This window comes from Gossypium arboreum, chromosome 3 (assembly GCF_025698485.1).
Source record: "Gossypium arboreum isolate Shixiya-1 chromosome 3, ASM2569848v2, whole genome shotgun sequence".
Lineage (NCBI taxonomy): Eukaryota > Viridiplantae > Streptophyta > Magnoliopsida > Malvales > Malvaceae > Gossypium > Gossypium arboreum.
Genome location: NC_069072.1, coordinates 44,893,354 through 44,965,442, shown reverse-complemented (window position 1 = coordinate 44,965,442; position 72,089 = coordinate 44,893,354). Strand labels below are relative to the sequence as shown.

The window sequence follows — 72,089 nt, the reverse complement described above, 5'->3', positions numbered from 1 at the left end:
TATCATAAAGTTAGCTTGTGTGAGCAATATAATCACACGTGCATCCGAGTCCATTTTACTGTAGTTTTATTGAGTAATGTTCAATTGATTGAAAATGGATTTTAAATCATGAATTGAAATGAAATGGTATTGATGATAGTTGACATAAAGATTATCATAAAATTATGTTTTAAATGTTGATAGTATTACAATTCGAGAACATAACTAACGTATTCGATCTGTGGTGATGTTACATGTATAGATATGTATTCAAGTGCCAAGGAAAGTTAATTTGGTATTTAATAGAATAATTTCTTTATGCTTAAATTATCAAGGTAAACTTTAGTTTCCATATGAGTTTACTAATTATTCAATATGCTTACCCTGTTGTTTTCCCTTTCCTTGTAGATCATTACCCTGTGGAACACGTCGAGCCAAATCGATCGAAGCTCACACTATCTTATCTTCATTTCGGTAGTTATTTGGTCATTTTGATTCTAAGATTGTGGTATACATATCTATGCCATAGAATGTATAGTTTGATATGTGAATATGTATACTTGTGGCAAGTTTGTCCTAATCATTGTGTGAAATTCGAATGTTGATAATGACAATAAATCGTAAAGAAAGAAAAATAGAACAAACAAATTTTACGTGGAAACCCTTTCAGGAAAAACCACAAGCAGAGGAAAAGAAAAATTCACTAATTGTTGAATTCGAATAATACAAGAGGGGAGACAGCGACATCTATTTATAGGTTTAAAAACCTTATTCTAATCAAATTCTAATAGAAACAATACAGTAAGGCTAAAACACATTATTCAAACCAATATCAAATAGAAGAAGTGTACTTCGCCCCCACAAATCCCCTTATCTTGCCTCTTTTTTTCTTTTAACAGGAATTTGGGTCACACAACTCTAACACATTGCCTAATATGTTTGAAATGGTATTTGGTTTACATATGGTAATCAACTTTCATGTGCTTTATGCTAAAGATATATTGTTGCAATAAGTATATGAAATGACATGTTTGTACATGAAACAAACAAATATTTTGAAATTATTAACAAACGCAAACTGAATATGGATAAGCTTAAAAATAAAAAAACAAACATGAACAGAGGTTCGTTTGTTCAAGGTCAGTTCATTTACAGCCCTAAGTATACAAAATATCTAGCATATTTTATTTGAAATTGTAAAAATAGAATGTCGATAATGGCAAGAAAAGAGAGAAAAATAGAACACACAGATTTTAACTGGAAACCCCTTCAGGAATAAAAACCACGGGTAGAGGAGAAGAAAATTCACTATGTCAAATTCAAATAAATACAATAAGTATAGATTGTGTCTATTTATAGGTTTAGACAACCTTATTCTAATCAACACCTAATAGAAGTAATACAGTAAGGTTGAAAACAAAGGAAGTAAACTTCTATATGGATTCTTCTTATGCACCCTCGGTTGTAAACTCAATCCAATATCTTGCTTATTGGGGATCCAAGATGGGCTGTAGCCTTCATCCTCGTGGATCCCCCTATCTTGCCACTTGCATTTTATTTTAATAAGAATTTGGATTGCAACTCTATCAGAAATTTTATTATTCGGTTAGAAAATTGGTATCTGTGTAACGCCCCGAATTTGGGCCTAGAAGTACTGGGCCTTGAACAAGGGAACGGTTAGGTAATTGTGTATAAAATTCCTAGGAGATGGCATAAAATAATTGTCTGCTCTGATGGTTATGGGATTTGGGAGTGTCTGAGAGTATTGGAGAAGTCCTGGGTGCAAACCTAGACTTTAGTAGAATTTTAATTTTAAGTGGATAAAACCCTGGATAATTGGAAGTAGGCCTTTTAAATTATTGTGTTAAATAAATGACATAAGGAAGCATGTGGTCTAGTGGTTATGGTGTCATTAAGGTTGCAAGGGAGCCTGGGTTCAAGTCTTAGCTCTTGCAATTTATTTTAATTTTTTCTCTCAAGTGAATCTAGACGTTGGTATGTAGGGCTTATATTTTATTACGACTAATTGATGACACAAATGAGCTTGTGGCCTAGTGGTGGCGACATGGCAGGATTAGTGTGAGAGCAAGGGTTCGAATCCCATGGCAAGCAAGGAGTAATTATTTTGCTATTAGGGGACGACAAGAGTTAGTGTTGGATTTGACCTCTGGTGATAGAGAGTTTGAATTGGCCTTGGGGTTGGTTGTGGAGGATGTCAAGGAGGGATAAGGGGAGAAAATCATGGAGATTTTCAAGGGGTTTGAGATTGGGAAGAGTTGTGGCCGAATTGGGTAGCTTGTGGGTGCAAATTCGGCCAATGGGGTTTGGGTTGTGCATTTCGGCAATTGGTATAATAGTAGGTGCCGAATTCTCCCTATTTTGTTCAGGGTTTTTTTATTTTGGCATTTTTGGCTCCTTTTCTCTCTAGTGCCGAAATTGGAAAGTAACCATTCATGTAACACCCCTAACTCGTGACCGACGCCGGTGTCGGACACGAGGGGTTAACGAGACAAATCCTCTTAAAGTACCGACCAATTTGGCATTTCTGGACAGGCTGGAAAACTGCGTCACCGTCGCCTTAAAAATCATATCTCGAGTTCCAAAACTCGGAAACTGGTTTCGTAAATTTTCCCTGAATTTAGACTCATATACCCATCCATGGATTTATTTTTAGAATTTTTGGTTGGTCCAATTGGTACAGTTTATTAGTTAAAGTCACCCATGTTACAGGGATCGACTGCTCTGACCTCCGCGCGTTACAACTTGAATATCTTTCTGTACAGGGCTTTAATACTGGTGACGTTTGTTTCTGATGAAACTAGACTCAAAATGGAATCTGTAAATATAAGGTATGACTCCTAATTCTTTCTGGATAATTTATGGTAAATTTTCAAAGTCGCGACAGGGGACCCAGAAATCGTTCTGGCCCTGTCTCACGAGAACTTTAATATCTCCCAGTATAATGCTCATATGGTCATTTCGTTTCGTCCATATAAAAATAGATTCATCAAGGATCAGTTCCATAATTTACTCACTATTTAATTCTACTTCTACTATTTTTAGTGATTTTTCAATCTCATCTCACTGCTACTGTCCGCAACAGTTACTGCAGTAGACTATGCCAATTTCATGAATTTTTCCTTGGCCTTAATCATCCATCATACATGACACAAATTATGGCCACCTTAACAAAATTTGAGTTTCTAAGACTCGTGGCTATAGGTTCTAGCATCCCACTCGACGACCACATAGGCCATTTTCACATGGCTTAAAGTTTACAACCCACAATTCGACAAAATATAATAGCCTATACATGCCAAATGTTCTTCAACAACAAAAACAATACCACAAGATTTCAGCGGTGTGATGACTTCAACGACGGTTCCAAGCACGCAACAATACGAGTCCAAGAGACCTAAAATGGGTGACAAGAAAACACCGAGTGAGTTTACAACTCAGTAAGTCATAAGCATTCGTCAATCCACTGATAAAGTTACTACTACATGTACAACAAATGAGGCTAGGTACTCGTCCATATCGAATCTATACCATAATACCTCGGACCTTTCGGTCCAATCTCGTACCAATTCATACATCCACATTTCATATTCTACACAACAAGATAATCGAAGCATTTTTACACATTAACTCATTTTCCAGCACAACCATACAATTTCAATCATCACATAGATTTAAGGCTTACCAAATTCAACCCCAAGCATGAACGTATTACCTATTCGTCATGAGCTCAAGGTACTTACCCGATCCGCTGTCCATACTCACTCGATGGAGACACACCCTCCATATAATTGTTCGATTGGAGATATTTATATATATATATAGAGTACGCACACACAGTGCTTAATACTCGATTTCGCACACTTAGTGCCATGCGATTTAAGCCCGCACACATAGTGCCATGCCCTTCGAGCTCGCACACTTAGTGCCATATATTTCCAGCATGCACACTTAGTGCCATATATTTCCAGCACGCACACTTAGTGCCAATCTCGTCACCGTACACACGTATTGCCCGACACTTAGTGCCGAAAGCAAACTTTCTACACATTTCACTATTTCTTTTACATTCAACAATTGTCATCACTCCATACACATACATTTTCATTTATATATATATATCATCCCATTAAACACAATTGCATAAATTTTACAATCATTTAAGCAATATCAAATACGCTTAATGACTTACCTCGTGTTGGGTAAAATAGTTCCAAGTCGGCTACTCGATGACCTTCGTCTTTCCCTTGCTTGATTCTCCTTCTTTAACTCCTTGAGCTTAATCAATAAATCACTAGTTTAACCATCTTGCTAAACATTCATAATTCAACTACACATGCATATGTATGCTTGTATATTCGGCAACCATTCTTACTAATCGCCCATTTGGTCGATTATACACCTAACCGAATATGCACCAAAAACTTGATTCAACATTACCTACATACTCACTTTAATGGCGAATATATATATATGTACAATGTCAACTAACATCTTTTAATCACCTAATTTCATCTCATGAACATTTAATCAAATTTTCCCAATCTAGCATATATTTTCACATCCATTTGTAACATCATGTACAAACACATATACACATATCAAAACACAAATTTTACCTATCATGCAACAAGCATAAATCGCACTTATGAGCATGCCATGGCGAATACATCCCACACCATCCCCTTTCAATTTTTGGTCATGGTTAAACAAAGAAAACTCCATGTCTTACTCAAGAATGCTAAAAGAAATTTCAAGAGTAGTCAATCCATCATTACATGTATCATCAACAAGCTTCACATTTAGCATGCAATGGCTTTAACACAATATCAACCTTGGCCAAATACCATTTCCATGGCATAACAAGGATTTGAACCATGGGCTAACATGAACATCAAGTTAGCAACTAAAACATGCATGAATCTCATGACACAACCTCAAACATACCTTAATCTTGACACAAGTATGACCAAATCTCCTTCTAGTTCTCTTCTAAACCAAGCATGAAGCAAAAATCCTTCCTTTTTCCCTTAGTATTTTCAGCCAAGATTTTGAGAATGGATGAACAATTTTTTTCCTTTCTTTTCCTCTACTCACGGCAACAAAGGGGGGCATCCATGCTCATTTTTTTCATTTCTTTATTTTTTCTACATAATCCACTAACTAAACATGTTGGAAACATGTTCCCTTGCCCATATTCTTGTCATGGCGGCCACTCACCTTAGGAAGTGGGTTATTTGACATGCAAGGACAACTATTTTCCCACATGTATTAATAGGCCACCTTACAATTGCCTAGCACATTTCTAAATTTTCTCACATAAGTCCTATTTGATAAAAATTCACTTACTATTAACAAAATCCAAACACGAAATTTTCACACATGCATATATACATATAATGAGCATCAATTATGATGGTTAATTATTATTATGACTCGGTTTGGTGGTCCCGAAACCACTTTCTGACTAGGGTCGATTTAGGGATGTCACAATTCGTGCCTTTTCCTTTGGGTTTCTCGTTTTGGTATTTCTTTCTTTGCTCTTCTCTTTGTTGACTACCCGATACTGTTTCTCTCTTAGTCTCTCTTCTCTCATAATCAATCTTCTTTGGCCGAATACCCTATTTTGGTGGGTGTGGTGATCAATTGGGACGAGCACGCAGTTCTCTCCTCTCACTCTAGCGCTTTGGTGTTGGTCGTGTATTGCTAGATTAACCCTTATTCCTTGTTCGACGTGCATCACATCTTTGGTCTGTAATCTGTGTCGTCGTGTTGGCGGTGATCAAGTTGACTGACATATCCCCTAGTAATCAAGGGTGTGATTGTGGGGGAAGACTTTTGGGATAGGAGTGGTCGGAGCAGATTTACTCCAAACCGCAACAGGTGTGTATTCACACCTCTCTTTGCTGTGAATACGCAAAAGCCGAAAAGTCGAAAAGCTGAAACGTCGACATTTAAGGCCTTGCGAGCGTGCAGCCGCTTGTGGGGTAAACCGACCCCACAAATCATAGGCGATAGACTGCAAAGGCCACCACGTACGTTTTCGTCGACTAGGGCTGTTATGGGCCGAAATAGGCCACGTGGGCCCAATGGGCTCGTGGGCTTCACACGGGAAAAATCCACTATAAGTGAATTTTACTGAATCGGGCTATGATGTACACATAATCGTATCTAAATTTGGGCTATATGGGCCATACGAGTGTGTGGGCCCACTTGGGCCGACTAATGGGTCTCAGGCCCATTTGCATCGTTATGTCTGTTTAGGTTACTTAAGTCGCTCGAGGCAATGGTGGACCTTCTGTTGGGTCATTAAGACCGCTGTTTGTAAAATTACGTAATGCCCTGAAGGGTAAAATTACCGTAATACCCCTGTATGCTAGAATGACGATTATGCCCTTATGTTCCGTATGACTGGTGTGTTTATGATTTACATATATGATTATACTAAGTATGAATTTACATACACGTAAAATTTACGACATGACATACTGCATGGGGTTGGGTTATTATTGACGGAGGAAATGTATGACCTGTAGTCGTTCTGTACAAAGCTTTCAGCCTTTCTATGATACTTATGGCTTATAAGCGTTCTGTTAACTGGCAGCGTTGCTGTGATATTTACGACCTTTAGCCGTTCTGTCTTCGGCATTGAGCCGTTCTATTGACTTAGTACCGCAACCGGTGCTAAGCTTGGTGTGTTGGCTGGGTGGGTCGATTTTATCCTCACATGGTGTGTTGGTTGGTACGGGTGGCGTGTTGGTTGGACTGGGCTGGGAATTTGTCTGCATATCTTCATCCGATACTGATTCTGTATTGGGTTTAGGCCCATCTGATTCTATTAATAGACTAAGGCCCACCTGATACTGTTTCTGTAATGGGCTCAAGCCCAGTCTGTTTCTGCATACCGTATATCTGACTGTTTGTATTTTTAAGGGATTACACACTGAGTTTTCGCAAACTCACCCTTTCTGTCTAACTGTGCAGATAATACCCAGCCTTAGACGATTTGGAGCTGCGAGGGACTCGGAGGTGGCCACACGATTGCAGTGGATCTGCAACTTGAGTTTATTTATTTTAATTTTCATATTGGGTTTTTGATTATGTAATAAGGCCATTGTGGGTTTAAGTTTTAATTGGGCTTTTGATTTCTTATATTAAACTGCTAGTCTAGGAAAACTCGAATTTTCAAATTATTCACGGTTTTCTAAAGAACACGAGCTTTAAACAACAAAGTTTTCAAAAGAGCTTCTGCGATTTAAGTTGAATTAATATTCCAAAGGCAAATATTTTGGCAAACGTTTGTGACGAGATGATTTGCTAACCCCGTACAAAGGTTTTAATTTTAGAAATAAACTTTTAGCAACAACTCGATTTTTGAACGACGCTTTGATGCAACACGCCAGATTCGGCCATAACGTCTAGGCTGGGTTTGGGGTGTTACAATCTGTTAGAGATTTTGGTATTTGGTTAAAGATTTTGTTGTAACTTTAGAAATTTTGGTACGATCTATTGATCCTCACACATGAGCAGGAAAAGAAAAATTTTGGTATACCAAAACATCTAACATATTCCATTAGAAATTTAGGTATTCGTTAGAGATTTTGGTATTCATTAAGAAATTTCAGTATTCGTTAGGAAATTAAAAAATATACTTGTAGAATAAAGATTTTTTTTTTGTCATTTCCAACTGAGTTTGTGTCTAGTTATCTCAATTATAGGTTTTTATACAAGTATAAAGCTTATATTATTTTTCAATCTTAATTTCCTTTTACCTTAATTTTAACAAGTTCTTTTAAATTTTATTTGAATATATTGAATTTAGTTTTTCAAATAAGCTAGCATATATGTATGCATATGACTGCTATTTTATAGTTGTTAGAATCAAACTAGACTGTCAATTGAATAGAAACCAGTGGTCTAATCGATTCATCAAATACCATAAAATTAGTAAAAATTGGTTGAACAACTAAAATCGATCTAACCAAATAAAACCCAGTTGAATTGGGTTAAAGCTAGTTCAAATATTTAATTTTGTTGTTATAATTTATAAAATGAATGTTTATATCTCTATTATTATTTATTTGTGATTGTTATTTTTCCCCTATTTTTTTATTTTTTTAATTGTCTTTGTGAATTTTTTCATTTTTATTATTTTTATGATTGAACTTGATAAGTAGGTCTATTTTGATCCTTGAACTTGAAAATCATAAAAGTTTGATGATGTGGCACAAAATCAAAGTTCCACATTCAATGTTTTAATAATCGAATCGGTGGTTGAATAGGTCAAACCACTAGTTCTCGATTCAACCAGTTCGATCAGTTCTACCGCTAGATCAACAATAATGAAATCAGTAAAAAAATTTAAAAAATGTAAAAAATTTATTAAACCGGTTTAATTGTTGATTTTTTACTCCATTTTCAATTTTTACTAATTTCAAGCAGTTTCCAAGTCAATCACTTGAAACCTTTTGTTCAGATCGTTATATTGATCAATTCTTGACCCGCTCAATCCGATCTCATTTCAATAACATTGGTCACATCATAAATCTTGTTAGAATCCAAGCTCAAGGTCCAAAATGAATCTAGTTATCTAGTTTAAGACTAAAGTGGACTAAAACAATACAGGTACCTGAGTGAATCTAGTTGTCAAGTTTAAGAGCCAAAAATTTTATTATCCCTTTAATTGAAATTTTGTCACGAGACATTTCTTTTTAATATTGATAAAATATTTTTTATAAAAATAACTTAATATTAAAATTAAAATTTAGAAAATACTAAAATATATAAAACTATATATACCAATTTAATATATATATGAATACATAAAAAAAAAAAGATAATAAAAAATTCAAGAACACCAAGAGCCCTTGCTCTGTGCCTCAACGCTTCGGTTGCAATTCCATTTCTTCATCCTTGTCTCATATCCCTGCCCTGGACACTTATTCATCTATTTAAATACTTTCCACGGCTTTCATGGCTTTCTTCGGTTACTTCCATCTTATTTTATTAACATCATCACCCGCATTGAAGAAGAAAGTCCAAGCTCAGTGTCTTCTCTAAAACTACAAGGCGACGTTGAACTCGGACTAGTAGAAAACCAGGCACCAGAAGAACATGGCCACAGCGGCATATACTAGTTACTACTTTAAATGCTTGGTTTTAGGGTTCATATTGATGGTTTCAGAAATTTGTATCTGTTTTATGAATTTACGTGTATATATATATATCAATTTGTATGTATTTATGTATATATATATATATATATATATATATATATATATATATATATTTTAAATTGTATAGATTTTTAAAATTTTCTAATTTTTCTAATTTTTATCTTATTTTAGAAATTTTTATATATTTTTTTTATTTTTATATTTAAAAATAAGATTTTTATTTTCCAAATTATTGAATTTTGATATTGTAATTTAGTATTGTCATGTATCGATGTTTAAAAGTGACACATGTACGGACTTAACACTATCATAGAAAAGTACATAAACTCTTGATGGAATAAAAATTGAATATCAGCTTGAAAAGAAAATTTTAAGTACCAACTTGAGAAAAGTTAAAGTGATAAATTTAAAGATTAAATAAATATTAAAGCCTAATAATTAATAATAATAATAAAAGAGTTTGTTGACGGGCAATCTCAACTTCTACAACTTTTTTCTTTTAATGTAGCTAGTCAGTTTTCTCTGCATTCACTTTTATGAGAAAAGGAATATGATAATAATATCGATTCAAATATTAAAAGATTATTTAAAGATAGAATAATCTATAAAAGTAGTCAATTTTGTTTGTCTAAGATTAAATTTTAGTCACTTATGTTTGAAATGTTACGTTTTAGTCACTTATGTTATTATTTTGCTATGAAGTGACCACTATACCGTTAAGTTCTGTTATCTCTCTAACGGTGATCCTACATGGCAATTCAACTAGATTTTAGACGCCAACTTGCATTTCTAAATGGGATGAAAATAGATTTTTAATTAAATAAATTTAATTAATTAAAATTTTTAAACCTAAACCTTAACTGAAAAAATTGTTCATCTCCTCATTTTAATTTGTCTTCTATCTCTTCTTTTTTTGAGTTTTTTCTTTTATTTGACTGGAAAAACTATTAACAATATCAAAGTAGTTGAAATTAAATTGACTGCTCTATAAATATGGATTTAATGGAGGGTCCAGGTATGTATTCTTTGCATTCCTCTATCTATTTTATTCAATACTGAAAAACAAAAGATTAAATTTTTTCTTGTTTAATGAAAAAATCCTAAATTAAAATTCTTAATATTTTCTTCGACTTTATGAAATTTTTTGTGAACATGTATTTTATTTTGCGTCGGTAGACATCCCATAAAATGCAACCAAAAACATGTTTTCATGAACCTGTTTCATTCAAGCTAATTGTAATTTTTTTAGAAAAGGGTTGTTACTTTCACTGTTCTTGTTCCTAATCATTATATTTTCTAGTTCTTTCACAGTTTTTGAATAATTGGTTTCGCAATCAATTTTTTTCTGATCTGAATCAACTTGTATATTCACAATCTCTTTGTGGGTATTCTAGATTATTCTTTCTTTCTACTGATTTCGTGCTGAATTACCTTGCAATCTTCTTTTTTTTTTTTGCTGGTCTTGGGTAAGTTTTGGTTCAAAGCTAATTGGTTAGTAGCTTTTGTTTTCTTTAAATTATATTTCTATGTTATTAGTTTTATCTGCTTGGTACTTTGAGACTCTACAGTATAAATTGTATATCTGATGTGAGTTTTACATAATTTCTGCTAACAACTTGGTTTTACTCAAATTTGGATCTAAAATCGTTTTATTTTTCGCTCTGCATGTTATTGCTGGTGAAAAGGGCCTTCCTTTTTATTCCACATTATTCTTTCTTATTGCTGATTTTGTGTTGAACTACCTTGCAATTTTCTTTTTGTTGGTTTTGGGTAAATTTTGGTTCAAAACTAATTGGTTAGTAGCTTTTGTTTTCTTTAAATTATATTTCTATGTTATTAGTTTTATCTGCTTGGTACTTTGAGACTCTACAGTATTAATTGTATATCTGATGTGGGTTTTACATAATTTCTGCTAACAACTTGGTTTTACTCAAATTTGGATCTAAAATTATTTTATTTTTCGCTCTGCATGTTATTGCTGGTGAAAAGGGCCTTCCTTTTTATTCCACATTATTCTTTCTTACTGCTGATTTTGTGTTGAACTACCTTGCAATTTTCTTTTTGTTGGTTTTGGGTAAATTTTGGTTCAAAACTAATTGGTTTGTAACTTTTGTTTTCTTTAAACTATATCTCTATCTTATTAGCTTATCTGCTTGGTACTTGGAGACTCTACATGATTAATTGTATTTCAGATGTGGGTTTTGCATAATTTCTGCTAAGAACTTGGTTTTACTCAAATTTGGTTCTAAAATCATTTTATTTCATTCTAAAATCATTTTATTTCTTCGCTCTGCATGTTACTACTAGTGAAAAGGGCTTTCCTTTTTTATTCTTTTGTAATTATCATCTTATTTTTAATGCAATTTGTATAGCTTGAGCTTAATCATTTGTATATATTGTCGCAGCTTGATTCCTTCAATAAATTATAAATGCAGGTTTCATTACTTAATTACATGTTATAACCAACTCATCATTTGACTTTAGACATTTAAGTTGACAGTTAGGTTTTTGAAATCTGCAATCTTCTCAAACTTGCAAATTGATATTATGAATTGTGATTGCTCAATTTTTGTCGTCGTCCTAGCAAAACAAACATTATTCTTTATCAATCCTTTATGCTTATGTCTATGTTCAGCTTTTTATTTTAACTTGGGTGTATTTTGATGCAAATGTATAACAAATAATTGATTTAAAGATGTATATAATGTTAACTTCACTCTAATTGTCTAAGTAAGGATTGAAGTTCCCCAATTTTGCCACAATATGTTAAAAATTTGCACTTGTAATTTACATTTGTTCCCAAAATATCTTTTAATGTGTATATTTATGCTGTCCAAATGTAATTTACAACTGCTGTCATAGTGTCTCTTAATGCACAGATTTATGTTGTCAAAATGTGAATAATGGCTACTGTTTTATGTTCTATATTATGTATTTTAATGTTCTCCAAATATGAATATCGACTATTGATCGAATATCCTAAAATATTCATGAATTCATTAGTTATGTTGTTTGAAATTGAACTGGAGTTGATATAATGTTGTTTTCAGGTTTGAATTTTTGTGCAATTTGTTGGTACTAATATATTTTTTATTTTCCTTTTTTGGTTTAGGGTTTGATCTTTAAAAAATACTTTAGGGGGAGATTTTGGAGGAGAAGTGTCTCACTCAAATGATAGTTCATATAAAGTTTATGAGTCAGATACTTCTTGTTCTGATTCTTTTGAGTCTAATGGTGATAGGGTAGATGAACCAGAGTTGAGCTGATAGGTGAAATGATACAGAAGGAGTTAGACCACTTATCGGGCTTAGATTTTTAGGGTTTAAGATATGATTTTGATAGTAATAGTGATGAGGATTTGAATAATAACGTGGGTTATGATGAAGATGAGAACAAAAAGTACCCTATGTTCAATCCTCAAACTGATATGAGGAACTCTATATTGATAAAGGGTTTGGTTTTCCCTAGTAGAGATATTTTAAAAGATGCAGTTAAACAGTATGGGAGGATAAATAGGGTAGTAACCAAACTAACTAGGAATGACAAGCTTAGGGTGAAAGCAGTCTGTGTACCTAGTTGTCCATGGACATTGTGGACATCTAAATTAAATCCCAAAGATCCAATGGATGGGAATTAGCAGATTAAGACCTTAGTCAACCACTATAAGTGTGGCAAGGTAATGAAAAATAAGAATATTACTTCAAAGTGGATGGCTAGGCATTATTTACACAAATTTCAAGTTTAATCCAATTATTCCTTAACATCTTTACAAAATGATATTAGGGTAGATTTTGGAACAATTGTGTCTCAGACTAAATGTATGAGGGCTAAGATTAGGGCTCTAAAACTAGTTCAAGGGAATCACAAAGCCCAATATGCCAATATATACGATTATTTACTTAAGTTAAAGAGAACCTACCCTGGTACAACAACCATATGTAAATTATACTGTAGGTTATTTCAGAGGCTTTATATATGTCTTGAAGCATGCAAATCAGGTTTGTTAACTGGTTGTATGGGAATTATAGGGTTAGATAGGTGTTGGCTAAAAGGATATTATGGTGGACATTTGCTTACTGTTGTTGGGGTTGATGCCGATGATTGTATATATCCAGTGGCCTTTGCTGTAGTTGAGAGTGAAAACAAACATTCATGGTTTTGATTCCTTGAGCTACTACAGAGGGATTTGGAGATCGACAACTCCTATAATATATGCTTCATGTCTGACAAACAAAAGGTACTATAAAGTCATACTATACCCTAAATTGTTTATATAAATATGTTTTATAACGCCCCAATTTTCGAGAATCCTGTGAATGTTGGCATAGGTTTAATTATGTTAGTGGGCCTCTAGAAAGCCCAAACTTAAGATAGAACCCGACAATTTTAGTTAATTTTTGTTCCATAAGAAAAAGGGGGTGAAATTATGAAATAGAACCTATGTGAAAATGTTTGAAAATGCTATAGGCTAAATTGAAGTGGCCAAATAAATAGGAGTGCAAAATAGGAGGATTTGCATGACAAACCTCCCATTTTACATGAAGTGGCCAGCCATCATGTTGTTGTAGACAAAATGTACACTTGATATCCATAATTTATGGTACAAATTGATACAAATTGATAATAGGTTAGGTAAATGTTCCATGATAATGGGTTAGGTAAATGTTTCATGATAATGGGTTAGGTAAATGTTTCATGATAATGGGTTAGGTAAATGTTTCATGATAAGAATTTCATGTCTTTTGTATTAAAGAATTAAATGGATGAAATATGAAGTTTTATTAAAAGAAAAAGGGGTGAAAAGAACAAAGTTTTGTCCATCTTTGTTCATCATAGCTGAAAGTTAGAGAAGAGAAAGGAGAGGAGAAAGCTCTTGAGTATTCGGTCATTAGGAGGAAGAAAATTGAAGGTAAGTTCATGGTAGTTTGCTTCTATCTTGATGTTCATGAGTTCTTCTTGATTCTACCTTAACTCTTGAAGTATATTTTGATTTTTAGTTGTGTTGTGAGCATTTAGTCATGAATTAAAATGAAGGAAATGGTTGTTGTTTCATGTTCTTTTGATGAAAAATGGAAGATAGGTGAAGTTGAGCCTAACAAATGAGCATGCATGTGCCTTAGATGTTAAAGGGAAAAATCAGCTAACATGTTGTGCTTTAAAATGATGAAATGGAGATTATACTTAAGTAAAATCATAGATATGTGATGATTGATTGGTGATATACATGTTTAAATAACATGCATGCAAGGTATGTGTGAAAGAGTGATTTGGTAATAAATCTGCTTGGGACAACAGCAGTAACGTGACTTTGGAAAATCACCATAAATTGTGGGAGAAGAATTAGAAGCTGAATAAATTATGGAATTAAAGCTTATTGAGTCTAGTTTCAAATTAAATAAACAAGAACATATTTTGAATTATGTACACTGAGAAATTTGATTCGTAATGAAGGGTGGTTAGATTAGTCAAACAGTGAAACATGGGAAACTTTGAGAAAAATCTGGTATTGATTGGCTAAACCAAAAATTCTGAAACTTTTATGGATAGAAGATATATGAGTCTATTTTCAGGGAAAATTAACGGCACTTGATTTGGAGTTTCATAGCTCTAGTTATAAATAATTTAGTGACTGTTGCTCAGGAAGAGAGCTTGCAGTGAAATTATGATTATGTGGTAAACATTGACAAAAATTTGTTAATGAGTTGCTTATTGTTTTCTTATAAGCTTACTATGATCTGTAGGTGTGGTTGGCCGAATATTGTAAGGGGTTAATACGTAGTTCGTATTTGAATAGTTAGATTAACGTGTTAGTAATCCAATTGTAGGCGGTTCGTGTGTGGATCTCGTCAGCATATCGTCGCAAATAGGTGTGTAACTAACACCCTCTTTCTTAGTCTAGATCAGCAAAAACCGAAAAGCCGAAATGCCGAAAACTGGTATTTTGTAGATTTACGAGTGTGCGAATGCTCGTGAGGTAAATCGATTAATGTTTTTGGTAAGCTGCAATGTTTATTTGCAAAGTGCATGATTTACGTGCCCTCGATATTTTTGGGCTTAATGGGCCAAAATTGGAATGATGGGCCAACGGCCCAATTCGGTAAGAACCCTCGATGCGTGATTCATTAGTACGTGAAAAGTAGGAATATGCATGAAAAACCCTAAAATAGATAAATTACTGAAATACCTTTAAAAGAGGAAAATTTACAGTTTTACCCTTAGTAGATAAATTACCGAAATACCCCTAGGGTTAAATTGACCTAAATGCATGTTTGATGTTGTTATTTTGCATGCCATGTTGTTATTATCGATGCATGGGATTGGGATATTGACGGAGGAATCTGAAAGTGGCTTGTCCACGTCTTGGAGGCTTTGCCTCAATTTATTGATAAGCGAGCACAAGGTCACGCAAGCTGTGGAGTGTTAAATTTGGGTGGGTTGAGCTATTCCCACATGGAGTGTATGGTGGTACGGGTGGAGTGTAGTGGTTGGTGGGTTGAGTAGTCTCCTCAAATGGGCTTGCATATGTTTCTTGATGTTGCATGTATTTTGAAATGGGCCTATGGGCCATCTCATTATCTGAATAAGGGCTAAGGCCCGGTTTATTATGTCTGAAAAGGGCTCGCCCAGTACCACTATTACCGAATGGGCTTAGGCCCAATGGGCTTGAGCTGACTTGGGCTTTGAATGGGTTTTCCTTACACACCGAGTTTCCCCAAACTCACCCTTTTATTTTCATCCACGCAGAAATCCCCAACCATAGTGGGCTTGGAGTCGTGAGGGAATTCGGAGTGGCCATTGCTCGAAAGTTTGATTTTCTTCTGGTGAACTGGACATCCTTTTATTTACGTTTGAAGTTTTGGGTTTTTAAATGTAATAAGGCCGCTTAATTATTTTTGATGGTTTTAATATGTATTACTAAGATAGGTATTACTTATTTTAACTGTTGAAATTGGATAGCTTTAGGCACGTTTTCAAAAACAACAATTGATTTCAAAATAACACGACAACAAGCAAAGCTTCCGCAATGAAAGTATTTTCCAAAATTAATCACTTTTCCTAAAAATGACTTAATCAGATCGGTTTCTAGAAATATCAATGACGTTAAGGTGTGGCAATGGCGGTATGCATGTCTAGGATTGGATCCGAAGGAGCTTCAGATATAGCGATCCGATGGACTCACCACCTCTTTCCGGTTTACACGGTGCACAACTTCCATTCACCTTAACCCTTAATGAATTAATCTTTTGAACATCAAGTACGATTTTCTGGACTTAGAATGGAAATTTTTTTTTAACGTTTTTGATGTAGCATGCCGGATCCGGCCATAACTTCTGGGCTGGGTTTTGGGTGCTACATTTAGTGGTATCAGAGCCTAGGTTGCAACAACTCGGCTGTGGAATGGGTTTACAAAAACAAAGATTTTTGAAAGCGAAAATTTTATAAAGAATGCGAAAAACTTGATTTTCAAAATTTAGATCTTTAGAAGGTGGCATTCCGAATCTCCGGCTCAAGTCTGTAAGTATTATTCTAAATTTTTCTGAATATTTTCCTGAATTATCTGTCTGTACTGAAACCCTACTAGGACACTCTAGATAGGATGATACTAAAACCATAGGAAAATCTGATAAGAGATTGAAACTGTAGCTAGACTTCGATTCTGCGAAAACAAACTCTGAACTACTATCTGATTCATAAAACATCTGTAATAAACACTGGAATATTAATTGATGCAAAAAAATTCGTAATCAAGATAAATCGATATGAGTACGAGAGCTACTCAGGGAAGAGGCCGTGGTCGAGGCCGAGGTAGTACTCAAGCTGGATCTTCGTCTTCTGAATACATACCCACTGGAGTAGCATGACCACCACTGACGGATGAGAATGGGCCGTATGATAGAGCCGCCGAGGATGATGCCCTGTCACAGGCAATGCTTCGTGTTCTGGAAAGGGTTGCCGGAGCAAGTTCGGGCAACGAAATTCAGGGATCTATTTCTAAACGACTTCGGGCCAAAGGAGCGGAGATCTTTAGGGGTGTGTCTGGTATCGCCTCAAATGTAGCAGAATATTGGTTGGAGGCCACAGAACAGATTATGGACAACTTGGACTGCTCTGAGGAGATTGTTAGTGGGGTATCTATACTAAGTCCTTTGGGTCACTCGGTTAGGGTAGACAAACTGTATAGGGATGTACCCTTAGAAACTCAAGGTAAGATTTTCCCTGGAGATCTGATGGAGTTACCGTTTGGAGAGTTTGATCTCATTTGGGGAATGGACTGGCTTGTTAAGCATAAAGCGACTCTGGATTGTGCTGCTAAACGAATGGTGTTAAAGACCATAAAGGATGAGGAGGTTATGGTGATAGGTGAGCGAAGGGATTATTTGTCCAATGTGGTGTCGGCATTAAGAGCCGAAAAGTGGATTCGGAAAGGTTGTGAGGCCTAATTGGTATTTGTAAGTCAGTCGGAAGAGGAGGGACTGACAGTGGATAAGGTTAGGACCGTAAAGGAGTTCCAAGATGTTTTTCCGGAGGAGCTTCCAAGATTGCCTCCGAATCGAGAAGTTGAGTTTGGAATAGACTTGTTGCCTGGAATGGCGCCTGTGTCTATCACACCGTATAGGATGGCACTCAAGGATTTAGTAGAGTTAAATGCTCAAATTCAAGAGTTGTTGGATAGGGGCTTTATTAGGCCAAGCGTGTCTTCATGGGGAGCACCAGTGCTATTCGTGAAAAAGAAGGATGGTACGATGTGGATATGCATTGATTATCGCCAGTTGAACAAACTGACAATTAAGAATAAGTATCCACTGCCAAGGATTGACGATCTGTTCGACCAGCTTAGAGGAGCTTCTGTATTTTCCAAGATCGACCTTCGATCTGGATATCATCAGTTAAGGGTCAATGAGGAAGATATCCATAAGACAGCATTCAGGACTCGGTATGGTCATTACGAGTTTCTGGTTATGCCATTTGGACTGACGAATGCTCCTGCAGCATTTATGGATCTGATGAATCGTGTGTTCCAACCAATTTTAGATCAGTTCATAGTCGTCTTTATTGATGATATCCTGGTATATTCTGAAACTGAAGCGAAACATGATGAGCATCTCCATATAGTGCTGCGAGTGTTAAGGGAGAAGGAACTCTTTGCAAAGTTCAGCAAGTGTGAATTTTGGTTGAGGGAGGTAACCTTCTTAGGACATGTGGTCTCTACTGAGGGGATTAAGGTGGACCCTCGGAAAATTGAAGCGATTTTAGAGTGGAAGCCGCCTAGGTCAGTGTCAGAAATACGGAGTTTTCTTGGACTGGCAGGATACTATAGAAGGTTTGTGGAAGGTTTTTCTATGATGGCAGCACCTCTGACAAAACACATAAGGAAAGGAGTACCGTTTGTATGGACTAAGAAACGACAGGAAGCTTTTGAGAAGTTGAAGAAAGTTCTGACTGAAGCACTTGTGTTAATTCAGTAGAGTGCTGGGAATGATTTTATTGTGTACGATGACGCATCACACGTGGGTTTGGGCTGCGTGTTAATGAAAGAGTGTAAGGTGGTTGCATATGCATCACGATAGCTTAAGCCTCATGAGGGAAACTATTTGGTGATGATTTAGAGTTGGCGCAGTGATATTTGCACTTAAGATTTGGAGACATTACTTATGCGGAGAAAGGTGTATTATATACGACCATAAGAGTCTTAAGTATTTGTTGACTCGAAGGAGCTGAACCTTAGGCAAAGGAGATGGATTGAGTTGCTTAAGGATTATGACTGCTCGATCGAGTATCACCCAAGCAAGGCTAATGTGGCACCGATGCTCTAAGTCGTAGAGTTGTATCGATCCGAGAGCAATGTTTGCTCGTCGAGTCATATGATGATGGAAGTCTGTTGGTGAGTTGCAAGTGAGGCCAACCTGGTGGATCGATTAAGGAAAAACAGTTGAATGATGAGTCTTTGGTCGCTTGTTTTCAACAAGTTAAGGAAGGGGAAACTTCTGAGTTCGGTTTAAATGGTGATGGAGTTCTGTGTTTCCGAGGAAGAATTTGTGTTCCGAAGGACTCTGATTTAAGGTAGACAATATTGAAGGAAGCTCATGGGGGACTATGTGCCATGCATCCTGGAGGGAACAAGTTGTATCACGACTTACGAGAATTGTACTGGTGGCCTAGACTTAAACGAGAAGTAACAAAGTTTGTAGAGAAATGTCTGACATGCCAGCAAGTGAAAGCTGAGCATCAATTACCTTCTGGACTGTTGCAGCCAGTGAAGATACCACTTTGGAAGTGGGAGAGGGTAACCATGGACTTTGTGAGTAGACTGCCTTTGACACCATCTAAGAAAGACTCGGTGTGGGTGATTGTGGATAGGTTGACCAAATCAGCCCATTTCATACCTGTACGTACTGACTTTTTGCTTCAAAAGTTAGCCAAGCTGTATGTGGCAGAGATTGTATGACTTCATGGAGTCTCAATTTCGATTGTCTCTGACTGGGATCCCAGATTCACATCTCGGTTTTGGCAAAAGTTTCATGAGGCATTGGGGATGCGATTGAACTTTAGTACGGCTTTCCATCCCTAAACTGATGGTCAGTCAGAGAGGGTTATTCAGATTCTAGAGGACATGTTGAGGGGATGCGTGATTGACTTTCGAGGTAGTTGGGAGGATTACTTGCCGTTGGCAAAATTTGTGTACAATAACAGTTACCAGGCGAGTATTCGAATGGCACCGTATGAAGCACTGTATGGACAAAGGTGTCGTACACCTAGTTGTTGGACTGAACTAGGAGAGCGACAAATTCTTGGACCAGAGTTGGTAGCTGATACTGAGGATAAGGTCAGAATAATTAGGGACCGGTTAAAAGAAGTATCTAATAGGCAAAAGTCGTATGCAGAATTGAAGTGTAAGGAGATTGAGTACTCAGTAGGTGATATGGTCTTCTTAAAGGTTTCTCCTTGGAAGAAGATATTAAGGTTCGGTAAGAAGGGCAAGTTGAGTCCGCAGTTTATTGGGCCTTATCGGGTTTTGAAGCAAGTAGGCCCAGTGGCTTATCAATTGGAATTGCCTCCAGAGTTAGACAGGATTCACGATGTTTTTCACGTCTCCATGTTAAGGCGTTATCGTTCTAAACCTGTTCATGTCATGCCAGTTGCATAAATTGAAGTTCAGACTGATTTGACCTTTGAGGAGGAGCCTGTGCAAATATTGGCTCGAGATGTTAAGGTTCTCATAAGGAAATCTGTCCCGTTAGTGAAAGTGCTTTGGCGTAATCATGGAAGGGAAGAAGCTACTTGGGAATCAGAAGAGACTATGCGTCAACAATACCCTCAACTAGTTGGATCAGGTAAATTTCGAGGACGAAATTTCTTTAAGGAGGGTAGAGTTGTAACGCCCCAATTTTCGGGAATCCTGTGAATGTTGGCATAGGTTTAATTATGCTAGTGGGCCTCTAGAAAGCCTAAACTTAAGATAGAACCCGACAATTTTAGTTAATTTTTGTTCCATAAGAAAAAGGGGGTGAAATTATGAAATAGAACCTATGTGAAAATGTTTGAAAATGCTATAGGCTAAATTGAAGTGGCCAAATAAATAGGAGTGCAAAATAGGAGGATTTGCATGACAAACCTCCCATTTTACATGAAGTGGCCAGCCATCATGTTGTTGTAGACAAAATGTACACTTGATATCCATAATTTATGGTACAAATTGATACAAATTGATAATAGGTTAGGTAAATGTTCCATGATAATGGGTTAGGTAAATGTTTCATGATAATGGGTTAGGTAAATGTTTCATGATAAGAATTTCATGTCTTTTGTATTAAAGAATTAAATGGATGAAATATGAAGTTTTATTAAAAGAAAAAGGGGTGAAAAGAACAAAGTTTTGTCCATCTTTGTTCATCATAGCTGAAAGTTAGAGAAGAGAAAGGAGAGGAGAAAGCTCTTGAGTATTCGGTCATTAGGAGGAAGAAAATTGAAGGTAAGTTCATGGTAGTTTGCTTCTATCTTGATGTTCATGAGTTCTTCTTGATTCTACCTTAACTCTTGAAGTATATTTTGATTTTTAGTTGTGTTGTGAGCATTTAGTCATGAATTAAAATGAAGGAAATGGTTGTTGTTTCATGTTCTTTTGATGAAAAATGGAAGATAGGTGAAGTTGAACCTAACAAATGAGCATGCATGTGCCTTAGATGTTAAAGGGAAAAATCAGCTAACATGTTGTGCTTTAAAATGATGAAATGGAGATTATACTTAAGTAGAATCATAGATATGTGATGATTGATTGGTGATATACATGTTTAAATAACATGCATCCAAGGTATGTGTGAAAGAGTGATTTGGTAATAAATCTGCTTGGGACAACAGCAGTAACGTGACTTTGGAAAATCACCATAAATTGTGGGAGAAGAATTAGAAGCTGAATAAATTATGTAATTAAAGCTTATTGAGTCTAGTTTCTAATGAAATAAACAAGAACATATTTTGAATTCTGTACAATGAGAAATTTGATTCGTAATGAAGGGTGGTCAGATTAGTCAAACAGTGAAACATGGGAAACTTTGAGAAAAATCTGGTATTGATTAGCTAAACTAAAAATTCTGAAACTTTTATGGATAGAAGATATATGAGTCTATTTTCAGGGAAAATTAACGGCACTTGATTTGGAGTTTCGTAGCTCTACTTATAAATAATTTAGTGACTGTTGCTCAGGAAGACAGCTTGCAGTGAAATTATGATTATGTGGTAAACATTGACAAAAATTTGTTAATGAGTTGCTTATTGTTTTCTTATAAGCTTACTATGATTTGTAGGTGTGGTTGGCCGAATATTGTAAGGGGTTAATACGTAGTTCATATTTGAATAGTTAGATTAACGTGTTAGTAATCCAATTGTAGGCGGTTTGTGTGTGGATCTCGTCAAGATATCGTCGCAAGCAGTGTGTAACTAACACCTCTTTCTTAGTCTAGATAGGCAAAAGCGAAAAGCGAAATGCCGAAAACCGTATTTTGTAGATTTTTGAGTGTCTGAATGCTCGTGAGGTAAATCGATTAATGTTTTTGGTAAGCTGTAATGTTTGGACTGCAAAGTGCATGATTTCTGTGCCCTCGATATTTTTGGGCTTAATGGGCCAAAATTGGAATGATGGGCCAACGGGCCCAATTCGGTAAGAACCCTCGGTACGTGATTCTGTTAGTACGTGAAAAGTAGGAATATGCATGAAAAACCTAAAATAGATAAATTACTGAAATACCTTTAAAAGTGAAAAATTTACGAGTTTACCCTAGTAGATAAATTACCGAAATACCCCTTAGGGTTAAATTGACCTAAATGCATGTTTGATTGTTGTTATTTACTGCATGCCATGTTGTTATTATCGATGCATGGGATTGGGATATTGACGGAGGAAGTACTGAAAGTGGCTTGTCCACGTCTTGGAGGCTTTGCCTCAATTTATGATAACCGAGCAAAGCAAGGTACACAAGAATTGTGGAGTGTTAAATTTGGGTGGGTTGAACTATTCCCCACATGGAGTGTATGGCTGGTACGGGTGGAATGTAGTGGTTGGTGGGTTGAGTAGTCTCCCCAAATGGGCCTGCATATGTTTACTGATGTTGCATGGATTTTGAAATGGGCCTATGGGCCATACTGTTATCTGAATAAGGGGCTAAGGCCCAGTTTATTGTAATCTGAAAAGGGCTCTGGCCCAGTACCACTATTACCTGAATGGGCTTAGGCCCAATGGGCTTGAGCTGACTTGGGCTTTGAATGGGTTTTCCTTACACACTGTAACACCCCGTACCCGAGTCCGTTACCGGAGTCGAACACAAGGTGCACACAGACTTAACTTAATTGTTTTCACAGTCCATAAAAAAAATTTCCAGACTAGCTGGTTACTGCATCACTGTCGCCTTAAAAATCATATCTTGAGTTTTAAAGCTCGAAAATCAGTTTCGTAATTTTTCCCTGAAACTAGACTCATAATTCCATCAACATAATTTTTTTCTAGAATTTTTGGTCGGGCCAATTAGTACAGTTTATTAGTTAAAGACTCCCCCTAATCCAGGGTTCGACTACACTGACCTTCATGCATTACGAATTGGATATCTCCCTGTACAGGGCTTCAATACTGATGCCGTTTGTTTCTATAGAAACTAGACTCAGAGAGGAATCTATACATATATAGAATGACTCCTAATTATCTCTGGTTAATTTATAATGAATTTCCAAATTCGGAACAGGGGATCCAGAAACCGTTCTGGCCCTGTTTCACGAGAACTTTAATATCTCTTAACATATAACTCATATGACCGTTTCGTTTCTTCCATATGAAATTAGATTCATCAAGGTTCATTTACATTATTTATTCACTAATTAATCCCATTCCTACTATTTTTAGTGATTTTTCACATCCACACCACTGCTGCTGTCAGCATTTGTTTTCAAGGTAACTTTACCTATTTCGTGGTTTCCATGGACCAACTAGAGTTTTGTCATACATAGGTCCACATATGATCATATTTAGCCATTCCAAGGGCTGATCATTGCCCAACACTTCCATTCCAGTCCATAGTCACATCATAAAACCATATATATACATAAACACAAATGGTCTAATGCCATACTCCACTTTTACGAGCCATTTTCGCATGGTCGTACACATACATCACAAAACGTACTTGAAAAACAGCAAAGGGTAGTCCTATACATGCCATATCCAGAGTTCAACTAAAGAGTACCAAAAGGGCTTTGATAGTGTGGATGACTTCGACTTCGATGATCTCGAATCCGATAGCTAACGAGCAAAATCTATAAAACAGAGAGCCAAAGCAACGGGGTAAGCATTTTAATGCTTAGTAAGTCTCAAGTAATGAAATCAGCTTTGACTAAAGTATTACATTCACATAGCTAAATGAATCCCTTTAGTAATACACATTCTCATAATCATACTTACCTCACACTTCATCAACATATACACACACAAGGTATCAACCTATCTAAGAGCCGAAAGTTCGTTACTCGATCGAACGAACACTATTTCAAACGAATCGACTTTTCCGATGCACATGTAAACATACCTTATCGTATAGGTTTTTCGAGCGTATTAATTGAATTTATTACAGCACCAAAATGCTCACCTTCAACCGAGCTTCTTCGGAATTTAGCCGGATATAACCACAAGCACAATTGCCTTGGTCTTAACCCGGATTTGGTAACTTGCACAAATGCCTTGGTCTTAGCCGGATATAACAACTTCATACGAATGCCTTGGTCTTAGCCGGATATAATCACTAGCATAAATGCCTTCGGGACTTAGCCCGGTATCATTCAAATGCTCATGTACACATATATCAATAATCACGACACATCCATATTTCATTCTCGTTACTAAGGCTCAAACACAAAACATTTATCAAACCTTTCCAATTTCGGCTCAATAGCCACACACAAAGAGCATGATTTCGATTGACTTTATAACTTAGTCCCTACGCACATTCGGCTGTCCGCCATAATATGACAAATCATTTCAATATAATTCAAGTAGGGTCATTACTCGAAGACTTACCTCGGACGTGGTCGAACGATTTCGACAGCTATTCGACTACTTTTTCCTTCCCTTAATTGGATTTAGCTCCCCTTTGCTCTTGAGCTTAATTTAACAAATAAATTGATTTAATCATTTGAGCATCGAAAGAGGAATTCAAGGTACTTAGCCCACATATTTTCATTAGACATTAAAGTCACATATGTACGGAAATCATGAATCAACTCAACACATTAGTTAGTACTCTCCTTAGCCGAATTTTCTAAGCCAAGAATAGGCATCAATATGCTTGCCTCTAACCGAATGCATGCACACCAATCCCCCTCATGTGGCCGAATATGCATGTCCATGTTGAGGCCAATTATACACTTAATATCACACATGAACGGCATACATTTTACTAACTAATGCATTCCATATTGTAACTCAATACACATCTATCATTTCCTTCATAACCGAAACATCATCATAAGTAAATATATACCTTGAGATAGTATATATGTCATACCAATACATCAAGTGCAAACATATATACATATATATATGCTAGAGCCGAATCTCAAGTTGATTGTAACTAAACATGAACATAAATCCAAAACACAAATCTTACTTTCCATGCAATGAGCATAAATCATACTTATGGATGTACCATGGCCGAATACATCACAACACCATAATTTTTGGTCATGATTAAACAAAGAACTTAATGTCTTACTCAAAAATACTAAAAAGAAAGTCCAAGAGCCATCAATCCACCATCACATGTATCATTAGCAAGCTTCATATTTAACATGCAATGGCATTAACACAAAATCCACCTTGGCCAAATACCATCCCCATGATATAACAAAGATTTGAACCATGGGCTAATAAGAGCATCAAGCTATCAACTATAAACATGCATGAATCTCATGGCACAACCTCAAACATACCTTAATCTAGATACAAGTATGGCCAAACCTCCTCCTAATCCTCTTCCAAACCAAGCATGAAGCAAAACTCCTTCCTTCTTCCTTAGTATTTTCGGCCAAAAGGAATGAAAAAGGATGAACAATTTTTTTTTCTTTGCTTTTCTTCAACTCACGGCAAAGGGGAGGGGGAGAAGCCTTCACACACATTTTTTTTTCATTTTTTTATTACCATACAACTTATTTTATTTATTCCAACATAAACCACTTACAAAACATGTTTCATGACATGTTTTGCCCATCCCCCTTTGTCATGGCCGGCCACTAGTTCTTAAATGGGGAAATTTGATATGCAAACCCCTCATTTTTTGCATGCATGATCAACTAGTCATCACACATTTCCCCATCATACTTTCAAAGATTACTACTAGGTCCTTTCTAGTGAAATTCACATTTATAACTCTAAATCAAAACATCAAAAATGTCACACATGAGTTAACACACATTATAGGCATCAAAATAAATTTTAAATTATTTTTATGCCTCGGTTTTGTGGTCCCGAAACCACATTCCGACTAGGGTCGTTTTAAGGCTGTCACACACACTGAGTTTCCCCAAACTCACCCCTTTTATTTTCATCCACGCAGGAAATCCCCAACCATAGTGGGCTTGGAGCTGTGAGGGAATTCGGAGTGACCACATTCTGAAAGTTTGATTTTCTTCTGGTGAACTGGACATCCTTTTATTTACGTTCGAAGTTTTGGGTTTTTAAATGTAATAAGGCCGCTTAATTATTTTTGATGGTTTTAATATGTATTACTAAGATAGGTATTACTTATTTTAACTGTTGAAATTGGATAGCTTTAGGGCACGTTTTCAAAAACAACAATTGATTTCAAAATAACACGACAACAAGCAAAGCTTCCGCAATGAAAGTATTTTCCAAAATTAATCACTTTTCCTAAAAATGACTTAATCAAATCGGTTTCCTAGAAATATCAATGACGTTAAGGTGTGGCAATGGCGGTATGCATGTCTAGGATTGGATCCGAAGGGAGCTTGGTACTTAAGCAGTCCGATGGACTCACCACCTCTTTTCCGGTTTCCTACCTGGTGCACAACTTCCATTCACCTTAACCCTTAATGAATTAATCTTTTGAACATCAAGTACGATTTTCTGGACTTAGAATGGAAATTTTTTTTTAACGTTTTTGATGTAGCATGCCGGATCCAGCCATAACTTCTGGGCCGGGTTTTGGGTGCTACATGTTTGCTTATCATGTTGTTTTAATTGTTTTGCAGGGTTTAATAGAACCGATTTCTATGTTGTTCCCTAATACTGAAGCAAGAAACTATGCCAAACATCTTTACAACAATTTCAAAAACATGGAAGGATTTAGAGGCCAAGCTATATGTCTCACTTATTAGAAAGCTGCTAAAGCAACTTTTCCAAGACAATTTGAAGAAGTAATGTCTGAAATGAGGTCACTATTAGAATCTGCTGAGGCTTTGCTGCGCGGCAAGGATCCAAGGATTTGGTCTAGAGCCCACTTCTCAACCAGATGCAAATCCGATCTGCTACTGAACAACAAAAGTGAATGTTTCAACAAGGTTAAAATTAGTTTTTTACTCTAACTATTTATCACTTCATGATGTATAATTGTTGTTGGAGTTATTTAAGGACTCGCTCTCCTTGAAGATCATTTTAGAAGCTAGAGATAAATCAATCTTAACGATATTGTAAATAATTAGAAAAAAATTCATGACTAGGTTGGTTTCCATTAGGGAGGCTACTGAAAAGTATCCTAGACCTTTATGTCCAAGGATACAGAAGTTGTCTGAAATTGTTAGTCAATCCAATAAGTAAGTTTTGCTAACTCTTTTTTTTACTTAAATTGAATTCTATTACTTGGATGCAAAAGTTTTAACTTTAAAATGTTACTTTGTTTGTAGTGTATGGCCAATATATGCTGGAAACGAGAAGTATGAGGTAGACTTTGGATTAGGCAATAAGCATGTGGTTGACCTCTTTAACTCCTCTCGTTCATACAGAAAATGGGACTTGTCAGGAATCTCATGTAAACATGTTGTTTCTTGCATACAACTACCGGTTGTGAGCCCTGAAACTTATGTCAATACATGTTATACTGTCACTACCCAGTTGAATATTTACAGCCACTTGATTAACCCTGTAAAAAGTAATAGCCCTAAAACCCTAAACCTTTATGAAATATTACTTATTTGTAAAATGTGTTTGACATCTTTAAATTTTTTCATGTAGGTCCTATGCAATGGGAACATGTGAAGGACATGGAATCCATTCTTCCTCCCATGATTAGAAGGCCCCCAGAAAGACCCAAACAAACAAGGAGGAAGGAAGTCGATGAAGCAAGAAAAAGTGGACAAAATTAAACAAGACAAGACAACAAGCTAACTGCACCAAATGTGGCAAACCAGGCCATAATACAAGGACTTGCAAAGGTATTGTTGGGGGAAACCAAATGGCAAACCAATCATTGAGCCTAAAAATTTAGAGCCAAGCCACTTCAATGGATAACACATCAAACCAACCCCCCTTAAGCCAACAAAGCTCAAACCTTACAGCAAATTTTAGGGACAAATTACCTTTTAAAAAGAATGATCCACTTGGTCAACGAACAATGGTTAGATGGATGCAAAGTCAACAGATCAATGACTCCACTCCAACACAGCTATCACAATCTGAAAAACGCCCAAGGATGGATCAATTACTTTAACTGAATTAGATTCCATTTTTTTGCACAATTAGGAATATATTTTGTCTAGGGAAATCTGTTCTATGGACAAATATTATATCTTTTTGGAAGGGTTGTTTAATCATGTTAACAATAGTTAGATTATACATTTTGTCTTAATTTAAGGTTTGCAAAGAATTTTTTTAAATGTTAAACTATTAAACAATTACTTGAGAAATGATTGCATATCCATGAGATAAGTAAACAATTTACATATATTTGTTACTACCATAATAGAGTTTCAAGGACTATCAAATGATTACAACAAAGGAATCAAATAGGTAAAATAGCAAATAAGCTTATTTCACTTGATTATAGGTACAAGTTACACAAATCCGCTTTAATTGCAATGTAATTAATGCTTTCCAACTTTTAGGGGTACAAAAGTTAAAATATGTGATCAATGAAATATTTGAAGCTTTAACTATGAAATATGCATATATGGCCATTTTTGGGCCAATCAATGTTGTATATGTCACTTCTGTTATTTGGTGTACTCTTGCATTATGGTTAATGAAATCTAGTGCTGCAATTGTTTGCAAGGATAACGTAACAGGAAAGAAGTTATATCATTAGACTTTTTATACAAGAGGCTACAAATATGATGTATGTCAAGACTCAAGATACCATAGTTTCTGATGATTCGTGTTGGTTTTATTGGTGAATATTACAATTTAACATGTTAATACAATACTCAAGTCTAAATGTTGTGAGCATTTATGGAATCATATTATTTTAACGATATTCGGTTTCTATTCTAGGAGGTAGCTTTGGCCATTGTTACCATGAGACTTACTCCACTGGGTCCTATAATGGAGAAACTGTCACTGTCCCCCAAGAAGTATGGAAGCGAACAACAATTCTAGATTCAGACAATTAATGACCGAGCTTTTTCACTTATGTGCAAAAGAAACTAGTAAGAGAGAACCCACCAGAATGAGTTTACAAGATTAAAGGGAGTGATCATTACCCATTCCTCTCAAAGCCTCAGTCACTTCACAAAATTTTAATAGAAATTGTTCAGATTCCTTAGCTTAATTTCAATAAATAAGAGAAAAGAAAAGGACCATATTCGTTAACTTTTATTTCTACTTGTCTCACAGAACACAACTATTTGTTCATTGTGCGGCTCTTAAATTGTCATATGTCGTTCTTGTATGTACAACTACCTTTCTGTAATTTTTTTTCTTTTAGTAAAGAGAAAATTTTTTATACACTCGCATCCTTGTAATTTACATTTTCTTTAGGCAATGCATTGACTGAATCAATCCATTACAGATACATTAACCGTTTTCTAATGGAATATTATGTCCATTGCTTCCACTAAGTATGCTACTTTTCATTTCTCCTTAGGTTAACTAAAAGATCCTATACAAAAGTGATATACATTAACTTCTTTATTTCTTGCAAATTCAATCATAACAACTATATCCCAAACCTATAGATACTTCCAAGTACTAGATATTCATGTGCAGAAGCATTAATACCTTCGCTGGGATTACGGGAGGCTTGTGCAGATTGTAACACAAAGGGAGTCAAGCACTTCTCACTAGCTTTTGAAACATCAGAATAATGAAGAGGGGACCATACTCTATGATCAGGTCTATCCTTATTTCTTGTACGTTTTTCATGCTTCTCACTTCCAGAACCTGAACCATTTTTTTATGAATTTGTCATCTGAAACACTTTTTGTATCAACATCACATTCCAAAGCAGCAATATCATTAGAGACACGACCATTCAAACCCAATCGTGAATTCGTAGTTCGCAAAGGTCTCTTGACATTGTCCTGACTAATAGTTTTAGTTTTTTGCTGAGCCTGGATAGCTACTTAAGACTGATTTTGGCCTGTTTCATTACTCAAAAGTATGCTTCTTATTAACTTTCCACCAGCCTCCTATTGTTGACGTTGTCTCGCAATAGTTAAACCAGGTGAATTTGCTACAGAAGATGATACACCTTGCTATTCTGATTCACCCTTTGAGACTTAAGAAATTTAAAACAAGAATCATAATTTGCATTTAATAATTTGAAAAATGGGGGCAATTCAAAAACCAGCAACACTAGCACATATAAAACACATAACAATGAAGTAGAATAAAACTTGAATATAGTTAACTATGGATGAGTGAGTGGAAATGAGAAAAATAAAAGGCAAACATCTTACATGAGGAGCATGTAACACCCCTTACCCATATCCGAAGCTGGGACAAGGCTCGAGGCATTACCAGACTTAAACGTAAACAAACATGCAAAATCGAGCCATAAAATTTCGTTCAAATCAAATTCATTTATACATATGTAAATTGTCTCTTATATGGGTCTACGAAGCCCAAATCATACACCGGGAGTGGTTCGGGACTAAACCAAGTACTTTAGAAAACTTTGGAAAAACTTAGAAAATTTTCCCACTTTGGAGAGTCACAAGCCTGTGTAGGTAGGCCATGTGGTCACACAGGCCTGTGTGGCTTGGGAAACGCTCATTTCCTCAGCCCGTGTAACTCTCTGACTATGACATCATCATCCAAATAAGATCACACGGTGAAGTCACACGCCCATGTGCTTAGGCCGTGTGGCGAATTAAATTCCAAAATTAAGTGCAAACTTCACACGGCCTAGGCACACACCCATGTTTTAAGGTCGTGTCCTCCATACGGCTAAGACACACGGCCGTGTCTTTGCCTTTGTGTTTACTACTGAGCATTATGTTTTACCTAATTGGGGTGCATGGGACACACGGCCAAATCACATGCCCATGGGGCAAACCGTGTGTCACACATGGCTTAGACATACGCCCGTGTGTCTACCCGTGTGAGCAACTTTAAGGCTATTTTCCAAGTCATTTGTCACCCTTAAATGCTCACTCACTCATACATTTTTGATGGCATGCAACATAGTATATTTAGTCACTCAAATACTCATAAATATGATTAACCCATGACTTTGTAATGTCAACATATCACATACTCAAACCATTATACTTTCATATGGCATTCCATACCAATTTCATATTCATTTATCCTTATCAACCTACCTTTAATCTACTCATTTATACCATAACTTTGGTTATACCTATTAGCCACATTTCATTCATTAAGCATATGTGCCATTTATCTCATCCATTACCGATAAGCAACCACAAACCACATCACAAGCATAAACACATTGCATGCATGCATAATTAATTAGCGTTACAACCAAAATAATCAATATGAGCCACCTCTCATGGCCATATACAAAAAGAATCACAATACCATTATGAGCCAACACATTTGGCTAATCAATATGACACAAAACAAAAAGACCAAGTCCCTATACATGCCATACTCAAAATGTTGAGACTAACTATACCCAATTTTCCAATTGATAGTGTGATCGAAAACTCCGACATCCTACGATCCCCGAGCTAGCTTGGTGACACTATAAGAAAAGGGAAAGGAAAGGGGTAAGCTTTAAAGCTTAATAAGTTCACATGCAAATAAAATGCAATTTAAACAAGCATTAATCATACATTTAACATAATGAACATAATCTTGCATTTATTATCAAATCACATAAATTTATTCTTCATATATGTAAATATATATATTCTCACCACAAGTTCATCATATGCCATGGTATTCTCATGAGTTCGATGTACATACCTATGCCCACTTGCACATAATAACTTACTTTCTCGTCTTTAACGTATTCATTAAGATTATCCATTGAACTTCTCTTTGGACTACCCGTTGAATACTTGGAATACCATCGGATACATCAGAATCTCGTACCTAAGTGCCTCATATGTAGCCAATGCTACCTCATATCACATATCACATGTTGCTCACTTTAGAGCTACTCACGGGTTGCTCACACAAGCTGTCAGTCAGGATATAGCTACAGGGCTGCTCACATAAGCTGTCAGGTATCCGCAACACATAACAGACTACCCAGCCACCGGTAGAACATACAAGACCAGTACACAGAACCCCATAACATTTGTCACATATATCATGAGCTCAGACCACATACTCGTGAGCTCAGATCGCACAGCTCCTAGTGACATGTTACTTGTATCCTAAACTATTTCAAAGGTTCAAATGGGATTCTTCGATACCACATTTCTATCAAACTTGCTTGTAATGTCGATTTCAAAATCCATAGCACCAATTGTTTACTCATGAAATAATCAAAGCATAATTCATAATAAAATTTAAGCATTAAACACATGATACAACATCACATTAATTATATATGTACTTACCATACATACAGTATTAAAGCATTTAAAGTATGGTACATATTGCATAATTTGCATACAAACTTACCTCGGTACAAAATGATAGAAACGAGCCTAATCCTCGTAAACCTTATTTTCCCCCGATCAAGACGCAAATCACATTTTTCTTGATCTATAGTGCCAAATTTAGCTTGTTCAATACACATATTGTTTGTATTGACCGATAATTCATACTTTGGTAAAATTACCTTTTTACCCTTAACTTTTCACTTATTTACACTTTAGTCCCTAAGCTCGTAAAATGGAATGCATGCATTTTCTTGGTTACCCTAGTCTAGACGATTCATATTCTAACTCATATCAGCCCACATTTCTCATTAAATCACATATCTACCACCCATTTCTTCATCTTTTACAAATAAGTCCTTTTTAGGTGTTTTCATGAAAAATCACTTAGTAAAAGATGTTTATCACACATCAAACTTCCATATTCCTCTATTAAATATCAAAATACATGCATGTCACACATGGGTAAGTTTTTTAGCATGAACCCTGGCTTAAAATAATGGTAGACATAGCTAGATTGGTTGACGATAACTTAAAAAATACGAAGAACATTAAAAACTGGGCTAGGGTGTACTTACTATTGAGCTTGAAAGATGATGCAACCCTAGCTATGGTGTCTCTTGGAATTTCGCACATACATGGAGAAGATGAGAAAATTTTGCTTCATTTTTCCCTTTTTATTCTTTTAATTACTAAATGACCAAAATATCTTTTTTACTAAACTTTCAATTTTTATCAATGCATGCCCATTTTTGTCCAAAATTTTAGAACTTGGTCAAATTACTATTTAAGGACATCTAATTAATAATTTATAGCAATTTCATGCTAAAAGCTTCTAGAACAAAAGTTTTGCAATTTATTCTATTTAGTCCCTAAAGTTCAAATTGGACACCTTAGACATAGAATTTCTTCATGAAAATTTCACACAAACATGCAATCATATCATAGACCATCGAATAATCATAAAATAATTATTTTACTTCAGATTTGTGGTCTCAAAACCACTATTTTGACTAGATCCTAATTCGGGATGTTATAGAGCATTTCGGTCTTTTGGTTTTAAAAGGATCTTTTTCTTCACAGAATCGGCAGAAAAAGTAATTCTAGTTACAAGACCATCAATGCCATGGACTGAAATTCAACTAATTAAGCAAAAAATATGCAGGTAAATAAATGAAAAAGATAAGTTAAACACCAAAACAACATGCAACCCAAGTATTTTCATATATCACAAAACTTCAAGTCGAATCAAAGAAGATAATCCTTGTACTAAGCAGATAAAACTAATAACATAGAAATATAATTTAAAGAAAACAAAAGCTACTAACCAATTAGCCCTAAACCAAAACTTATCCAATACTAGCAAAAAAAAAAGATTGCACAGCAATTCAACACAAAATCAGCAGTAAGAAAGAATAATCTGGAATACCCACAAAGAGATTATGAACATACAAGTTGATTCAGATCAGAAAAATTTTGATTGAGAAACCAATTATTCAAGAACTGTGAAAGAACTAGAAAATATAATGATTAGGAACAAGAACAGTGAAAGTAACAACCTTTTTCTAAAGAATTTACAATTAACTTGAATGAAACAAGTTCATGAAAACATGTTTCTGGTTGCATTTTATGGGATATCTACCGATGCAAAATAAAATACATGTTCACAAATAATTTTAAAAAGTCGAAGAAAATATCAAGAATTTTAATTTAGGGTTTACATTAAACAACAAAAAATTCAATCTTTTGGTTTCAGTATTGAATAAAAGAGATAGAGGAATGCAAAGAAGACATACCTAGACCTCTATTGAATCCATCTTTATGAAGCAGCCAATTTGATTTCAACTATTTTGATCTTAATAATAGTTTTTTCAGTAAAATGAAAAAAAAACTAAAAAAAAAAAGAGAGGGAAGAAAAATTAAAAAGAGGAGATGAAAAATTTATTCAGTTAAGGTTTAGGTTTAAAAATTTTAATTAATTAAATTTATTTAATTAAAAATCTATTTTCATCCCATTTAGAAATCCAAGTTGGCACTTAAAATCTAGTTGGACTGCCACATAGGATAACCGTTAGAGAGATAACAGAACTTAACAGTAGAATGATCACTTCGTAACAAAATAATAACATAAGTGACTAAAACGTAACATTTCAAACGTAAGTGACTAAAATGTAACCTGAGACAAACAAAAGTGACTATTTTTGTAGATAACGTACCCTTAAAGACATTATTTGGAGTAAGTTTGAAAATTAAGTTGATAGGCTTATAAAGAGGAAGGAAAGTAAAAAAAGGAAAACATAGCCTCATTGATTTTTTTGGTGGAATATTGGGGAGTGTTTATCTTGCTTTGTGTAAGTCTTATCCCTAAGTTTTACTTTTGCTATTCTTTTGATTTCCCAGTTACAGTTATTTTTTGTTTTTAGTGATTTTTGGTTGTTCTCTATTCTATGTTTCTATCCTCTTGGTGGTAATAGCTGGGTCAAGGTTGGTAGAATTTCAAGTTGATAGAGGATGAGTCAGAGACCTTGATATTGTCGACATTCTCGACACAACTATGACATCTGCTTCTGATTGTTGGGTTGCATATAAGGTTCAATGCTCTCGTCCTCTGATAGCAAGATAAATTCGTATTTTTATATATTTATTTTTGGCTAATTATCAAATAAAATGCTATTAAATTTGGATTTTTCTTATTAGGAATGAAGTTGGTGTGTTGAATTTAAACTCTTACAAAAATGGGCTAAATTGGAACAAAAAGCAAAGAGAAGGGCTTGATTGAAAGATTGAAGATTCAAAGAAGACTGGATAAAAATTGAAGGGTGGAAGATTTTTTTTAAAAGTGGCTACATAAAGATTGAAGGATTTTTTATATTGCTACAACTCTATAATTAGTTTAAATTTGATTTTTAAATTTAAAATTATGTAGTGATAATATTTTGTGATAATATTTAGAATTATTTAGTGATAATATTTAGGAAAAATCTAGCTAAATTTTAGCAATAAAAGTGTGTATAAATACCTAATGGCTACAACCAATTGAACACACTTGACCTTTGGCATTTAATAAATTCTTTATTTTTTTCCTTACTTACGTCAGTGCTGTATTCTGTCATTTCTATTTTTTTTTCTTTTCCTTTCAACCTTTTAGTTTAATTGCCTTCCAAGACCCTTCCCCATTCCATCACCCACAATTCCACAAATCTATTTTCAAAGCATGAGTTTTTTCATGATTAACTAAACCCTTTTTAGCTTTAGCCTGGAAATTGCTCCAATAAAACAATCGTGAGATACGAGCCCGCTCAAAAAACCTCTCAATACAGTATTTTCTATCTCTCTAGTATATGGGATAGTACAAATTCGTCCTTTAAAGTTGATTCAGCTTCGCTTCAAAAAGTGCACGTTGGGTTGGAGTTGTTTGGCATACAGTTGGGAAGACGAATCGGCCATGTTGTGTTCGAATTCCCGTGAACAAATTGTCGTGTCTAGGTGGGAAAAGCCAATTAGATTCCATCAAGGGAGATAGAGATAGAATTTAAATGACCCACGCAGTTGAAGCTGTTGATTCGAGTTGGGTTTTTCAGATCAGAAGGCTATCGAAATCTTAAATTGTGAACACATGTATCACAATTAGAAATTTGGCAAGAGTCAGTTTGCAAGTCGTACCGAGATTGACTACATAAGGAAAAGCTGTCGATCGGGACGTTCTTGGTCGCTATAACCAGCTTATTGCTTTGAAAGGAAAATTTATTTCAATGATCGATTCAAGATTAGAGTACACCGAGGCTAAGGCTAAGCTTAAAAAATATTTTTTTTATCCATTTGTTTTATTTTCGTAAATTTATTTTTGCATTTTCGAATCTATTTTTTATTTTATTTTATTTTTCGTATTTCTTTATTTTATTATCTTAATCAATTTAAACCCCTATTTTTATTTTTATTTTCAGCATTTCTACGCACAGGTCATGGGCATGACTGTGCCCGTGACAATGATTCTGGTCACGAAAAAAGGTTAAATTAGATAGCTAGTCCCTGTGGATTCAGCCCTACTACTTTATACTACCATTTATTGTTATTTTATTGTAAAATTTTATATTTGGTGGTTTCGACACCATCAAATTTTGGCGCCATTGCAGAACCAGGGACTCTAGCATTTGAACCAGAGATAGAAAAGTTGGCTCAAACACTTCGAACAGAAGCTATTCGGCGTGATAAACAACCACAACCTGATTTTGAAAAAGGTCTTACACTGAAGATATCTATTCATCCGAAGATTCTGACGAAATGGCAGATCAAACTATACGCCAACTTGCAGCTGCATCAGATGAACAACAACCGATATGCATAAATTATCCAGTGGGCAAAACACCGTTCGAGTTGAAGTCGGGATTGATACATTTATTACCTACTTTTCATAGTTTGAAAAATGAGAACCCCCATACTCATCTGAAAAAGTTCCACATAATTTGTCTAAGCATGAAACCAAAAGGAGTAACTGAGGATCAAATAAAACTACGAGCTTTTCCTTTTTCCTTAGCCGACTCAGCTAGAGAATAGCTATTTTATTTACCTCCAGGGTATGTTAATACTTGGACTGATATGTCTTGATTGTTTCTTGACAGGTTTTTCCCAGCAGCTCGAGCAGCCAAATTAAGGAGTATAGTCAAAATATAGCAAAAAGAAGCAGAATCACTCTATGAATATTGAGAGCGATACAAGAAGTTGTGCACAAGTTGTCCACAACATGACCTATTTGAACAATCGCTCTTACAATATTTCTGTGAGGGGTTACTCCCAATGGAAATGAAGATGATTGATGCCGCTAATGGGGGGCTCTTGTGAACATGACTCCCCTAAGAGATAAGGAATTAATTTCGACCATGGCTGCAAATTCTCAACAGTATCGATCACTTATGGAACCTACGAGAAGGGTTTATGAGCTAAGTACTCATTCCATAGTAAACTTACTAATGTGGTTAAGAATATGCTTGCAGGACAGACGAACCCAACTCAATTATGTGCTATTTGTGCTAAGCCTAATCATCCTACCGTGCCCGATTTTACTTCAGGACACAACTACACAAGTAGATGTTGTAGGTAACTTCACAGGCCACCTCAAAGGTGCTATGATCCATATTCGAATACGTACAATGCGGGGTGGAGGGACTACCCAAATCTAAGCAATGGGTCAAACCATCGATACAATCAACCATATTAACTAAGACCACCTCCACCTTAACAGTATTAACCTCCAAAGTCATCCGTAACACCACAAACTCGGCCTAGACGTTATGGCCGATTCTGACGATGTCACATGATAGTGCTTTTCGAAAAATATGTCGTTGCTAAATCCACTTTTTCTATTTAACCATTTTTATTATCTTATGTTAATTTCAAATCATGTCATTCATTTTCAAAACATTAACCATTTACAAATCGGTATTCAATTTTCAAAACATTTTTCATTGCGGTAGCTTTTAAACAGTTTGCGTGTTCGTGGTATTTTGATAAAACATCAATTTCATTTGAAAACCCGAGTTTTACCTAACACTAGCAGATTTAAATCATAAAACCGTATAAATCCAAATTTAAACTAAAGTAAGTAAAGGCCATAATTACAGCAAAATACTCCCAAATAAAAGTAAAATCATGAATAGGCAATAAACAATGTAAAAGGAGTCGTGCGGCCACCACTGAGTCCTTCGCTGCACCGACCCACCTATATTTAGGGATTACCTGTATAGATTAAACAGAAGGGGTGAGTTTGCGTAAACTCAGTGTGTAATCCCCATATAAATGAACAGACAGTAACCAGATAATCACAGTCTGGGCTTAAGCCCTTTTCAGTATTAGTATCAGTCCAGTTTGGGCCTTAGCCCATCTCAATACAAAAACAGTCTGCAGTAGGGCTTTAGTCCATCACAGTATCAGTAGCAGTAACAGATATGCAGTCACAGAAATCCTACCCATCCAGCCTCTACTCACCATCTCTGTCCAACACTACACTCCATGTGGGGATATAATCAACCCACCCATCCTTACACTCGAAGTAGTACCAAATGTGGCACTAGACCGTAGTTTGTAGCTGTACTACCAGTAAATTAGGCTCAAAGCCTTTCAGTACACTTCCTCCGAACAATGTCAACCCCCAACCCAATGCAATGCAATATACAGTTATGATATGCTATTACATGGTAACAGTACATACAATATCAATTCAGTGAAACATCATCACGCTCGATAACATGTATACCTATAAATCAGTCATACAATCATTTCATTCAATTGGGGGTATAGGTAAGCTTACCGACCCTACCGTAGGTTCACAGTCATCTTAGGCGACCCGTGCAACCTTGGTAACAAACTAGTGAAAATGGGCTCACATACCCATGTTGTCTGCCTGTGTGGGCCCACACGCCCGTGAGGCCTACATGGGCTAAATTAGCCTTGGCCGTGTGGATCACACGGCCTGGCCCAGAATCACACACACCTGTGTGGCATACTCGTGTAGGCCCACACGAACGTGTCTGGTGCACACGGCCTGGCCTATTCAATCACACGCTCATGTTATGGCACAAGCCTACCACACGGCCGTGTGACGTCGATAACATGGTTTTTGGCTTTCGTCGAAACCTCATTTTCTGTATTTTCGGGTAAACACCTAATTTTGATTCAAAGATAAAGCCACCACAAGCACTCTAGAACCTATTATTGACCAACATTTCACTGAATTAGTCACTTGAACGCTCAAATTAAACTTAACCCCAAAATAGAAAAGTCCTCTTCTAAGCGAAAAAAACCCTTACCTTACGAACTACGGATGCTTCCCTCTATAACTCGGCACCAGCACAACCCCTCAGACTAGATTTTTGGCTGTCAACGCAATTAAACAAAGGTTCCCCAATTAATAACTTAAAAATTGAAATTTTAAAGCACATTATCACTTACCGAACGAGTGTGACCCTATGTTGTGCAATATGACGAATTGAAAACAAAGTTGAAAAGGAAAAAAAAGTAGGTGGATTCAGCAAGAAGGAGGGTAAAATTTGGCAATAAAGGAAAAAAAATGAAGAAGGAAATAGCAAAGACTTTTTGTAGGAGAGAAGAAAAATAACTGGGTAACTCCCAAATTCCCTATTTTGCTTTTACTAAACTACATCCGTTCCAACTACTTCAGTATTCCAGTCCATCTCAAACACCTACACGATATTAGCAGCAAAAATAATGCCTAAGTACAGACTCAAACACAAGACCTTCCTCACACTAACACCCCATTTAACCACTAGACCAGCAGGCTTATTCTAACATTATTTTACAAACAACTCTACCTAAACCCTTTAAGCAAGACTAAGGCTTCAATCATTAAAAATTTCAAAATTTGCCCAAGTCAAGGCTTGAACTTGGGACCTCTCACACACACCCAGAACACTTAACCACTGAAGCAGATACACACTTGTGTCACATTTTCACGAAAGCCAAAATAAAAATTTTGGGGTGTTACAACACTACCCCCTACAAGAAAATTTCATCCTCAAAATTTACCTGATCAGAATAGGTGAGGATACTGCTGACGCATCGTATCCTTAGGCTCTAACGTAGCTTCCTCCGTGCTATGAATATGCCATAGAACTTTAACCAGTGGAATAGACTTCCTCCACAGAAATTTTACGTCACGATCCAATATATGAACCTGCTCCTCCTCGAAGGTCAGATCTGGCCTAACCTTGATCTCCTCAATAGGTACAATATGCGTGGGATCAGAGCGGTAGCGCCTCAACATCGATATATGGAAAATATCGTGAGTCTGGTCTCTGAAGGTAGCTCTAACTGGTAGGCAATCAGTCCCACTCATTTCAGTATGTGGTCGGGTCCAATAAACTTAGGGCTCAACTTACCCTTACGACCAAATCTCAGTACCTTCTTCTATGGAGAGACCTTAAGAAAAACGAAGTCCCCCACATAATACTCAATATTGCGGTGCTTCAGATCCGCATAGAACTTCTGTCTGTCTATACTACTTTCAATCGATCCCGTATCAATCTGACCTTATCCTCAGTATCAGAAACCAGTTCAGGACCCAGAACTCGTCGCTCGCCCAACTCAGTCCATCATAAAGGAGTGCGACACTTACAACCATAGAGTGCCTCATAAGGTGCCATCTGTATACTAGACTGGTAACTATTATTGTAAGCAAACTCTGCCAACAGAGAATACTTCTCCCAACTCCCTTGGAAGTCAATCACACAGCTCCTCAACACATCCTCTAGTATCTGAATCACTCTCTCGGATTGACCATCTCTCTGAGGATGAAAAGCAGTATTGAAGTCTAACCTTGAACTCAGAGCCTCATGTAGTTTTTTCAAGAACTAAGACGTGAAGCGAGGGTCCCTATCAGAGATGATCGAACCCAGTACCCCATGCTGTCTCACTATCTTAGACACATAGTTTAGCCAACTTCTACAACAAGTAGTTAGTATGAACCGGTATGAAATAGGTAGACTTGGTCAATCGATTCATGATGACCCATATAGAATCCTTCTTAGTGGGTGTGAGGGGTAACCCACTAACGAAGTCCATAGTCACCCGCTCTCATTTCTAAAGTGGAATCCTAATTGGATGCATCAAACCCGAAGGTAACTGATGCTCAGCCTTAACCTGCTGGTAAGTCAGACATTTTCCCACAAAATCGGTAACCTCACGTTTAAGTCCTGGCCACCAGTATAACTCACAAAGGTCTCGGTACATCTTATTTTTGCCAAGATGCATAGCATAAGGGCTACTATGCGCCTCTCTCAGTATCAACTACCTCAATTCAAGGTCTTCCGACACACAGACTCTCTCACGGAAATAGAGTACCCCTTCGCTATTTAGTCTAAAGTCTTCAGTAAGCTCACTCTCAACTTGTCAAAAACGAAGACCTAACGATTCATCTTTCAACTGCTTACCCTTAATTTGCTCAATCCACGTAGGCTTAGCCTGAAGCTCAGCTAGCAGACTTCCATCATCAAAGAACTTAGGCGAGCAAACATCGCCCTCAAATCAGTCACAACCTTACGACTCAGTGCGTCAGCCACCCCATTGGACTTACCAAGGTGGTATTCAATCGTACAGTCGTAATCCTTAGGCAGCTCAATCCATGTTTGCTGCCTAAGATTTAGCTCCTTCTGAGTGAGGAGATACTTGAGGCTCTTGTGATCCGTGTAGATGATACACTTCTTACTATACAGATAATGCATCCAGATTTTTAGTGCGAATACTACAGCGGCCAACTCTAGGTCATACGTTGAATAACTCGCTTCATGAGTCTTAAGCTGTCGAGACATATACGCTACCACCTTACCCTCTTGCATCAACACACATCCCAAACCGACATGTGATGCATCGCTGTAGACAGTAAACTCTTTTTCAGACTCTAGCTGTATTAAAACAAGGGCCTCATTTAGTATAGTTTTCAGCTTCTCAAAGCTCTCTTACTGTGTATCAGTCTAGTTAAACGGCATACCCTTGCGTAACAGCTTAGTCAAAGGTGCCGCAATCAATGAAAACCCTTCTACAAAACGTCGATAATACCCTATCAGTCCCAGAAAATTGCGGATCTTAGATACAATCTTAGGCTGCTTCCAATCCAAAACAGCCTCAATCTTTTGAGGATTGACTCTAATCCCCTCAATAGAAACCACATATCCTAGAAATGCTACTTTCCGTAACTGGAACTCACATTTACAGAACTTGCCGTATAGTTGTTTCTCTCGTAGAATCTGTAGAACCACTCTGAGATGTTCATCGTGCTAATCTTCAGTCTTCGAATACACCAGTATGTTGTCAATAAATACCACACGAACCTATCCAAATAAGGTTGGAACACTCAGTTCATCAAATCCATGAAAGCTACTGGTGCATTCGTTAGTCCAAATTGTATCACTAGGAACTCGTAATGACCACATCGGGTCCTAAATATTGTCTTGTGTATATCAGTCTCTTTAACCCTCAACTAATGATATCTTGATCGAGGATCAATTTTGGAGAAAATTGAAGCTGCTCAGAACTGGTCAAATAGATCATCTATCCTCGGTAAGGGATACTTATTCTTGATTGTCAACTTGTTCAATTGTCAATAGTCAATACACATACGCATGGATCCATCCTTCTTTTTCACGAACAGAACTGGTGCTCCCCATGGAGACATACTAGGGCAGATGAACCCACGATCTAGTAACTTTTGAATCTGAGCCTTAAACTTCACAAGCTCTTTCGGTATCATTCTATAGGGAGCGATGGACACTGAAGTTGTACCAGGAAGGAGCTCAATCTCGAACTCTACTTCACAATTCGAAAGTAACCCTAGTAGCTCTTCAGGAAATACATCAGGAAAGTCCTTAACCGTCTTGATATCCTTAACGGAAGAATCTCAAGAATCTAAAACACTGATGTAGGCCAGATACGCCTCACATCCCTTACAAACCAACTTTTTCGCCCTCAATGCCGAAATCACATTTAATAAGTAGTTCAGATGTTCCCCAATTACAACTACCTTGCTACCCTCCTCAGTTCTCAATACAACCCTTTTTGTGACACAATTCAAGCTCACTCGATGTTTAACCAACCAATCTATTCCCAGTATCAGATTAAACTCTCCAAAAGGCAGTTCCATCAGATCAGCTAGAAAGATAGCCACTTGAACCTCTAGAGGAACATCTCTAAACAACTTATTCACCCTTACTGATTGTCCCAGCGAACTCAGTACAGTCACCTCACTTGTAGTGCTCTCAACCAAGATACTCAAGTTTTCAGACATAGTACAAGCTATATAGGAGTGAGTGGATCCTATATATATCAGTGCAATATAAGGTACATTATAAATAAAGAACATACCCGTGATGACGTCCAGAGTATCTCCATCCTCTCGGCAATATGCAGTATAAACTAGAGCCTGTTGTTTCGCCTCAGTATGACCAGCACCTCTGCCCGGTGCTCTCTGACTATGGCCCAACCCATTACTACCTCGGGCCTGACCACGGCCTCTCAGTGGTGGTACAGTACTAATAATCAAAGCCTACATATGATTGAACCTCCGCGAACACTCTTTAATACGGTGCTCTAATGAACCACACCTTAAACAAGCCCCATTTCTTTTCCAACACTCACCCTAATGCCATCTACCATAATCAATACACGACAGCTGTCCAGTAGTAGCAATAGGAGCCCCAACACTGATCGGCCCATCAACTCTGGCCTTTTTCTTAGGCCTCTGAACGAAACTCGAAGGCTCCGAATTCCTCTTGCTCCTACCTCTCTCTTGGTTCTGGCACTTAGTACGGTTCACTTCCTCGACGATCTTCGCCTTATCGACTAGTGTAGCAAAGTCCCGTTCCCTCTACGGAGCTATCAGAACCCTCAGATTATCCCTAAGGCCATCCTCGAAGCGAACACATTACTCATACTCAGTCGCCACCACACCTCGCGCATAGCAGCTCAGTTACAGAAATTCGGCCTCATGCTTGGCCACTAATCTATCACCCTGGATCAAACTCAAGAACTCTCTCCTATAAGCATCCACATCACTAGCCCCCACATATTTCCTCTGGAAAGCGGTCTTAAAGAACTTCCAGATTAGTCGATTGGGCTGAGTGCCTCCTTAACAGTGAGCCACCACTGATATGCCTCATCACATAGTAACGATACAACACCTTTTAATTTCTACTCAGGAGTGCAGTCTAAATCGTCCATAATCCTCTATGTGGCCTTTATCCAGTATTCAGCCACATTAAGGGAAACTCTAGCAATACCCTTAAAAAGCTCAGCTCCGTTAGACCAGAGCCATTCTGTAACCGACCTGCGGCCTTCAGCTTTAGTATTGGGCCTAGCGACCCTCTCTAAAATCCTCAAAATGGCCTGGGATAGTGCGTCGTCCCCAGTCGCTCGATCATGAGATCCAATAAAGCCAGTGTCTCACTAGTATCCAAATTAGGCAAATTGCCAGATGACGAAGACCCAGCTCAAGCACCTCTACGGCCTCTACCTTGGCCTCTTATACTCCATCTGTGAGTACCTCTAATGCTCATTGTCTAATTGTGTTTTATCTATATTAACAGTTTTATGCATCAGCTTACAGTTCCAATGTTTACTAACAGATATTTTATTAAAACAATATCAGAAGTGTAAAATTTGTTTCATACATCGCAGTGTCAATCAAATGTCTATCAGTTTTACTACAGTCTCGGTATACCCTATTTTGGGTGTTTTCAGTACAATCTATCTATAGTAGTCTTAGTATATACTACCTATAGCAGTTTCAGGATATACTATCAAAAACAAATTTAGAATAATTCACAGTTTCAAAAAATTTACCGGATCGGCGCCGGAGACTCGGTGTACCCCACTTTCAGTAAAAATATTTAGAAATCAATTCTTAAAAAATTACTTCTTAAAAACCCACGTCCATAGCCAAGTTTTACAACCTGGCTCTGATACCACTAAATGTAACACTCCAAATTCGACTTAGACGTTATGGCCGAATCTGACAATGTCTCGTGATACTGCTTTTCGAAAAATGTCGTTGCTAAATTCCCTTTTCTATTTAACCCCTTTTTTATCTTATGTTAATTTCAAATCATGTCGTTCGTTTTTAAACATTAACCATTTGCAAATCGGTATTCAATTTCCAAAACATTTTTCAATGAGGAAGTTTTTAAACAGTTTGTGTGTTCGTGGTATTTTGATAAAACATCAATTTCATTTGAAAACCAGAGTTTTACCTAACACTAGCATATTTAAATCATAAAACTGTATAAATCCAAATTTAAACCAAATTTCGTAAAGGCCATAATTACAGAAAAATATTCCCAAATAAAAGTAAAATCATGACTAGGCAATAAACAATGTAAAAGAAGTCGTGCGGCCACCACTGAGTCCTTCGCTACACCGACCCACCTATATTTAGGGATTACCTGTACAGATTAAACAAAAGGGGTGAGTTTACTTAAACTCAGTGTGTAATCCCCATACAAAAGAAACGACGATAACGAGATAATCACGATGCAGGCTTAAGCCCTTTCGATGTCGATATCAATCCAGTTTGGGCCTTAGCCCATCTCAGCACAAGAACAGTCATGCAGTAGGGCTTTAGCCCATCACAGTATCAGTAGCAGTAACAGATATGCAGTCACAGAAATCCTACTCATCTAGCCTCTACACACCATCTTCGTCCAACCCTACACTCCATATGAGGATATAATCAACCCACCCATCCCTACACTCTAAGTAGTACCGAATGTGGCACTAGACAGTAGTTTGTAGCTGTACTATCAGTAAATTAAGCTCGAAGCCTTCAAGTACACTTCCTCCTAACAATGTCAACCCCCAACCCAATGCAATGCAATATATAGTTATGACATGCTATTATATGGTAACAATACATACAATATCAGTTCAGTGAAACATCATCATACTCGATAACATGTATACCAATAAATCAGTCATACAGTCATTTCATTCAATTACAGGTCTAGGTAAGCTTACCGACCCTACCGTAGGTTCACAGTCGTCTTAGGTGACCCATGCAACCTTGGCAACAAACCAGTAAAAATGGGCTCACATGCCCATGTTATCTGCCCGTGTGGCTCACACCCCCGTGTGGCCCACACAGCCTGAATTAACCTTGGCTATGTAGATCACATGGCCTTGTCCAGAATCTCACACACCCATGTGGCCCACACGGCCCAAATTGGTCTAGCTCGTGTGTCGCACACAGTCTACCTGACCATCACACGGCCGTGTCTGGTGCGTACGGCCTGACCTCGTCGATCACACCCCGTGTTATGGCACACGGCGTACCATACGGCCTACCATACGGCCATGTGGCGACCTACCATACGACCATGTGACGTCAACAGCAGTTTTTAGCTTTCGTCAAATCCTCGTTTTCTGTATTTTTAGGTACACACCTTGTTTCGATTCGAAGCTAAAGCCACCACGAACACTCTAGAACCTATTATTGACTAACATTTCACTCAATTAGTCACTTAAACGCTCGAATTAAACTTAACCCCAAAATAGAAAAGTCTTCTTCCAAGCGAAAAAAACCCTTAACTTACAAGCAACGGACGCTTCCCTCTATAACTCGGTACCAGCACAGCCCCTCACAATCGATTTTTGACTGTTAACACAGTTAAAATTTTAAAACACATTAATAACTTAAAAACTAAAATTTTAAAGCACATTATCACTTACCGAGCGAGTGTGACCCTATGTTGCGCAATATGACAAATTGAAAACAAAGTTAAAAAGGGAAATGAAGGAAATAGGTGGACTCAGCAAGAATGAGGGTAAAATTTGGCAGCAAAGGAAAAAAATGGAGAAGGAAACAGAAAAGACTTTTTTGCATAAGAGAAGAAAAATAACCGGGTAATTCTCAAATCCCCTATTTTTCTCCTATTAAACCACATTCATTTCAACTATTTCAGTATTCCAGTCCATCTCAAACACCCACACGACATTAGCAGCAAAAATAATGCCCAAATACAGACTCAAAAACAAAACCTCCCTCATACCAACACTCAACTTAACCATTAGACCAGCAGGCCCATTCTGACATTATTTTACAAACAGCTCTACTTAAACCCTTTAAGCAAAGCTAAGGCTTCAATCATTAAAAATTATAAAGGCTTGAACTTGGGACCTCTCACACACACCCAGAATACTTAACCACTGAAGCAGATACATACTTGTGTCACATTTTCATGAAAGCCAAAATAGAAATTTTGGGGCATTACATCATCTCTCAAAACCATAGTAGAAAGGTTAGCCGTTAGCACTAGAAAGTTCCAACAAAAGACTGAAGCGCATCTCTAAGAAATGGATCAGTAAACAAGTAAGTTAGCTCTTACGATTAGCCGTTTAGAGAACTTAGGAAAATTACGATCTCAAACTGAGCCAAATCCATGTCCAAATGCAAGTGTTGTGATTGTAAAGAATAGAAATGAGTCAAAACTAGTGCCTAGCACGAGTCTGACCATGAAGTTGAACAGAAAGCCGAACTAGCAACTCCCACTAAACCAGCACCTCATAAACCATTTGTTGTAACTCCAACATACCTTAGAAAGCTTGCCCAATTTAAAAATGAGCGAAAGCAAAAAGAAATCCTTAGGACATTCCAAAAGGTAAAAATTAATATTCCTTTACTTGATGTAATTAAATAGGTTCCATGCTATGCAAATTTTTTGAAAGAACTGTGTACCGGAAAAAAAAACTCTAAGGAAACGAATGGGTAAATGTAGAAGAAAACGTTTCTGTGGTGCTACAAAGAAAAATCCCGCCTAATTGTAAGGACCATTTTCTATATCTTGCAAATTAGGTAATATTGGCATAAAGAAAGCCATGTGTGATTTAGGAGCATCTATTAATGTAATACATTTATCTATTTTAAAATTGCTAAACACGGGTCCTTTGAAAGAAACAGGGGTTATTATTCAACTGGCAGACAGGTATTGTGTAAATCTAGAAGGGATACTGGAAGATGTTCTCGTAAAGGTAAATGAACTAATTTTTCCTGCAGACTTTTACATCACCGATATGGAGGACGACCACTCAAAAAATGCTTCTGATATTCTACTTGGGAGATCATTCCTAAGTACTGTATGTACAAATATTGATGTTTGTAGTGGAACCCTCACTCTGGAATTCGATGGTGAGGTAGTAAAATTTAATGTTTATGAGGCGATGGGCCAACCCAGCACAACGTCAAATATTTCCAGTGTTAATATTATTGAGCCACTAACGAAATTTCATTATGTGTATCATGAAGGGGATAGATTACAAATTATACTTTCCAAAAGTTTAGATATCAATACGATGGATAAATTGGAGAAGATAATGACGTTCAGAGAACCGATTCAAGAAACCTTGTTCTATTAGAGACTCCTCAATTCCCTAGAAGCCAAAGTAAGTACTTTGAACTTTCTCCTTCTAAAGCTAAACTGTTGTATTCTATTTTGCAGGCCCCAAAAATAGAGCTTACACCATTGCCAGAACACTTGAAGTATGTCTATCTAGGTAATGGAAACAATTTACTGGTAATAGTTTTAAGTAAACTTTCAGGATTGGAAGAGGGGAATTTAATTCAAGTCTTAAGATACTATAAAGGGGCTATCAGATGGACGATTACCGATATAAAAGGGTTAAGTCCCTTGACTTGTATGCACAGAATACCAATAGAAGAAAACACAAGCCCAACGAGAGAAGCTCAAAGACGCCTTAATCTACTAATGATGGAGGTTGTTAAAAAAGGAAATACAAAAGCTATTGGACGTTGGGAAAATCTATCTAATTTTTTATAGTAATTGGGTCAGCCCAATTCATGTAGTACCCAAGAAAACTGGTATGACTGTAATAAAAAATGGAACAGGAGATTTAGTTCCCACTCGAGTCCAAAATGAGTGGAGAGTATGTATAGATTACAGAAAGTTGAACCCTTTTAACTCGGAAAGACTACTTTTCACTTTTTTTTATTGATCAAATGTTAGAAGCGGGAAAAACTCACTACTAGTCTTGATGGTTATACAGGTTTTTCCCAAATTCTAGTGGCACTGAAGGACCAAGAGAAAACAACGTTTACATGCCCCTTTAGCATGTTTGCCTACAGACGAATGTTGTTTGGACTTTGCAATGCACCTGCCACATACCAGAGGTATATGGTAAGTATATTTTCTGGCTATGTCGAGAAAATAATTAAGGTATTTATGGATGATTTTACAGTTTGTAGAAATTCTTTCAATTAATGTCTGTCAAACCTCGTTAAAATTTTAGAGAGATGTCTAGAATTTACTCTAATTTTTAATTATGAAAAATGCCATTTTATGGTAGATAAGGGATTTACTTTAGGGCATATTGTTTGCGCTGAAGGGATTATGATCGATAAGGCCAAAACTAATGTTGTTATCAACTCACTTCCATACCCCACAATTGTGAGGGAAATTCATTCTTTTCTTGGTCATGCAAGTTTTTACAGGTCCTTTATTAGGGACTTTTCTAATATTTTGCAACCGCTCTACAATCTAAGGCAAAGAGATAAAGATTTCAAATTTGATCAATCATGCAAAGATGTGTTCGATATTCTCAAACAAAAGCTTGCTTTAGCTCCTATAGTATAGCCGCCAAATTGGGACTACCCTTTCGAGCTTATGTAGGATGCAAGTGACCAAAGTGTAGGATGTAAGGAACCTCACGTCATATCCTATGCCTCAAAACACTAGATGTTGGCCAGAGCAATTACTCAACTACTGAAAAAGAACTATTAGCTATTGCTTTTGCTTTGGAAAAATTTAGATCATATTTATTAGGCACTAAATTTATTGTTTTTTCTAACCATGCAGCGTTGAAATGTTTGATCGAAAAAAAAAAGGCAAAACTCAGGTTGATTCGATGGATTCTTCTATTACAAGAATTTGATCTCGAGATTAATGACAAGAAAGGAAGTGAGAACTTAGTAGCTGATCATTTTAGTTGAATTCCCTTTTCAAAAGATGACATACCTCTTAAAGATGACTTCCTGGATGAAAGTCTTCTGTCAGCTCAAACAGTTTACCCATGGTTTGCAGATTACCTCGCTACAGGTATTGTTTCTTCCAACCTATCATTTTCTAAAAAGGACAAGTTCAAAAGAGACTCATGATATTATATTTAGGATAATCCATACCTATGGAAACACTACTCCAATCAGGTAATTCGACGATGTGTCGCAGAAACCGAGGTACAATCTATCTTTTCTTTTTGTCATTCTTATGCTTGTGGAGGGCATTTCGATCCTAAATGCACCGCAAATAAGGTACTTGAGTGTGGATTATTTTGGCCACACATATTTCATGACGCTTATTTATTTTGCAAAACTTGTAAGAGTGGTCAAAAAGTGGGGAATTTAAGCTGATAGAGTGAAATGCCCCTAACACCTATACATTTATGTGAAATTTTTATATGTGGGGCATCGATTTTATGGGACCATTTATTTCATCATTTAATAATGTTTACATTATTCTCGCTGTAGAATATGCATCTAAATGGGTAGAAGCTAAAGCTACCCAACATACTGATGCTAAAACTGTAGTGGATTTTCAAACAAACTTTATTTTTTCCAAGTTTGGCACACCGAGAGCATTAATAAGCGATTGAGGAACTCATTTCTGCAACAAGGTAATTGATACTTTACTAAAAAAGTATAGGTGACACATCGTGTGGCCACGGCTTATCACCTACAAACAAACGGTCTAGCGGAAGTTCAAAACTATGAAAAAAAGCCGATTCTGGAAAAGACCATGAAACCAAATAGGAAAGACTGGAGCTTACAATTAAACGATGCATTGTGGGCATATCGTACTACTTACAAGGGACCCATAAAAATGTCCCCTTACCTATTCATATTCGGTAAACCGTGTCACCTTCTAGTGGAGTTAGAATATAAGGCATTTTGGGCAGTAAAAAGATGCAACATGGAGTTGGACGCCGCAGGTAATTATCAAAAATTAAACATTCAAGAACTCAAAGAGATCCAGCGAGACGCATATGAAAACGCCCAAATTTATAATGAAAAAACCAAGACATTTTATGACCAGAAAATATCTCACAAACAATTTTCAGTTGACCAGAAAGTGTTACTTTACGATCCTACACTGAGAATTTTTTCAGGTAAACTTCGAACCAAATGGCTTGGTCCTTTTGTTATTACTAAAATATTTCCTCATGGTGTAGTTGAAATTAAAAGCAAGGAATTCGGGAAATGTTTTAAAGTTAATGATCAAAGGTTAATGATCAAAGGTTAAAACCCTTTTACGAGAACTTTCAAGTACACGTGGTGGAGGAATTATTTTTTGAGGAGCCGAATGAGTAAATTTTCTAAGTCGTCAAGCTAACGACATTAAAAAAAGTGCTTTATGGGAGGCAACCCATATTTATTTTTATTTATTTTATTTATTTTTGAATTCTAGTTTAGTTTGAGAATTAAATAAATATTATTTTAATCCATTTGATCATGCTATTTTCCAGGAGCAACCACCTTCTACTGTAGATAAACAACTTTATTGCATTAAAGTTCGCCTCGAAATAGTAGAAGCCAACTTCTCAAGCATCCTCAACATACTACAAAGCGATCACTTCCACCACCCTCCAGCCTATTAAATATAAACGGGGAGTACATTTTCTCCACTCATATTATTCTTTTTGCACATTGGGGGCAATGTAGGCTAAGTAGGAGGAATTTTGCATCATGTCATACTTTCTTTTTGCATGTGTTTTGCTAAGAATTATTTCTTAATTCGTTTCAGAAATAAACTTTTAATTCTTATGTTTAGTTTATTTAAATAAGTGGGTGAATAATGAATAACTATTGCTAGCTTGATCAATGAATATTTTGTAGAATTGAAAATGTGATGCCTTAGTCAATATTTAATGAAAATTGTTGGTTTTGTTGAATTTGCCTAATAAAAGTACTCACTTAAAAATAAATAAATAAGTTTGCTAATAGCTTGGTTAAGAGTGAAGATTCAAAAATGTGACCAAGTTAAGTAACCGGGATGAGGTGTTTGGGTTGTCATCTCATTTTGCGTCAAAAGATTTGGTGACGAGCAGAAGCTTGTAACACTCCGCTAACTAAGCTGCCTTGAAATAAATCGATTAGGGACATATAAAATTGAGTAACAAGGATGAGGTGCTTTGGTTGTCATTTCATTTCGCGTTAAAAGGTTCGATTATGTCTCGAATTAGTTAAAAATAAATAAAGAGAAAGTGTCGGGTTAAGTAACCGAGGTGAGGTGCTTGGTTGTCATCTCACTTCGCATCAAAAGACTTGACTACGTTTAAAAATAAATAAAACAAAAAAATAAAAAATGTATATAGATATAAATAAAAGTATATATTGGGTATGACCGTTTCGCATGTTTGATTGAGCCTAAATTTAGTGAAATAGTTGAGTTTGACATATTGTTTGAGATTTTATAAAATGCTTATTGATTGAGTTTAGCAATTGTTTATTTTTTATTCACCTAATTGTTTTATGTATGCTTGACTAAAAAAGGGGATTTTGATTTTAAAAGGGATTGACAAATTATTTTTAGTGTATATCATGCTTGAGGACAAGTATCAGCTAAGTAGGGGGAATTTGATAGCAAGATAAATTCGTATTTTTTATATATTTATTTTTGGCTAATTATCAAATGAAATGCTATTAAATTTGGACTTTTCTTATCAGGAATGAAGTTGGTGTGCTAAATTCAAACTCTTACAAAAGGGGGCTAAATTGGAACAAAAAGCAAAGAGGAGGGCTTGATTGAAATATTGAACATTCACAAACGACTGGATAAGATTGAAGGGTTGAAGATTTTTTTTAAAAAAGTGGTTAGATAAAGATTGAAAGATTTTTTATATTGTTACAACTTTATAATTAGTTTAAATTCTATGTTAAATTTGATTTTTAAATTTAGAATTATGTAGTGATAATATTTAATGATGATATTAAGAATTATTTAGTGATAATATTTAGAAAAATCTAGCTAAATTTTAACACTAAAAGTGTGTATAAATACCTAATGGCTACAACCAATTGAACACACTTTGTTACATTTAATAAAATTCTTTATTTTTTTTCCTTACCTGCATCACTGTTACATTCTGCTATTTCAATTTTTTTCTTTTACTTTCAACCTTTTGGTTTAATTGCCTTCCAAGGCCCTTCCCCCTTCCATAACCCACAATTCCACAAATCTATTTTCAAAGCATGATTTTTTCCATGATTAACTAAACCCTTTTTAGCTTTAGCCCAAAAATTTCTCTAATAAAACAATCGTGAGATACAAACCCGCTCAAAAAAACCTTTCAATGCAGTATTTTCTATCTTTCTGGTATATGGGATAGTACAAATTCATCATTTAAAGTTGATTCAGCTTCGATTCAAAAAGTGCATGTTGGGTTGGAGTTGTTTGGTGTACAGTTGGGAAGACGAATCGGTCATGTTGTGTTCGAATTCTCGGGAACAAATTGGTGTATCTAGGAGAAAAAAGCCAATTGGATTCCGTCAAGGGAGATAGAGATCATATTTAAACGACCCACGCGGTTGAGGCCATTGATTCGAGTTGGGTTTTTCAGATCGCAAGGCTGTCAAAATCTTAAATTGCGAACACGAATATTGCAATTAGAAATTTGGCAAGAGTCAGTTTGCAGGTCATACCAGGATTGACTACATAAGGAAAAGTTGGCGGTCGGAACGTTCTTGGTCGCTATAACCAACTACATAAGTAAAAGTTGACGGTCAGGACGTTCTTGGCGCTATAACCAACTTATTGCTTTGAAGGGAAAATCTATTTTAAGGATCGATTCAAGATTGGAATACACCAAGGCTAAGGCTAAGCTTAAAAAAATATGTTATTTATCCATTTGTTTTATTTTCTTAAATTTGTTTTTACATTTTTGAATTCTTTTATTTTATTTTATTTTTCGTATTTTCTTATTTTCTTATCTTAATCAATTTAAACCCCCCATTTTTATTTTTATTTTCAGCATTTCTACGCACAAGTCGTGGGCATGACTGTGATTGTGACAGCGATTCTGGTCATAGGAAAAAGCAAAATTAGATAGTCAGTCCCTGTGGATTCGACCGTACTACTCTATACTACCATTTACTGTTATTTTGTTGTAGGAATTTATATTTGGTGGTTTCGACGCCCATTATCCTCCAAATTGGGATACGATCATTTTCATGTTTCATTTGATTTGGAAGTTATCTTACTCTACATGATTTTCAGTAGTGGACGAGTATATCACACTCATTAAATTTGGTTAGCTATGAGATAAAGATTGTGTCAAAGCTAGAGCTCATTAGTCTTTTAAAAAACATCTTTTGTTGCTTAAGGTGTACGATAATAATCTATGCCCTTCGAACTATCCATTTGTTGAGGCGGATTTCTAGGTTCAAGTTTATGCTCTACCTTCGAACTTGTTGATTGCTAGTACTGCTAAGCATATAGGTGCTTGCATTGGCCAATTTTGTCTGTTTGATTCTAATTTAGTGAAGTTGAGTTGGAGGCAGTTTATGCGCTTTTGTGTGGCTCTTTCAATTTCCTTTGACCAAGGGCGAAGCTAAAAAAACTTTTTAGGGGATCAAAATTAAATTGTAATTTTTACGATAGTAAAAATGCAATTTCACCCTTTTAATAGTTTATATATTTATAATTTTTAAAGGATTAAATTAAATTTTTATCTTTATAAAGGCAAAGTGTAATTTTACCTTTACTAATTTAAAATTTTAAAAATTTTAAAAAGCCTAAATAGAAAATTTTCCATTTCAGGGGAGGCCACACCCCTGCCAGTCCCCCTAGCTATACCTGTAACAGCCCGATTTTAGGCCTAGTCAAAATAGTGGTTTTGGGACCACTAAACCGGGGTTGGAGAATTTTTTTATTTTATGCGTTGTGACATGATTATATGAGAGTATAAAATTTTTGGTTGAATTAATTTTAGTGATTGCATGCTTAATTGGGAAAAAAAGACTAATTCGCATAAAGGGTAAAATTACTATTTTACTTGATAGACATACCAAATAGCTAGAGAGCCATAATTGGAAGTCTTTAAAGGGCAGTTAGACCCCCTCCAAAAGGCATGGCCGGCCATAGGGACAAGGAAATCAATGGGTCAAATGGTTAGGTAATTTGATGACCTAATTTTGACTAGAATAAAAATAAAATAAAGAGAAAAGATATCATCTTTTTTTCTACCATCTTCTCCACCGAAAATTCAGCCATTGTAGGGGGTTTTGAGCTTTAAAAATTTCAGCCACTCTCTACTCTTGCAAGTAAGTGACCTTGATGGTTTTTCTTGAAAATTTTTATATTTTTAGAACCCTTGTAGCATGAGCTTTCAAATGAAGAGACTATTTTGCAAAATGGTTGAAAGTCTAGGGTTTTGCCATGATAGTAGACATGTTGTTTTCTGAAATTTTATGGAAGAAAATGAATCATAGTGGTGAAATAAACAACTTTTGTGAATAGATTTCTCATGAAAACCCTAAAAATGACCATTTTGCATAAGTTGTAAAATAGGTGATAAATGTGTGAAATATTGAGAATTTTGGACTGCTTCTAGTGTAAAAAGTAATCTACTAGGCTTAATATATGAAGAAATTCGATAAAAATCGATTTTCAGACCTAAGGGTAAAATGGTCATTTTGTAAAAGTCTAGGGGGCCAATTTTAAATTGTTGAGTATCTAGATTAATAAAATGATTAAATACGTGAATTTTTATCATTTTAGATCAAGAATTACAAAATTCGAGCCTAGACCAGAGAAAAGCGAAGCAAGTGGACTAAGTCTAGTCGTCTACATTTTGTAATCCGAGGTAAGTTGTATGTAAATAATACAACTACATTGTTATTATATATTGTTGAATTGAGATAGCATGAATTGCTTGTTTGTGGAAATAATCATGTATGATGAATATTGAAATAGTAGGACTCCCGTTTGAACATTAGGAAATAAATCAGATATTTAGGCCATGACATTCGGGACATTTGTGTACTAGTGCAAGACATGTCTGGGACATGCATCGGCCACATTATGAGAGCCAATGTAAGACTATATCTAGGACATGGCATCGGCATTGAGACGAGAGCTAGTGTAAAACATGTCTAGGACATGCAGCCAGTGTAAGACATGTCTGAGACATACATCAGCTACATGATGTGTCAGTGTAAGACCATGTCTAGGACATGGCATCGGCACGGATACGTCAGAGTCAGTGTAAAACCATGTCTGGGACATGGCATTGACTAAACGTGAGAGCCAGTGTAAGACCATGTCTGGGACATGGCATCGGCACTATACCCTATGTTTAAGGCTTAATAACTATCCGATAGTATTTCAAATGGTTCAACGGTGAGAGTTATAGTTTAAGTTAAATGAGAAAAGTATAACCATGTTGTGAGTGATACAGGTACCTAAATGAAATGCATGAGATGTGATCTTAGTATTGCTATGTGAATTGTGTTAGATAGTGACGAGTAAGTTGTGCTTATACCTATTTAATTGTTATAAGCGTGATGATGAATAGTAAAGTTATCGTTATATTTATTTTCATGCAACTTACTAAGCTTTATGCTTACCCTATTTCTTTCCATTTTTTTATAGTGCCGTCTAATTAGCTCGTGGATCAACGAACTTTGGAGGCATCGATCACACTATCAACCGAAGCACTTGGTATAGTTAAATCTATATATTTTGATTATGGCATGTATAGGACCCTGACTTTAGAATTTTGTGTCATTGTTAATTGGCCAAATGTGTTGGCCTACTATATCATTTTGATTCATTTTGCATAAGGCCACGAAAATGGCTACAGTTGAAAGTTGTTATATGAATATAAGAAGTTATTACATGAATGGGTAATTTTGTTGGTTGTTTTAGTGAATATGAAATGTGTAAAGGCCTTAGATGTAGTTGTTGGATTGAGGAATCATATTATGATGATCTTTAGCATGATAAATGTTGTTAGTTTGTATTTCAGGGTGGCAAAGGGCTTGGTAAATAGCCCTATGTTATCCACACGGGTAGACACACGAGCGTCTGTCTAGGCCCATGGGCGTGTTGTTCGGCCGTGTGTCCCTTGCACGTAAAAATTTCAAGTCAGTATGCATGGTAGTAAAAATACGGACAGAGACACGGCTGTGTGTCTCAGCCGTGTGAAGGGCACGGCCTAGCACACAGGCGTGTGCCTTAACCATGTGACCCTCAAGATTTTTATACACGGGCGTGACATGGCCGTGTGAAAAACACAGGCCATAGACACGGGTGTGTGTCATGCCATGTGAAAACCCCTGTAGGTTCGAATTTAGAATTTAATTCACACGGGCGTGGGACACGAGCGTGTCCCTATAGGCTTAGGCCATATGTGTCACACGGGCCATCAGCATGGCCGTGTTATAATGAACACACGGGCGTATTGCCCTTCCACACGCGCGTGTGCCCTGTTTCAAGGGTTATTTTTTTTAAAGTCGATTAAAGACCTGAGCCGGTCCCGAGTGGTTCCAAATGGACGTTTGAGGCATCGTAGGCCTTTGTTAAGGAGTTTAGTTAAAGTTTTAAATTTGATCAAGTTTAGATGACTCGAGAACGTTGAAAAGCATGTGTTTAAGTGTGGTAATGCCTTGTATTCCGTCTCGGTGTAGGACTCGGATGTGGGGTGTTACAATACCTTTACTTTTGACTCCACTCATATCCTTTCTTGGTACCAATGGAAAACCAATACAGGGTCTTCTTAAGTATGAATGGTTGCATGTTTTCTGCTATGTTTGTGGGCTCCTAGGATATAATAAGTTTGACTATGAGTGCCCCAATTCTACTAATGGTGCTTGGGATGATGATCAACAATATGGTGACTAGATCCGAGCCTCCATCACATCAAGAAAGTGAACTTCAATGAAAACCTAACTTGGAGCAACCAATTGTTGAAGTTGTGACACTAAGTGTGTGGTGTCGCGATATTAAGCCTCAAAGTCACAACTACAAGACCTTGAGATTGTGACTCTAAGCCAATTTTTGAAGTGAAGAAACCCAATAGCCATTATCATCGAGGTCACGACACCAAAAAGGTTATGTCATGACATCAAGTGCCCCCTGCCATGGGTGTCACAACACCAAAGTCTAACAGGTGAAAAAAATATAGGGATGATTTTCTATCCAAACAAGCTTAAGTCACTTTTCATTTGAAGACATAATTATCTTTGTTAGGTTGAATGTTAGTAGACTATATCTAATATTTTATAATCTTTTGGGAGTGGATTTTTAGAGGCTAAACATTTTCTTAGTCCTTTCTGTTATAGCCTATCCTTAGTTATTTCCTTCGAATTCAATGTTTAAAGTTAATTTTGATGTTGGGTTCTCTGCACATAACAACAATGATGGTGTGAGGGTTGTTATTGGGGACTCCAATAGTCTTTTAATGGGTCCTTCTATGAATTTCAAGTCTTACTTTGTGGATTCTTAGATGGAAAAGGCAGTTGCTGGGAATTCTACTTTTTGATTTGCTCTCAATTTGGGGCTTCACGGGATTATTTGGAAGGTGATGCTTTCACTGTTATCAAAATTTTTTCTTCCACCCGAGCTAACAAGTCTCGATTGGGTACTTTGGGCATAATGCTCGAATTTTGGTTGTTATGTTTGACTGGTGTGAATTCTGACACGTTCATCGCACTAGAAATTAGGTCGCCCTTTTTCTGGACAAGGAAGCTCTAAATGTTGCATCTGACCTCTTCTGGGTGGAAGAAGGGCCTGCATTTTTGTTTCCACAGCTTCCTTGTGACTTGGTTTCATTTTCATAGTTGCTTGGTCTTTTAACTACCATTGATTAGACTTGATCATTGGTCAGGTTAGGCTCGAGCCGGGCTAATATAAAATTTTAGGCCCATTTTTTATGTGCTCAACTCGAAAAATAAGTCTAAATTTTTATCCAAGCTAGGTCCAGAAAAAAAAATGTTATGCATATCTATCTATGGACATCTAAGGAAAATGTTATAAATAACTTTAAAGTGAATGTCTACTTTAGGACTTTAATATCCATTAGAATTAGAATTCTACTTCTTATATATGAGACTTAAAAATTTTATATATATCATATTAAAAATAAATAATACTTATTTATCTCTTTATTTTCTATTTTTACTTATTTTTGAAATGGAAATGTTTTCATTAAAGACATTATAAAATTAACCAAGAAATAATCAAGAGAGTGCATCGATATAGAGCACTGATAGACTAAACTAACAAGACAGTAGAAAACCAAAATACTAGAGGAAAATAAACAGATAACCCTCCAGAAAAACCGAAGCTACATTAATGGTAGACCTGATCATAAGTCAGGCCACCTGCCCAGGCCCGAAGGCTTGCCCAAAAAGTAAAAGGGTTTGGGCAAAAATATAGGCTCGAAAAATGGGCTTGATAAAAAATAAGGCATGTTTTCTAAATAGAATAGGCCGGGACATCCACCCAAGCTTAAAGACCCGCCCAAAAAGTGGAATAAAAGTATAGGCCCGAAAAATGGGCTTAGACAAAAAATAAGGCTCGTTTTCTAAATAGAATGGGTCAGGTCTCGAGTAAGATTTTTTTGCCTAGGCTCGACCTAACCCAACCTAAATTTGATTAAAATGTTTTCATTGTTGTTTTGTTGTTATTGTTTGAATATTGTATAACTCTTGTTCTATTATTAATTTTGCTAATATTTTAGAGGTATTTGCTTGTTATATTTGATGTATTATATTTTTTTAATTTGTTTTTATATAAAAAAATTTAATATGGGTAGATCAGACTAAGCTCAGGTTTAACATTTTTTATCTAGACCTAGCTTGGATAAAAATTTAGACTTATTTTTCGAGTTCAGCCCAAACCTAAAAAACGGGCCTAAAATTTTACATTAGCCGGGCTCGAACGTAGCCTGACCAATGATCAGGTCTAATCAATGTAGTTAAAAGACCAAGCAACTATGAAAATGAAGCCAAGTCACAATGAAGTTGTGGAAACAAAAATGCAGGCCCTTCTTCCACCCAGAAGAGGCCAGATGGAACATTTAGAGTTTCCTTGTCCAGAAGATGAGTGACCTAATTTCTAGTGCGATGAACGTGTTGGAATTCACACCAATCAAACATAACTATCAAACTTCGAGCATTATGCCCAAAGTACCCAATAAAGACTTGTCAACTCAAGTGGAAGAAAAACTTTTGATAACAGTGAAGTATCACCTTCCAAATAATCCACAAATTGCGAGCAAATCAAAAAGTAGAATTCCCAGCAACTGCCTTTGCCATCTAAGAATCCACAAAGTAAGACTTGAAACTCATACAAGGAAAAATTCTAAGTAGAGGAAAAGTAGTACACATATTTTTAATATGCGTAACATGTTGCCTCGTTAAAAACCTTATCAAGAAAATCTAATGTGGCAAAACCTCTGTTAAGGGAAAAAGAATACAACACATATTTACTTCGCCTCATTAAAATATCACATAAGATCTTAGATTTTATATATTTCAATCTTGAATACTAACTTTTCAAATTATCACTCAAATTATTGACCAAAAAATTATCACTTGAATTGATTTGTTAAACATTTATATCACCATTCTTTTGAAAGTTATGGATGAGAAAGAACTTCAAGAAAACTTATTGTGTTTGTTTTTTTTTTAATATGCCATTCTTTTGAGAAAGAAAACTATAGTTATTTACATCTAACAATCTTATAGCTGTAGGGGTACTCAATGGAAATACTTTTATCTATATAAAATCTCTTTATGGCCCTTTTAATATATGTGAAGTTATAGAAAAAAAATTCATATGTAAAGTGATTGCAAGTTAAAGCAAAAATTTGTTTTCCAATGCCTTTTATCTCAAATCATTTCTTTAAATAATTTACTACTTTAGTATCTCTTCAAGAGTTTCAATAATATTTAGATTAATGTATACAACAATCATAAGAAACTAAGATCATGATATTTCAAAAAAATACATAAGCATGTTGGATCATGTTTATGGTTAAACTATGCCATACGTCCTTTTATTCTTCCTAAATTTGGAATTTAGTCTATATACTTTTATTTTGAGGACTTTAGTCCATTTACTTTTTAAATTTCAAAATTTAAGTCAAATTATTAACACTATTTTTTTTTGTTATATTTGTTGGTGTGACATTTTGAAATAAAAAAAACTCACTTAGTAGCAATATAACTAAAATAATGGCGTTGTAATGAACTTGAATTTAACAAAAATAATTTTAACAGTGTTAATAATTGTACCTGAATTTTGAACTTTGAAAAGTAAAATGATTAAATTTCCAAAAATACAAGTACAATGATTAAATTCTAAATTTATAAAAAATATAGGGACAAATGGCATACTTTAACCCATTTGTATCCCCATTAGTTTTACAGCTTTATATGCTTAGATTATTGGTCCAAAAATTTCATGATGGGAAAACGAATTAATTTTACTTGAATTGTATCTTTGTATTTTGACTAATCATGTTAATCGATAATTTTGTCAAACCATTTCAGTATATAAATAACAATTTTACAATTTTTATTCCAATCGACAATCTAACATACACTAATCATTGAAATCTTTATCAATAAACTTATCAATTTTAACAAGAAATATCTCAATTGCATAATATAAAATAATAAAACAACAACATAATTTTAATTATTTATATTCCTAATAAAATAACGTTTTCTTTAATCATGATCCTCGAAGAAGTGTTCTATTTCTAGATGTGTTATATCATCCAATCCATTGGAGTTATCAATCTTGTATACCAAATTTGATTCAACATGTTAAATTAGTGTCTGAAAAATCTCCCTTTTAATATAATAGAATCTTGATTGAGATTAAACAAAATGTTCAAGTGTATAATAGATACATGACCAATGACCTTTCATACTATATTGATAACATAAATTATTTTCACTCCTTAAAAAGTTTACACGACCAATAACCTTTCATACTACATTGATAATATAAATTATTTCCACTCCTTAAAAAGGATTCCTAAGAACTCTTGTTATCTTTATTTTTTTCAATTGTATTGGTGGAAGAATTATTATGACCCCCCTTTTTGACCTTTATTATTATTCCACTAACCATGTCTAACAATTATTAGTAAAAATGAAACAGTGCAAGATCTCGTATAGATATGCACTTTGCACTACCCGCTACCCAGATCTGAGTGGTCTAATGAATATCTTGGCTAATTTATCAATTAAGAACATTTAGATCAGATCTAAACAGAGGAAAATTCAAGAAACTTACTGCTATAGGGATGGAAACTGAAAAGAAACGATAGTCCACAAAAACGATGGTGTCCTAAGGAGGCGGCAACACCATTAGCGACGGCATAAAGGGCTGATTTGGGCAGCACAAGGAGGGATCTTTGAACAGCCAAAAAGATTAATTTTTAGGGCTGGAATGATGATTTATTGGCTATAAAAACAACAACCAAAAATTGACACACAAAGAAGAACAAAAGAAAAAGAAAAAGAGAACTTACCGGTACCACTACGAACAAAGGAGAGGGGGCAACAATGGATAGTAGAGAGGGCTGAGAGGGACGGCTTAAAGATGAGTTTAAGGCAGAAAATAGGGCTGATTTAGGAGGTTAAAACAACCAGCAAAGTGGATGGAAAAACAAAAGTAAAGGCTTTAGCAAATGGATGACACAACTAGTGAAATCCCATAGAAAAGATGAGTGAATGAACAAGAGGAGAACAGGCGCTGCTAGAGGAGTGAATGAACAGAGAAAAGAGCTGTAAAACAAAGAAAAAGTGATATAAATAACTAGTGTTACTAGGCTTGGGCGGCACAAAACAAGGAGGAGAAAAAATCAATGTAATAAAATAAATTAATCAAATCAATCATAATTAGATGAGAATGTCAAAGTGTGAAACTTCCAATCCTCACAATGCTGTTAGTTCTTATTTTTCTTCTTGAATCCCATATGCCAAAAAATATTTATACATTTCTTGGCATAAGATTTTTTGAGATACTTGTTTAACCATGTTAAGGAAAAGCCTCAAACATTTGAGACGCAGCTTCGAGCCCTTTTGGGCTTTTTTTTTCTGGAATTTTTGGTTTTCTTCTCTGCCGAGGTTATCAATCTACATGCAAACTTTCTAAATTTCTTGACGAGATTCACATTTAAAGGGTTAGTTTTGTATCTTTTCGATTTTACTTTAAAAAAACATGAAAAGCAATTGTGAAAAAGATTTAAGTATTGTGTTGATAACATATTATAAAATAAAAATAGATAAGAGTAAAAGCAACATATATAGAGAAGTATGTATTTTATTCATTAATATGAGTATATATAATGTTTATATTTACATACATAGGAAGTATAAATGAAATGAAATAAAATTCTATTTCTAACGAATATTCGAGTCTCAAAATTTATCAAACTTCTTATCCTAATAAATTAAAGTCCAAAAATATATCAAACTTTTTATCCTAATAGACATCCTCTTTATAATAATAAATTATTTGTAACATATATATTTTTTAAATTTACATATTATGTATTAAAATATTTTTAACTTTTTTTTAAAAATAACATTATTTTATATTAAACTAAAATAATATTGTATTCTATATTTTTATTTGACAATTAGTATTTATCCTTTAAATAAAATTAAAATATTATTAAATATTTTCTATCTCATTATATATTTTTGAAAAATTAAATGAAATTATTAATTTTGATAAGATTTTAATATATTAAAACTAAACAAGTTAGTTTTTTAAATATAATTATAAAATATTTTAATAAGATAGTAATAAAATAGAGAAGAAATATATTTAATGGTAAAATTGTGATTTTAATAGATTCCTTTACACAACGGAATAACATAATACTATTGCTTGTTATTTTCATTTAATCAATACAAACTAAGTAATACTATTATGCTTATAATCTTACTCTATTCCGTTATAGTCAACTAAATATGCATCTTTCACAATTTCATTTACTTGTTTCTTAATTTAGACAAGGTTAAATTTTGAATATTTCAATTTTTTTTCTTTTAAATCTTATCTATCATTTTTACTCGAGGGTTTTGCTTATAAAGCACTGCCTTTCTTTAGGAGTTTGGGTATTTTAAATTTTGAAGAATTAAAGTTTTTAATTATTTATTTTAGTTTATCTATCATTGTTGACTCAAACATTCTGCCACAAAAACACCACATTTCTTAAAAACTTATAATATTAAAATGATTTAACTTATGATTTAGCTCTTGAAGTATACATATTTTTTTTTATTTTGGTACTTAAATTTTTTTGGTCCATTTTATAACAGTCGTTAAAAAAAATTAGGTCACTTTGGCCAATGAAAAAGTGTCACGTGACTTATCTTTTACCAATGAAAAATGCCACATGCCAATTAGATTTACTTGAAATAAAATTATTAAATTTAAATTAAAAAATATTAAATATTTAAATATTAACAAACATTGTTGATTTTGACCAGTTGTTGATCGATGTTGAGCGGACATTAACTTGTCACGTAGTGCTATTAGAATACGTCATATGTTCTTTTTTAATTTTTAATATTACATATATTATATTGATTAAAAATGTAAAAAAATCATATATAATATATAAAATGGTAAACAAAAATTCTAAAATATATAATTATAAATTTTAAAAGTCAAAATAATATATAAAATTGATAATTGTTACAAAAACTAAAAAGTAGGTAAATTTCTAGTAATTGCAAAAACACCTTGAAATTTAAATACTTCTTTAGAATTTTATCAAAATTTATTTTAAAATTTTTAAAAAAATTACAATTTTTACATTTTTAATAATATTATTAATTTCAACTAATTTCTTTTCAATTATCATATTTTTGTAAATTTTATTTTTATAATTTATATATATTATTTTTCTAGATTATAGATATTTGAATTTTTATATATTTATTTCTATTTTCATAACTTTTAATGTATATATATATTTAATAATAAAAGATTTTTTTTTTACATAAAGCCGTCATGTGGCGTTTTTAGATTGGCTATTAGATTTGTTTTAATGTTAGTAAAAATTGGACTAAAAAATGTAATTGAGGCATACTTTAAGTACCAAATTGAGAAGTGGTTGATATTTTAGATACCAAATTAGGATAAAAGAAGCTTAAATACCAAAGTGGAAAAATGAATATGTTTCAAGGGTTTAATCGTGAATTAAATCTATCAAAATTAGTAGAGTTGTGTTTTTAATGTTGGATTTATGGTTTCTGTTGGATAGTTAAGTTTATATATATATATATATATGGGTTTTCATTTTCTTGGTTACTATAACTTTAAGGGATTTTTAGAATTACTTTAGTGTCCACCACTTTGAGAATTTTTACTTCAATAGTAGATTAATTCAAATACTTTGAAGTGTCACTCATTTCTTTCTCTTAAATTTTACCAATTCCATCAATGCATACAGGTATTCACAGTTCGGTTAAAATTGAATTAACCAATCGAATCGATCTATTTCGATTAATTAATCAGTGGTTGAATTTAGTTCGACCAAAGGTTGGTTAATAATCTTTTAAAATTTCGGTTATCAATTAATTTGGTTTAAAACAGGGTAATAAATATTTGTTGTTTTCAATACTTATGTAGTGTTTGGTTGTTAACTTTCAAGACTTATGTATTATTTTTAATGTCTTGTTTATTGTTTTCACATTCATTTAAAGTTTTTTGAGCTATCAAATAAAAGAAAATGAACATTAGCAATATATTTTTAATTTCCTATACTTATTTTAACCAAAAGACAAAAATATATAAATTTCGGTTAATTCGATTAACCGACCGAATTAACCAAAATATATTGGTTCGGTTAATGTATTTGAAAAAAAATCGGTTCGGTTAACGATTAAAATTTTTTACATTTCGAGTAATTCGGTTAATAATAATTTAGTTCAAGTATCAATCAAACCAACCGTTTGAACACTCCTGATGTTGTGTTCCTTAGGTTGTTAACAAGAGTTAATTCCAATTTCACCATCTCTTTCTCTCTCCAAAGGTTTTAAATCTAATTTATGAAGAAGATGTATTTAAGGATCAATTAAATTTATAAATTATTTAAAATTAAGACCAAGTTGATAGGATGCGTAACTGTTGAGGATTAAATGTATTAATATATCAATTTAAAAAATCACATCATCATTTTCCTTATTGATTTAATGGAGGTGACCAAATCAGTAATGAAATTGAAAGTTTTTTTTTTAATATAATTTGGTGATTGATATAGAAATATGCTAGTAATTAGGTGAGTGTTAGACCTGCTCAGGAGTCGGATCACCCGTCCAGGCCCGAAAGCTTGCCTGAAAGATGGGAGGGTTTGGACACAAATACGAGGCTCAAAAGATGGGCTTAGGTAAAATTCAAAGCTTGTTTTCTATATAGGTCGAGCATTGACTTAATATTTTTGGCCCAAGCCTGGCCCGGCCTGGCCTGAATATATTATGTGTTAAAAATAATTATATTAATTATATATGTTAAATAATAATGATATATATTTATATTTATATTAAATCACTAATCAAATAACAATTAAACCCATTACTCAAAACCTAAAAAATACTTAGCCAATTAAATAATCCAACCCAAAATATAAAATTTTAAAATTATATTAAATATAATAAAACATTTATTATATTTCTTTTTTTAATACAAATATATTTTAATGTATTTTTAATGTGTTAGAAAATTTTATTTTAGCGTTTTAGTGCATTTAGTGTATTAATAATTTTAAATAAAAAATATAAAAATTTAAATATGAACAATTAAGTCAAACCCAAATTTAGGCAATTTACAAGATAAAGCCATTTTTTTTAATATTTACAGAAATGGGCCAACTTTTTTATTATTTACTGGAAAGGGCCGAATTCCCCGAAAGCGCGTCCACGTCAGTGCGATGTCAGGTGACATGTCAGCAAAACGCGTTCCTGGGGGAGCATTTTTCCATGTCAGCACAAAGCGCTTCCTTGAGGGCGCGCTTTGTGCTGACGTGGAAAAACGCTCTACCAAGGACGCATTTTACCCCCCAACAGCTAATTTTTTTTTACCGTTAGAACCCCCAACGGTCAAAAAGAAACTATAAAACCCCCTTTCATTTTTTTCACACTTCAATCCTTTCAATATTTTCTCAAATTCCTCTCAAAGCTCTTTTTAATTTTTGCAAAAAAACTCTATTTAAATTTTTTCTGAATAATTTTTTTAAATAAAAAAATTCGATCGTGTTAGCAATGGCTGGAGAATTAATTCATCTTGATAATAAACACATCTTCGTTGAACAAATGAAAATGGTAAGTGCTAAATTTAATTTTTCAATATTATTTAAGATTTTTTTATTTATGCAATTTTAATTAATTTTTATTTTATAATTTTTTTATAAAAGTCTGTAGATCGGGAGTTGCAATGCTATATCCATAATATGTCTGGTCCTCCATCACCGTTGATAAAGAATTACCTGTGGGAATCGGGTTTTTGGCACGTGGCCACGATAGGCTGGGGGTGCAAGTTGAACCCAAAACTCATTAGTGCATTGATAGAGAGGTGGAGACCTGAGACGCACACATTCCATCTTCCATGCGGAGAGTGTACTATCACTCTGAAAAATGTGCATTTGCAATTGGGATTGCCGGTGGATGGGTACGCAGTCACTGGGTCTGCTCAATCTACTGATTGGGGAGCCGTATGCTACGAGCTTTTGGGTGCTATTTTGGATAATATTAATGGAGTTTGGATCGAGATGGGCTAGTTACGAGACACATTTCCGGAGCCGGATAATGATTCGACTGAACTAGAAAGAATACGATATGCTCAGGCATACATTCTTGAAATAATTGAAGGTTATCTGATGCCGGACTTGTCAGAAAACCTCGTACATCTGAGATGACTGCTGAAAGTCATTGATTTTAGATCAGCTGGTGAATTTAGTTAGGGGTCTACCGTGTTGGTAACATTGTACCGAGAGATGTACGGGGCGACGCGACCTAATAATGCCAAAATTGGAGGTTGTCTATCACTAATGCAATCATGGGCATGGTTTCACTTTCCATTTTTACATCCTTGAGTGGACCACCCATATACATTCCCACTCATAGCAAGGTAAATTTTATATTAGATTTTACAATTATTACGTAGATTAATCGTATGCTAAAAATTTATTTAATTAGGTGGAACCATTCGGCAAGTTATGTTGGATTACCTACCTCTCTTGAAGATATACGGCTTCTATTAGACCAACGGTCAGAAGCACAAGTAAGTATTAAATAAAATAGATATACATAATAAAATAGTCGATTCGTATTTAGTATTTAGTATTATGTATATAACTAATATTTTTATCATGTTCATATAGTTTTAATGGACACCATTCAAGGATCCGGCAATTCGGGCAGTAATTCCAGATGAATACTTTCAAAATCTGAACATTTGGCATGTGAAGGTCCTATTGGTCAACTATGCGATCATGGAGATGCACCAATCAGATAAAGTATTGTGGCAATTTGAATTCCGACAATCGATTTCCATGGCACCTGAAGTGCTCGATGATGAGCACAAAATCGACTTACAGTAGTTGCATACGGATTGGCTGAGATATTGGTCATATATCAAAATGTGGGAAAATAGTATGATTACATACCTACTCGGGAGCCGATCATCGTTCCAGAGTTAGCCTGCGTGCCGGAATACATGCCATGGTTTAGGATCCATGGCAAGCCATATTTACTATCGAAAGATGAGAAGAACGACAGTAAATTCGTGTCGAAAAAGAACGATAGGGCCCTTTAAATCCAAGAAGAAGGGATACGACGCGGGCTCATCAACAGCGTCCACACAATCACCAAGCCCATCAACAGCGCTCATACAATCACCAAGCCCATCAACAGCGCCCACACAGTCACCGGGCCCAACACTTCAACGGACGACACACACATCACAGTCTTTTCAGATTATGCCAGGTGAGTATCCTAGCCCTTTTATGTATCCTAACCCTTTTATGTTTTTTTCCCAGTCCTATGGCAGGTTGGAATGCATGGCCTGGTTCATCTCTATTCCCGATTACTCTGAGTGGACCACAGATCTATAGGCCACCATCACATGAGAGATCACACAAGGTGCCGTCGAGGAGCTCTTCTTTTTACCAATCCCCATCGCTTTATGGGATCCAAACACCTTTGCCATAGGTGATGCAAACACCTCCGCATTCACTATTCTATCAAGGTGGGACATCCTCCTAACACCCATAACCAAATCCCTTACCGGAGGAACCATAATCCCTGCCGAAGGAACCATAATCCCTGCCGAAGCAATCACAACCCCCGTCGGAAGCTGGACGAAAGAAAAATCCAACGCGTAACCGTCGACAACCCCCATGTAGCACTGAATCCGGTTGACACCAACATTGATTTTTTTAATATATTTGTAATAAATTTTTTATATTGTTTCATTTAATAAAATAAAAGTTATTTTGAATAAAGTAATTGTAATTTACCTTATATTTTTAATAAATAGAAGTTCTTTTAAATAAGGCAATATTTTGAATATTTTATATTTTTAATAAAATATAAATAATGCAACATAGTTTTATTACAACAACTATCAGCTATTTTGATTTGGACATGATCGACTTGTATGGCATAGATTCCTACACCATTTGCACAACTTTTGTTGCTTGGCTATTTCTCGAATGTCCATATTATTACGTATTCTAGTAGAGCAAGGCCAACCTTTTGGTTTGCGACACAATTCTCTATCCGGTAACAACTTAAACGAAGTAAGCAATACAGACGGCCACTTACGTTCATCTGGAACCAATGGGAATACATGTCTCCACAAGTTGTTCATGTATTCTATTTTGTACACTTTGTCGACATAGCTCATGGAATCCAGACGGAGATTCTGACAAGTTGCAATTACATGAGCGCATGGATAATGAAGTGCGTTAAACCTCCCACAATCGCAAGTCCTATTTCTCAAGTGTACACGATATTGCCCACCAGTAATACCTTGGTACGGTCTGTCAAACTCCATCACACGAAGCCATAGGATATCTTGATAGTGACACACGTGTACTTAGTGTTCGTCCGCGCCTTCACCTTGTTAATTTCTTGCAATACCTTCCTACACCATACATGGCCTCCCTGCATTTGGCCTTCATAACTTGTTGCTTGCTTTGGAAATAGGGCCGCTAAATAAAAATATGTCTCTCGCACAACCGATGTTATCGGCAAATGACGCGTTCCTTTTAGAATAGAATTTATGCATTCAGCCAGGTTTGAAGTCATATGACCATATCGTAGGTCGCCGTCATATGCTTGTGTCTACTGTTCGAAAGGTATGTTACAGAGATAGTCCGCGCTTTCTTCATTAACTGAACGCAAAACTGCCAACATCTCATGAAAACGGTCCTTACTTATCTCATACCCTGTCAATATAAGTTCATAGCGAAAATTACATACCACTCTTTCATTTAGAATAAATTCAGTATTACAAACAAAATTATATTCATAGAGATTAAATACCCATGTTGGTTATTTTTTTCGTTTTTCACTTGTAGATTAAAATTGCCCGTAGTAGTTGGACGCAATGTGCATTAGGCAATACCGATGGTATGTGCAATGCCATAGGCTTCCCTGTCGCTCAATTGTGGCTAGTATTCCAGTACCCCGATCTGATATAACATAGATATCAGGTTGGAGGCAGACATGCCTCCTTAACCTAGAAAGAAAGAAATCCTAATCATCAGCTGACTCCCCTGGTGTTATTGCAAACGCAATTGGAAGGATTCTCCCACTGCTATCCTGTGCCACAGCTAGCAATAGCCGATAGGTATATCTACCAAACATAAAGGTACTGTCAATTTGTACCAATGTCTTGCAGTATAGAAATACGTCTCGGCATTGCTTAAAGCTCCAGAATAGACGTTTGAACACTTCGCATCCATAAAGCAATCGGTCGTTGTAGTACGCAAGTGTTGTTTCAAGGTCTGTTATGCAACCTGGGACGTATCTCTTTAACACTTAACACCACTGCCACATTTCATTATATGAAGCATCCCACCCACTATGCATCTTTTCCAACGCCTTCTGCTTAGCTATCCAAGCCTTGCGGTAAGAGGGCGTGTACCTCATTTGGCTACGAATATTGGCAATTAAGATCGGCACTGAAGTTCTGGAATCTGCCTTCACTGTCTGTAGTATTAAGCTAGCTAACATATCTGAATCCATCTTGGGATGATCTTGTGAATCACTTGTCAACGAAGTATGTTAAATAATGCAACATTACATAATAACAGTATTATTCAAATGTAATGACCCAAAATTCACGGGCATCGGAAAAGTACATTATAGGACCTCCCTCTTAGTAAATCGAGTTCGTAAATAATTATTAGGAATACATACGAGTCTAGCAGTTTACTTAATTAGGTTTTAATTAGGTAAGTTTAGCTTAATTTAGAGAAAATAGAAAAAGGATTAGATTGAATAAGGGGTAAAAGTTTAATTATAAATTAAAAGAAAGTAAAAAGGACTAAAATGGAAAATATGCCAATTAGTAATGATGAGGCGACATAAGTTTGTTAAAATCTAAGATTTTTATAAGATATATAAATTATTATTATTGTTATTATTAATTATTATTATTATTAAATTAAGAAATAAATAAAATAAACATAAATGTATGGTAATAAAAATATATATGTGTAATAATTATATTTGTACAATTGTAAATTAAATGTTTAATTACTTTATATTTAAGTAAATAGATATTTATTATTTATTACTATTATTATTATTTTATCAAGTTATAATTTATATAAATTATATTAATTATATTATGGAATAAATTA

General features: G+C 35.4%; 2 protein-coding genes and 3 long non-coding RNA genes across 5 annotated transcripts; 2 read left to right on the top strand and 3 right to left on the bottom strand.

Annotated features, from left to right (window-relative positions):
• Positions 1 to 22,228: 22,228 nt before the first annotated feature.
• Positions 22,229 to 26,476, top strand: LOC128290220 (uncharacterized). The gene is made up of 2 exons (XR_008279863.1): positions 22,229 to 22,329; positions 26,264 to 26,476. It is a non-coding gene; the product is annotated as an uncharacterized LOC128290220 (long non-coding RNA).
• A 902-nt stretch (positions 26,477 to 27,378) lies between these two features.
• On the top strand, positions 27,379 to 28,028 carry LOC108481439 (uncharacterized). The gene is made up of 3 exons (XM_017784573.1): positions 27,379 to 27,479; positions 27,570 to 27,814; positions 27,898 to 28,028. The coding sequence occupies exons 1-3, from the start codon at positions 27,379 to 27,381 to the stop codon at positions 28,026 to 28,028; spliced, it is 477 nt and encodes a 158-aa protein (XP_017640062.1).
• A 10,089-nt stretch (positions 28,029 to 38,117) lies between these two features.
• LOC128290323 (uncharacterized) lies at positions 38,118 to 39,587 on the bottom strand. The gene is made up of 2 exons (XR_008280067.1): positions 39,482 to 39,587; positions 38,118 to 38,411 (listed from the first exon to the last, which is right to left on the bottom strand). It is a non-coding gene; the product is annotated as an uncharacterized LOC128290323 (long non-coding RNA).
• Positions 39,588 to 42,160: 2,573 nt separating this feature from the next.
• On the bottom strand, positions 42,161 to 44,141 carry LOC108481438 (uncharacterized). The gene is made up of 6 exons (XM_017784572.1): positions 44,133 to 44,141; positions 43,829 to 44,049; positions 43,548 to 43,714; positions 43,207 to 43,499; positions 42,841 to 43,068; positions 42,161 to 42,433 (listed from the first exon to the last, which is right to left on the bottom strand). Exons 1-6 carry the CDS (start codon positions 44,139 to 44,141, stop codon positions 42,161 to 42,163), a joined length of 1,191 nt encoding a protein of 396 aa, XP_017640061.1.
• Positions 44,142 to 45,388: 1,247 nt separating this feature from the next.
• LOC108480185 (uncharacterized) lies at positions 45,389 to 63,321 on the bottom strand. The gene is made up of 3 exons (XR_001870570.2): positions 62,733 to 63,321; positions 62,495 to 62,613; positions 45,389 to 45,622 (listed from the first exon to the last, which is right to left on the bottom strand). It is a non-coding gene; the product is annotated as an uncharacterized LOC108480185 (long non-coding RNA).
• Between the last annotated feature and the right edge of the window lie 8,768 nt (positions 63,322 to 72,089).

What these genes read in the sequence shown, in the direction of transcription:
- LOC108481438 (XM_017784572.1), bottom strand. An exon ending in TGTATTGATTATGGTAGATG is followed by an intron (nt 43,715 to 43,828) that starts GCATTAGGGTGA and finishes TTTGATTATTAG; the next exon opens with TACTGTACCACCACTGAGAG. An exon ending in TACTCTGGACGTCATCACGG is followed by an intron (nt 43,500 to 43,547) that starts GTATGTTCTTTA and finishes TGATATATATAG; the next exon opens with GATCCACTCACTCCTATATA.
- LOC108481439 (XM_017784573.1), top strand. Translation starts at nt 27,379, where the DNA reads ATGACTAGGTTGGTTTCCATTAGGGAGGCTACTGAAAAGTATCCTAGA. An exon ending in ATTGTTAGTCAATCCAATAA is followed by an intron (nt 27,480 to 27,569) that starts GTAAGTTTTGCT and finishes CTTTGTTTGTAG; the next exon opens with TGTATGGCCAATATATGCTG. An exon ending in CTTGATTAACCCTGTAAAAA is followed by an intron (nt 27,815 to 27,897) that starts GTAATAGCCCTA and finishes TTTTTCATGTAG; the next exon opens with GTCCTATGCAATGGGAACAT.